The following is a 72,089-nucleotide window of genomic DNA, read 5'->3' as shown; positions in this document are numbered from 1 at the left end:
GCCCCCCAGTTCAGAATATGGCACTGGAAAAGATCATAAGGAAAGCATTCAACAAGGTGCTCATCATGACTCTTTTTTGTTTTGGGTTGGTTTTTTTTTGTTTCCTTTGCATGAGTTTGGAACAGGATAGATGTGTGATAGTAATGGTCTAAGTTGATGTGTTTTCCTGGATGTGAAGGGTTCATTGCTATGCTTCAAAATCACGAGCTCTGCCCATTTTATTCCCAAAAAGAAGCTGCTGTAGAATATACATAAAAGGTGATTTTTTTTGTTTTCTTTGTCATGTAATAAAAAATGTATTTTTTTCCATGAAACACAAGGTCCAGAGACTGAAGTATTTAACATTGATGCCTGACTATTTTCTTGTGGTATGGCAGACAACATTTATTTTAAGCTTTTATGAATGATTTATTATGAATCATCTACACACTGGAACAACTATCTGAGTCCAAACAGGCAATGACCATTTCAATAGACTATATTCATAAGACACCTTGAAGCTGGAGGAGACAGCTCTTAACTTATGCAATAGCTTGAAAGCTGCCACCAGATGAAAGATTCAACTACAAAAGAGGTTGTACATCCCTAGAAAGGGTCGATTCTTTTGATGTGGTTTAGAGGCCCACAGGAAGGAAAGGTTTCAAGATTCAGATCATCTTCTGTAACTGCAGTATGAGGGCAGAGGGCTGCAGAACTGCCAGCAGTTTCTAAGAGCCTTGTGGATAGACTTAGGAAGAAAAAGAGAGATCTAACAGATTGAATTCTGTGAGAAGTTATGCATGGTCCTGTTTTAGTCACCTTTCCTATGTCTGGTTTGCATATCTGTTAGTAAACAGGTATTCAGTCTGGCTTGAGTTAACGTGAATTTCAAGGTAACTGGCTAAGAAAGGAACTCAGCCTTGCTGCTGCTGTGGGCCTTATATTTGCCTCCAGGGACTACCAGTACTTTGCTGAGCTGTGCTGACTGCTCTGGGAACTGCTCTTGCAGGTGTACAGGTGGAGAGATTATTTTCCAGTGGTCAGTGTTGACAAAGCTGCCAAGTATCGTGGCTGCTGGAAGCTTAGGAGGAAGCCTTACCATGACAATCAAGAGGGCAATTATGAAATCTTTGGAATTAGTTTAATTAAAATATGTAAAGGTCTGGTAAAAAGTGCAGATGTTGAAGTTTATATACTTAAAAACAAATAAACAAACAAGACCCTGACTGTCTTCCTGAAATAGTGGTTTAAGCTAAAGTAAGCTCATGCCAAATTGAGATTAAAGGCCAAGTAGTAGTTGTGATCATGTTTGGATCTATGCTGTAGAATTTCAAGATGTACAACTGAGTTTTTTTACTTTGACTTTTAGACTATTATTTAAAGATGCTTCTGGTACCCTGGGATGTTTTGCAGCTGTGATTTGATGCTAGTTCCTTGGCATACATCCACCCCTTTGAAAACAGTTAAAAGACAGCAGAAATGGTTGGGATAGTCCTAAAACCATATTGTGCTGATAAAACACCCATAAAGATACGTGAAATTTTACCTTGGAAAGCAGAAAATTCAAGTAGAAGCGAATCAGCCTTAGTTGGATTGTAGGCTGCTGTTACCATTTCCAGTGTGTGGAGCCAGGAGATTTCAGGATGCTAGGTTGAAAGTGGTTCATTAGCTGTGAGACCCAAATTTTATAAGTGGAAAATGGGACTAATATTAGATCTGGCAGCTGAACTAAATCATTTAGGTTCTAGGTTATCAGCTCCAGTGCTTTTATTAAGATTGATAGCATAGGAACACTACACAACTCTGTTTGGCAGAGACTGGAAAAAGCCTAAAATCATTAGGCTTGCCATAAATAACAGAATAGAACTGTCTGTGGTCAATTGTTTATATAGACAACTTAAATAGCTCTTCGAATCCAGCACTGAGACTGCCGGAGTGATGATTGGGTTCATTAGCAGCACAGGATCTTTTAGTCCTACAGCAGGAGCTTGGATGTGAGTAACAGTGAACACAAACCAATCTCTTCTCCTGGGTCAGAGCACACTGGATGATGATTTTTCAGTTCTTTTTAAAAAGCAAAGAAGTGGGCTCATGGAGGCTGCTGCTTCTTACGATGCAGGAGGCAGTTCTGCTTCCCGCTCCTCGCAGCAGCGAGACGGTGTGACCCAGACCTCGGGGAGGGAGCAGATTGTGTTCCCCACCTCTGCTCTGGGGACTTATGCAGCAGTGCTGTTGTCCTGGAGATGGAGCTTCCAGTGGACCTTGAAGGTCTGTCAGCTTGGGAAGGATCCTGTTTAGCTACATTAACACAGACATTTTTCAGCAGCTGTAATGAAACTAAGGTGATACCAACCTGCAATGGATGCAGTTATTGTAGCTCGATAGCTTAGATTACAAAAGTCCATTCTGGTTGCTATAAGTCAAGGTCTGGTTTTGGTTGGTTTTTTTTTTTCCCCTCTCTGTTATGTGGAGGGAAAGAAAAGAGGAGGTGGAGGGGAAAAAAATGTTTAAAAGCTGGCAGAACATTTCAGTTGGATGTTTTTCAACTAAAACTTCTTTTTCATTCAAGGTGAGAAGGTTTGTTGTAGGTAGAGAGAAGGATTAGAAAAATTTTGTTTTAATTAGAATGGATTCCCATCCCCCAATATTTTCCAATTTAGACCTTTATCTAGCAAAACTTCTGTATAAAATGATATGGGGCCTGACTACTGTCTCAATTTATTCTAACTTATACTAGCAAACTTGATAGATGTGACCAGATTCATGTGTTTATTGAGTCGAACTTGACTGTAAATTCCGAGTGGCTAAAGAATAAAACCATCTGACACAGCAAACATCAGACATCTGGTACATTGTTAAAGCTACAAAATTGTTTCTATGAATCCAGCTTAGTAATGAATATAGTTTAATGAGCCATAGAATACTGCATTGTATAATATTAAAATGCATCTGTTTACATTTTATTTTACTATGTTACATAATAATATTTCAATTTGCCCTGTTGAAGTACATAACTATTTGCAGGTTTTCATGAAAGTAAATAAATAGTTTCAGAAGAAAGAAAAAGAAATTCCTTACAATAGTAAAACCCATATGTAGTGTAAACAATGGAAAAATTGACCTCAGCCAGAATTCTTCCTTGACTTCTACTAAGACATTAACCAGGAATTTTTCTAGTGTGTGAAATATAACAATACGAGTCCAAGGCATGAGTTGTTCTAAGCCTTCTGTGTTATGTGGGAAAAGTGATTTTAAACATGCAGTGTGGAAATCACTGCAGCCTTTTTGTTTTTAATGGTTGAATCTTACCACACAGTATTTCACTGATGTATTACTATTGCATAGCTTATTCATATGGAAGGAAGAAAATGCTAAATGTTTTAAAATCTGCTAAAAATTCACGAGTCCCTCATCAATGTAACTACTGAGAAGCATGTGATGAAAAAGTCTAGAAATATTCACTAAGTAGATGGTGTAAATTTACTACTCTGATACAAGTATTTTATTGTATGTGTTGATAAGACCATCATCAGAGCTCTAAGTTTTGATGTCTCAGTTTGGTCTAGCTGAATAGCAAAAAACAACCAAATGAAAAACCTGTCAAAAGCAGGGTAACTTGTTACGTGCTTGTATATGGAAATGTCCTTTCACTGTTATATTTGACACATAGTTATGTCCCCAAATAATGCCTAGAAGATAGCACTAGTAAATCTCATAACTGGCAATCGCAGTCAAATGTACAAACATTATTCAACCGAATTTCATTTTAACTTTGTTTTGGTACCTTGAATTATTTCAAGTTTCTACTGTGTGATCAGCATATAGTAGAGATGCATTTTTCAAGAGTACTATGACTCTACTGATCCCAAGATACTATATAAATAATCTCTGAGACAGCTTTTATTATGATTTCAATTTCTTATTTCAATTTTAGAAAGAGATTTTCTGCTTCTGTTGTCACATGTCCCTGTGGAATACTCTTGCCTCTAGAAAATATTTTCAGTTAGAATTTACTGTTTACTGACTGAAATTTTTTACATATAAAATCTATAATCTGATTGTGTTATTTTTCACGAGAACATAAAATCTTTATAGTCTTAGATCAAAGCACAATGTGGTACCAAGTGTGTATCTAGGGGAAGGCACAGGAACAGAACACATCTATAGTAATACTTTACTGTAATACTCATTCAGTAAACAATTTATTGCTGAGAGATTTCCTGAGCCAAAGGTTACCTCTAGTTTTTTTTACTCACAGAAGTGTCAATCTCCTCTGTTACCATCTCTACTTTCTTCAGTTTATTCTAAAACTTTACCTTCCAGGCATACAATGATGCTTCCAGCCCAGCTCTCTGGTCTGTAATTCAGGCACCACATAACATTTTCTCTTTGAAACACCCTTGACTTATTTCTTTTAAGTGAATTTGCATAACTGCTTTTCTTAATCAAAGTTTGGAAATTCTACTTTACTGCACTTTCAATTCAATATTTACAAGCACGATTTGTGATCCTGAAATTAATAGTCTCATCTAAACCATTTTGTCTTTTTACTGCCTTGGTGTTCAATTACATTGTGATCTGATCCATTTGCTCTGGAAGTGCCAGCTGCTGGGGAACTCTGATGCTTCTGGGATTCCCTGCTGTGTGACAGTGAGGCCTTATTCCTATCACTCGCTGTTGAAGCATCTGGGGTGTTAAGCAGTAAGTACAGCATCCAATTCTTCCCATCCTTTGCTGTAAAACAAACAGAGAATACTCCCCCTGGAATGGTTCCTTTGCTTTCTACCAAACCGAAGCAACACTGAGAACACACTCCGTGGAATTTGCAAATAGAGTCAGTAAACATAAAATATTAACATAAGCAAGAGTGTACCCCAGGCACAAATAGTCATTATATCCCTGTTGGTTTTTAAGGCGATGGTGTCAACTTCACAGTGCAGCTTTCTGTGTTTTCATAGAGCTGCCATAAAGGGAAACCATCCAAATATGGCCATTTTTAATGGTGAGACACACAAAGTATATTAGAGTGCTTTAAGAAGGATTACTCCCTGTGCACATTGATAACTCTGCTCTGGGAATTCCATTGCATGAAATTATTGCATAAATTATCTGAACTCTTGAGTTTCTTTTAAGAGAAGCAGTGGTAAGGAGTGACTTACATGGGTATATGTTTGTATTTATATGTATATATGTATTTATGTATATACTTTTAATTCTGAGTCATATGGTTGTAGAGGATTCAGTTCTTTAGTGTAATCAGAAGTACATGAGGTTGCCCAAAATTAGAAAAGTAATTTATCTTATCCTGTAATCACTGTAGTATTTGTAATCAAATTTTTGCTTGTAATTCTTTGATACTCAGCCTACATAGTCTAATTTATAACTTTAATCTATTTTTGGTGCAGTAGTACAATTTCATCTTTGAATGTTGACTTCAGGCAATGCATATTTTTATCAGCTTCCCATACCTCTTTCTTCCCAACTGTGTGTGTCAGAGGTCAGAATCTTGACAGTACACCACAAAACTGTGAAATCTCCGTTAGCTCCTGATCATATTATTGTGTTCAATATGGGCTCATTGTTTCTGAAGCTGTTTGGTTCCTCCATGTGAGCTACAACTGTTTGGATCTGCTTGGTTGTTTAAGGACTGGGAGTACCTGTATTGCACAGAGCCCTGCGATGCAGAATTTTCAAACCTCACCTGTGCTCTGATTGCTCCTTTGAAAGCGGAACAAAGTTTGAGGACTTAGTTTCTTCTCTCCTGTCCCTCAATGCCTGCATTATTTTGGTATGAACCTTGGGCCAGGTGATATTCAGTCAAGCACTAACGATGCTGGGGTTTTAGGAATCGTCTGCATGCCAACTTCCAGGCATAACTAACTTCCATGCCAAAAGACTGCAAATATGGCAGGAAGGAGATAAAGTTAAGTTGCTCTTTACCTCAATAAGTACTGACTAGAGAAAGAACAAAACTCTTTTAATTTATATCAGTAGTAAAGAAGTCACCAATGTGTGACTGGGACTTGTAGAAAATAGTCAAAAAAATCCTACTAGTTGCTACCCCAGGCTAGTTGTATGAGAAAAGACATAAAAACTTCAATAACAGGGTTATGGAAGGTAGAGCTGCATTAGGTAACTTTTAAAAGGTTTTAAAGTTTTATTGCATATGAATTTTTCCCCCTTTTTTTTCTTCTGCAAAATGTATACCACAAGAATCATAGTCCTGCAGGAAGCTGTTTTGCAGGCAACAGGATATGAAAAATAGGACCAATAAAATTCAAAACTCTGTAGTAAAAAATAAACTTCTGAAAAATCATTTTTCTATGAAATATGTAGTGTGTGTAGAAATCTTGGTGCCATGGTTATATAAATGGTATACAGGCACTTATTAATAATGATGTCATTCTAACCCATACCTATAAGAACTATATATTGTGTCACACTATTATGTATTTTTTACATGTTCTGTGCCCATATATATTTTTATTATTAGTTCTGATCAGGTAAATGTTATATGTACCTCTATTTCCCAGCATACAGCAAAACCTCTGCTTCTCTTGACATGTGTTTTTGTCACCTTGCTCATAGGCATTTCTTACAAGCCACCCCTTTGACCAGGTTAAATGTATGAAAATGAGGCAAAGACTTTGGCTTTCAAGTCTAAAAATGGGACTGGAAGATGATGGCCTTGGTGAATTGATAGGTATGCTCTTTCCTGTAGCCTAGTTCTTCTCTGAAATGCTATTGCATTTCAAGGGATTATTTTGGGGGGCTTGAATTTGTTCATTTATTGGGAAATTTTGTGCTTTAAAGAGTAATGAAGAAAAGCAAAGTTTGGTCAGGATATTAGTAAAGCGTCAAGTACATTATATACCGAAAATACAAACAAAATAATTTCTGCAGTTGACTAGCTGAGAGCAGTCTTTTAAATGATAGTATATCTTTAGGGAAACAGGAATTTACACTGGCTTTCTCACATGTGCCATGTGCCTTGAAAGGATCTAAACTTTAGAGCAGAAATATTCCCTGTTGAACTCAGTAGATCATGTTGGGAATCACAGACAGTGAAAGAATAAAGAGATGTCAGGAGAGATGGAAGACAAAAGAAAAACAAGACCAGTTTCAGTTCTTTTTTGGTTTAGAATCTAGAATTTGAACTAACTCCATTTACTAACTCTTCTCCCAAAGGACTTCTTTCTGTAAAAAATTCAGAACTGACTGTTCAGAACAGTCTGAGAGTATTTCTGTAGTATTACTCTATTGTATTAGAGGAAAGGTAGGATGTTATTTTCTTGTTTTTTACTATCCCTCTACAATATTGTGTGTCATGTTCTCTGCTGGGAATCCTCCCCAGTGCACATAGAATCACACCAGAGGAAAAACTACTCGAAAACTGTGTGCATTTACCACTTCCTTCACAATGTGATTATGTCACATGAAGGGAAAAAACAAGTGTGTTGATGCAGTTCTGACTTGTTTGATGGCATATATTTGGGAATTACTGCAGTAGGAATAATTTCATACTGCCTCATGTCTTAAGCCCCTTTGTTTGTTGGTTTTGTTTTTGTATTTTTTTTTCCCAACTTGCCTGCTGACAAAAGTGAGCAAAGAAGTAGAAGCACTGAAAATGGTCATTGACCAATGATACAGCGAGAGAAAGGAGAGGGAGTAATTGCACATATAATTTCCAAATGCTTAGGAGATCCCAGAAAAGTCAATGGTAACTGGTTTCCAATGGATAAAAAGTCAGAGGAAAATGTGGCACATTGCCCTTCAGAAAGTGTGTGAGGGAAGAATAATACAACCTCATCCACTTTATAACAAACCACAAATCCAAGCCATATGAGGTTGCCCATCCTTGCTTGGTATTCACCTTTTGGTAGTTCAGGAACAGTTTTCATTGCATTACTCACAATGCCAGTGCAGAGAAAGCATATCCCTGTTTGAAATGGGCTGTGGAAATCAAGCCTGCCATGCTATTTCAGAACCGTCATGGCACTTATTAGAATATAAACCTGAGAACGTGCACAGTATCAATTTCTGATTCACATTAAAGCCACTGGGCTAATTAGAGCAATGAATATGCAAATGTAATTAGAGGGGACATGTATGCAAATCATTTAAAATTAATCTTGATAAATATTTCACTAATTTCATAACAAAGATGACATTTGATCAGGAAGCAAAGAGCTTAGAGCTGCTTTCAGTTGAAATGACACAAGCATTCAAAAAGGAATGTTTTGGGTGTCTATAAGTTTTACTCTCAAGAAAAAGCGGATGAGTGCCAAGTTTAGGCCTTCTTTTAAAATAGGACCGATTAGAAATTAGTTTTAAATGTGCACAGTTTGACACTGGTTTTGAAGACTTACACTGCTACCCAGTTGCCAGGAGTTTTAAAAGACAGACTGTGTGCAGGCTCTGCATGACCGGATGGTGAGCAGAGAGCTGTGTGATACAACAATAGTAAAATCAACAGGAGTCTAATTATGACAACCTGAAGCTGTTTATAATTATAATGCTTAATTAGGTGAGACACAAACAAGGAGAGAGTTCATTTGGTCAACATTCTCAACAGTAATGTGTTCTGATGGGAAATAAAATCTCTATATCGACCAAGAAATCAAAACAATGTTTTAGAGTGTTCATAGCCTTTGACAAAATTAAACTTTGTAACTGTGACATTTTATGAAATGTTTAGACAAAACTTTACCATTTTTTAAAATTAAAATCTACCTGTAAAAAGCAACCCTTCTTGACAATAATCAGATGTGCTGTTTCCCAAGCCACACTTTTTCTGTTTGAAAACTGAAATACGTTGCTATGGCAAAACTGTCTGGTTGTCTACTTAGTTGTGTATAGCACCTTGTAATTGTAACCTCTTGGTTAAACCAGGTGTTTCACAGCGCTGCAGTCTTTCCCAGGGGTTGAAGCAGGGAGTTGCAATGCAAGTATCCCAGCCAAAATCATGCAGGGATGTGCTGGGCAGGTCTTACTGCAGGGGTACCCACAGAGCTGGGAGCTCTGCACAGAGTTGTGTCATTGCTTTCATAGAATCATAAAATCACAGAATCAGCTGGGTTGGAAGGCACCTCTGAGATCATCAAGTCCAACCCTTGGTCCACTACTGCCGTGGTTACTAGACCATGGCACTAAGTGCCACATCCAGTCTCACCTTGAAAACCTCCAGGGATGGAGAATCCACCACTTCCCTGGGCAGCCCATTCCAATGGCTGATTACCCTCTCTGTAAGGAATTTCTTCCTAATATCTAACCTAAACCTCCCCTGGCACAGCTTAAGAACATACCCTCTTGTCTTGCTGATAGTTGCCTGGGAGAAGTGACCAACCTCCACCTGGCTACAACCTCCTTTCGGGTAGTTGTAGAGAGTGATGAGGTCTCCCCTGAGCCAGTGGAACAGCAGAGAACTCGGGGACGAGAAGCCACAAGATGACAACACCTGTCCCCAAAGCCATGGCTTTGTTCTCTAGACTTTTGTTTGCTGAGCTGTTGTTTGTAACTTCCTTACCATAGAAAGGTATGTTCCAGATCTATGTGATGCCCTCATGGCACCTCATCCCCCACAGCAGTAAATGTGTACGAGAATAGAAAAAGAAAGGGCTTTAGTAATATTTTTCCCAGAAAACATCTCCAGCCTCCAGAATTTTTTTCTCAGAAGGACATTTTGAGCCAGTTGTGTCTTATGTTTAATTCCTCATGAGGTATTTTTCCATCTTTTGCTTCCTTTTCTCCCAACTGCATGCTTTGTCCTGTCCCAGTGGCACTCTCACAACATGATTCTCTGTTTTTGTAGTGGAAGGAACTCTTTTACCTTGAGATGGTTTCACTGTAGTGCAGTTTTGATAGGAGATTTTCACACAGTCCTAACAAAAGATCAGACTCCCAAATGTTATGTCTGATGAGCTCTGTACACTTTATGTGTGCTGCATATTGGGTACACATTTCTGGTGACGAAAATCAAGAGTTTAAATGAGACATTAATGTGTATGTTTTGGGCACAGAGGATGATAAGACTTTTCTGCTGCAGGATGGCAGTTGATAGTATTTTTGTTCCGGTGTTTTTGTTCTGGTGGTTTTTTGGGGGGGGGTTGTTTGCTTGTTTGTTTGTTTTATATGGGACATCACTTAATAGTTACAGAGAGACAAAGGTGAAACTTTTTGGCTGAAACGTTTTTGCCAGAAATGTGGTGTGACTTACATAATTTTTCTGCAAACTTTTGCTAATTTGTTTTATTTAAGAAAGAGGAATGTGTGAAAATTCCCCCAAAACTTCTAAAGACACTTGTCATTTAAAAGTATCTGAGTTTATGAAAGAAATGCCAATGCACTCAAAATCAAGGAAATATTTTGCTGCAGCTGACAGTTTTTCAGGTGTAGAGGGAAAAAACAAAACCAGTTTCATTGTTTTTGTGCTGTAATGGTCACTGCTCGCTGATATCAGTTCTGAAAGCACAGCAGTGGATGGCATGTAAAGTAGAAATGGTGAAAGCAAAATAATACTGGGAAAATGTGGTATTTTTTCATTCTGGGATTCAGTCTTTGGCAGTCAGAACGAAGTAACAAAATATTTTACTAAACTAAAAATTAATTTGATCATTTATCTGAAGTCTTAAGGAATAGTTCATTGTTGTTTGTAGTTGTGCAGCCATTGCAACTGTAGAGTAAGTCAATAAAAATGACTTACAGTGCTGAGTATTAATTTTTGACTAACAAGTTGTAATGCTCGGTTCTGTGCTTCAGGGATTGTTTCTTCTTTAATGCAATTAGCATTTTTATGCTGAAGAAGGCATGTTCTTATTCAAGCCATAAATTATTAAGCAACTCTACATAAAAAATTTGAAGTACGCATGTATGCATTTCTGTATGTTGCTTCAGGCAATTAATTTTTAATTTAACAATGTCGTATATTGGCAGTAACTTTTAGCACAGTAAGGTTGTTTTATCCATTTTAGTGTCATTTAATGCATCAAGCGCAGGCTACATACACAAGCAAGTGTTTTTCGAGCCAGGGTGTTGAATTGAGTTATTTTATATTTCTGTACACTTTCCAGAAAATAAGCATTAAATGGAGTGATAAACCTGACTCAGAATAAATCACCTTAAAACGAGGAAGAAGAATGTATTGAAAGATTATTTAATAGAGTTCCTGAGCATCAGTCTTGGAACCAATATTGTTTAATGTTTTCAGTAATGGCTTTGGCACAAAAAGTGTAGTATTCTGTCGAAATTTACTAAAGATTCAAAGTTAGGTGGCACCATCAACAGAGAAGAGAAATTGAATTGCTGGGCAAAAAGTGCAGAATGGCATTGAAGGCGGAATTTCATTCATTTATTTATTTAAGACACCTCTCCTGCTCCCTGAACAAAGATTAAATTCCATAGTACAAAGCATAAAGTAATACACTTGGGGAACAAACCAAAAATATTCCACATTATCCTAACTGCCCAACCCTTTGAGGGAGTAAATAGGTAAAACTATAAATTGATCCAGGTGTGCCCTGGTGAGGCTGCATCTGGAGTGCTGTGTCCACTTCTGGGCTCCTCAGTGTGAGAGAGTTGTGGAGCTCCTGGAGCAGGTCCAGTGGAGGACAACAAAGATGATTAAGGGACTGGAGCATCTCTCTTATGAGGAGAGGCTGAGGGAGCTGGGCCTGTTGAGCCTTGAGAAGAGATGATTGAGAGGGGACCTCATCAATGTCTATGGGTATCTGAAGGGAGGTGTCAGGAGGATGGAGCCAGGCTCTGCTCTGTGGTGCCAAGCAACAGGACAAGAGGAAATGGGAAGAAACTGAAGCACAGGAAATTTCACCTAAACATGAAGAAGAATTTCTCTGCAGGTGACCGAGCACTGGAACAGGTTGCCCAGAGAGTTCCTGGTGTCTCCCTCGCTGGAGATATTTCAAAAACCATCTGGACACAATCCTGTGCCCTGTGCTGTAGGATGGCCCTGCTTGGGCAGGGAGGTTGGACCAGATGACCCTCTGTGGTCCTTTCCAACCTGACCCATTCTCTGACTGGGTATGACTGTGAGTTGCCAATGTGGTGCAACTGTGGGGAAGAAGGGAAGTTCAGTGGCAGATTGCATCATTTGAGATCCTTCCAGTAGAACTACCAGAATGTTACATCCCCATGCAAACCCCTGTTACTTTATGTGGAATTGCATACACTCTACTCCATAGGGAGTTATATATTCCTGTGCAAGAAGCAGGAGAGGTGAGAACTGAATTTGATGCTGACTTAGGACATTTTCTATCATAGCATTTGCTTTTTATTTATTTTTTTTTTTATATTAAATGTCATGTTAGATGCTAGTGGAGCACTAAAGTAAATCCCTAGAATTCCTACTTAGATGTGACAAGTAGAAATGCCCTGATGTTGGAGCACTGACGTTGGGATAAATAGCTTTTGATGTTTTCTGTGATTATTTTTCTTTCTGAAAAGTCACTTAGCATTTCATGATTTCAGAATACATAAATTGAAGTATAAAATTGTAAATCATGCCACTTCTGAAAATTTTTTGCTTAAAAACAATTAGTCTATTCTTTGCCTAGTGGTTGATAAATGTACTTTATTCCTTTGTCTTTGACAATGATATCTTATTAGTATTAGTTTTAATATTTTAAATAATTTTAATTATGTTTATTTATATAATATTATACAATAGCTTTCCTTTTATTTAAAAGAGGACTAAAAGAACTCATTGAAAATGCAAAAACATATCTTAAAAATTTGATTATCTCAGAAAAGAATAAAGATATTAATTGTAAATATTAACAGTTTTCAAAATTTATTATTTTCAGATAAATAATGTATTTATCTGATGTAGAAAACTGGAGTATTAAACAGTGGAATTGTCACAAGAGAGGATTTATGGACATTAACATCTGCAGTGTTATTTGAGTGCTATGGAAATACACTGCAGACTGCAAATAGAAGCAATTGCACATTAATGGGAGAGATCCAGATGGAGTCTGTTTATTAAAATATACCATGGTTTTGGTTTGTGTAAAGTTAAATGCTGAAAAGTCCCTATGCATTATAATTTCCATATCAGTGAAAGTGGCTGCAGCCCATGCTGACCTTCTTCACGGTTCCTCACACCCCGTCATAGACAGTTTTCTGGAATGATTGAACTTTTGTGGCTTGCCAGTCATGAAACTTAAGGGTTGGTGAACATGGTGCATGACCAGAGGAAGGGCAATGACAAGGGGAAAGATTAAAGTCTTCCACAGACTTGACACATGTCCAAGCATATTCTACTTCAAAAAAGGAAGAGGAGACTTCCTATGGCTTAGGATCTATGCCACGAGTAAGCCCCTCTCACATCACTTGGGGCAGAAGCTGCACTGTCAAAGCATTTACTGGGCTTCTTTCTTCTTCAGTGCTACAATATTTTTCTTACTGTTACAGGATGAAATAGAGGGTTCATTTGGGGGCTATTTTCTGCTTTTTTTATTCATGGGTAGACAGGTGACTTAGACTTATAAGTAGCAAATTGTAACATATAGCCTTATCATCATTTTATTTCAAGCTGTTGACCTATCTGATAAATATTTACGTGTTTATAAATGCACTGCTTTAATAGATTGGATTTTTCAAAGATTTTTACTCTTGAAGACCCTTGGGCATGTGTTTCTACTTTTGGATTTTCAGCTTGATAAAATGAAAATGTTTTAGTTTAAACCATACTATTTTGTAAATAAACAAGATGTGATCAGTTGCTGAGTTAGTCATGTTATGTTCTCCTCAGACTTGCTGGAGATCTAGTCTATAAACTCAGTGAAAACTAGGATTTAATTAGCATTACCCTCAAGGAGACGTTTCCATGTGCTCAGCTACATAATGTTCTAAAAATGCCTGCTTTTCTTTATCAACTGCAAAAAAAGCTAGGCACATCCATATTTGTTGAGTGAACTAATTAAATAATTTTTCTTAGTTCACCACTGAAGGAATAAAGTCCCTGGGAATGGTTTAAGATATCTTGCCTTGTACTTATAGCTTTCATAACAAAAACTTCTGTTGGTGGGAATGGAATCAGGAATTCACTCCATATGTGTTTGTATTATTTTTAGTATTTTGTTAGAGGGACTCTGGGTAAGCCATTATGCAATAAATGCTAAATGTTCATCATGGTCAGGCCAGGTTGGACTGGGCTTTAAGCAACTTGGTCCAGTGGGAGTGTCCCTGCCCCTGGCAGAGGGCTTGGAACAAGTGATCTTTAATCATTTTATGATTCTATGGTCTATGAGAGATTTCTTAATGAGATGGTAAGGAATAAATACTGCTAATCCAAGAAATGTTACTTTAGTACTCATAGTACAGGAAAAACTATAGAAGCTATTTTTTTGCTCAGCTACCTCAGTTGGCCTAAGAGTCTCCTTTGCTTGAAGACCTTGGCCTCCTGTATACCAGTGCCTTGGGTATCATCTATTACCAGTCTTGTGATCTATGGGTTCAGGAAAGCTTGTCTGAAGTACAAAAACATAAACTGCTTTTAAACTTTTGTTATGATAAAGTTCTTGTTCTATGAAATATTTACAATCTTTTAAATTATTCTTCCTGAGTTATTACATTCTTGACGACCTTGTATAATGTTCAGTACTCAGTAAAATGTGCTATTTTTCTATGGCTCATAAATTTTTAATGATTTGTAGAAAACTGGAAGCGCTGTTTGTAGTTTGAAGTCTTTTTCTTCAATACACTTGGCTTTTAGTCTAGAGATAAACACAACACCAAAACAGATATCATTTATTTTATTAGTATTTTTCAGTATTTCAATTGTGTCCAGTATTGTCAACCAGAAGAATCCAATAGTAAGAATACTGTTTTAACTCTAGACTTGGTCCCCCAATAACAAGTAAAAAAAAAAAGTTAGTATTATCAGTAGGACATCAGAGAGAACTGAATTTTTCTGCTACCTCAGGGATATGCAGCAAATCAGCTCAATTCTTAGTGCACTGTGTGCTTGGTTGAGATCATTCTGTAGTGAAAGCTTTTTTTCCAACATCTGTAAGGATTCTTCCTGCCAACCAGGATCTTTACAACTCTAAACACCAATTCTTTAGCAGCAATCTGAAAATACACTTGAAGCATATGGATGTTGATGGATGAGAGTCTGGGCCATCTGGTCATCATATGTCTACTTTGCATGCTTGGATTGGTTTGTCAAGGGTCTCAGAACTGTTTCTGAAGGATTATTAAACAAGACAAAACCTGAAGGTTGCTGCAAAGCAGTGAAAGGACTTGGGCCTCCTTTGGCATGTCTGTCTCTAGTCTTACACTGCAATGAAAAATGAACATGCTTGCCAAATGTGTAACAGTTTCCTGCTCCAAGAGTTCAGAACAAGTCCTTATGGTTTTTTGGCTCTGGCGTTCCTCAAACCTGACTAACCTGCAGGACCCACCTGCAAGTGTGTGTCGCAGGTGGTGTGTAGTTGTGCTTGTGCAGCTGTGTCCCTGCTGTGTCCCTTGTCCCCCAGACATGGGGACAAAGGTACAGCTCAGGATGTGAATGGGGCAGTCAGGGAGCAGGGCCTGCAGCCTCTCCTCCGCCTCTACCTCTGAGCTGTGTGCCCTGTGCATTTGCTACACTCAGACGTCTATAAAACCTGCATGAAGTTCTTGCCTGCTCTGTGAACCCAGTGATAATTTCATTTCTGTGGTGGTGGTATTCCATTTACTGCAGCTTTTTCACAGTTTAAGTTTTTAAAATGGGAAGAAAAAAATACCCTGTTGTCTGCCTCAAGTAGGGAAAATCCTGTCTATTGGCACTTAACATGAGATTTAAAATAGCTGACTTATTTTTAACTGTGATGAGGGGAAGTTTAAGCCTACAGTTTTCTTTCTGCCATTTCATTTGTTTTTCCTTGTATGGAAGGGAGGAATAGATACTGTACAATAGATCTCTTCCAGAAAAAGATGTTTTTCTTCTTATGCTTTACCAAAAGTTTTAGTCCTATAATGAACTGCACAGTATTGTAGATCATTGAATTCTTTGTGGGGAATGCTGTCTTAACAGGAGACATGTACCTGTCAAGATCCATGTAATCATCCACATTTTCTGGTATTCATTAAACTGGAAAGTTGATCAACAAGCATGAAATTACTTGGAATATTAATGAGAACAGTAGAAATACACTGCATTAACATGGAAAGGTTTTAAATATTTTCCAGGCAAAGCTGCATGACCAGTATACTGACAGTGATGTATAATTAATCAGGAAATAACTTTATCTACCCATACTGATATGTATCACTAATATAATTGTTCTTTTTTTTTTTTTAACTGACTAACAGGAAATATGGTGCTGAAAAAATTGTCTAAATTATCATTGAATACTAATATTGAGAATTTTATATAACCTCTGTGTGTGTGCCTTTTTCTTGTATGAGTGGTTCCCTTTTTTTACCAAGAACATGTTCTACTGCATTTTGTCTTAAAAAAACCCCAACCAAACAAAATTAAACTCATAGGGGTTTTGTTTGGTATAATTCTGCAGATATATGTTTCTTCATGCTTCTGAACAACATACACATTGTGAAGGAAAACCTCTGAGTGTAGCTGCAGGATGAATTCCATTTCCTCTCAAGATGATTTTGATCACTCATGTATAGTTCTGAAAGCAAAGTTCCTGTACCTGAAGGAATCAGGGGAATTTTAAGGCCCTTCTATCTCTGACACACTTTTGAGAACCAAGTTGATGCGCTGGTGGCAAGTTCCAGTCCTGGCATGGATACTGTGTCTGTGGGGTTGTGCTTCATCCTCTCCTCACCTTATAGTCACATGAAGATATCACGATGGTCAAAGCACTCTTGATGTCCATAGCAGTAAAGGCAAGAGGTCTGTTTGCTGGAGATGTTTTGAGGCTCAAATCCAGGCTGGTATGCCATCATCGAATAGGGCACATTCCATGCAATAATGGAGACATCAAGTACCAACCCCCAAAGTTTACTCAGTGATGGGCACTTGGAAACGAGCAGATTTTGTGGAGGGTGATGACTTCTGAGATTCTTACTATTTGTTTTGTCTGCTGAGCCAAAGGTTTTTGCCTCCTCCTGTATATCACTTTGCTAAGTTTTCAGAGGTGTATGTCAGGATAAGTTCTCTGCAATGGACATTGTTGTGTGAGGTCTCGCATGACTTGCAACATTCCAGAGATTCAGAGCTGCTTGTTTTGTTATAGTTTATAGTTGCATCTATCTTTGATAAAACCTGTCCTTGCTTTCTAACCAAGTGGTTGGGTTCTGATCAAATACTGCACCAGACACAAAGTCAGCAGATTTCTACTCCCCATTTTCTCCTTGAACTTAACTTTAGCTATAAAATAAGGTGCAAAAGCCATGCTGTTGTGTCCTGCTTCGGTGGGGCTGGAACCACCTTTGTGGCTTTTAGTTGCTGCCTGTTGAGTGTTTGTGTTTGTGTGTGCTGCCTGCACTGGGGAAGGTGCTGCTGTGAGGGACATGAGGGGGTGGTGCTGCTGGATGTTGATGTGACTCAGTGTCTACTGCCACCAACCTGGCACCTCCAATGCAGCTGCTGCCAGATACTCACCAAAAAAGTATTCTTTGCTGTTCTTTTCAGGTTTCCCCTCGGAGTTTGTCTCACTTTCTGTAGAAAAAAGTATTCATTCTGCTGAGACCAATACAAGCATTACTGATATTTGTGCCTGAAATGATGAGATTATCAGAGGCAAAGCCATCACATGCTGATTATATGTAACCAAAACCTAAAAGAAAACAACCAGCTTGCATTTCTGAAGTGAGAACATTCTTTCCCTACAAGAGTAATTATACTCATGTGAAATAGACTTCTTAATTTTTTAAATGCTTTCTCATTCCAGATTAGTTCTTTTTAATACTAGTTTTTTTTCTCTGAAATCTAAGATAACTCCGCTTATTTAGATGAAGAATGATGTTCTCTAATGTCAGAACCAATATAAAATTGGGTTCTGGGTTCACACAAATATTTATCTTTTGCTCTTTTAGCTGAATATAATTATTTCATATATGTATTTGAAAATTAATAGACATTGTTCTATGCACATTTGTTGATTTGAAAAACAGAGACTAGAGAACCTTTTAAGCTGAATTATTTTAATATCAAAGTGATCCGAAGGAACAAGGGATGATGAACATTCATTTAAGAATGCTAGGTTGGTGTATTTTAATTTTTTATACATTCCTCATTATTCTAGTGCCTTCTCAACAGAAAGTTGGTCCCTGATGGTGTTCCCTACGAAAAAAGTACAGGATTTTTGTTCCTTTCTAGTTTTTATCAAATCACGTTGCCCACAGAGTGGTGGAGGAGAAGCCAATGGCTGTTTTCTTGACTTGTATGGAAAGGATGTGAGTTCTCTTGTGAGTCTCGGGAAAGGTTCACTGACACTAAGTAGAATCACTTCAGAAGTGTTGAGGGTTTTTTTGAATTACAAAAATTCAAGTTGTATTTCATTATTTAATTTCGTATTGTATGCCTTTTACTTTTTACCAAGAGGAATATGGCATATTGCACTGGAATTAATACTTGATTTTACATTATGTTTCTATTACCAGCATAAATAGTACTGTTTTTGATTATCAACTACTCAAGTTCTAGTTGAATCACATTTATACACAGTTGTGTACAATTAGAAGCTGCTAATTTTGTGCTGCTGTTGGTGTTACAACAAAATGCTGCATTTTGTGGGGAAATGATTTTTTGCAGAAAATTCAATTGAACGTTGGGTTTGAGAACATGCTTCTAATTCCCGAAAATACTTATTTAACAGTATTCTGAATTTCACTTTTCCTGTCTTTTAAAATCTCATTGATTCAAAATTAATAATGTAGAACTACTACTTTGTCAGGTTACTGCAGTTTAGCATGGTAATGATGGGATTCTTCTTTTAATTATTTTAGTTCTTCAAGTTAGTAGAAACAAATACAAGATAAGATCTTTTTGGTTATGTTAAACTAATGCTTCAGAGTACCCAGCTGTCACAGTTTAATGTAGTTAACAACTAGTATACAAAACCTAATTTGTAATCTGAACAAAGGATAAGGAAAGATTTCTGATGTGCAGTAATGTTGGAGTTGTAATAGCCTTTGCTGTGATTGCATCCAGTCCTTTGAAATGTCTTAGCAAACTGTGAAGATGTTTTAAATCATGTTGGAAGTAAGCAGAACAGTTTGTTAGGTGTGAAGTCCTAGTTATATTCTTAAAGTTCAGTTCTGCAAGCATTTCTTCTCTTCAGTCTTGCTAAGGACCATACCTGTTAATACATGACTAAAGCAAAGAGAGGTGCAATTGCAATAATATCAAATAATTGTAATAATAACAAACTATTTTCTTCCCTCTTTCATTCCACCAAATAACGTGTATTTTTTGTAATGAAATACTGCCCCCAACATCAAACACTTTGAGGAAAGCAAATTATAGTTGTGCTTCGTATAAAGTATTATCCCCATTCTCTATGTTGCGACTTAAATTACTAAGACTTGAAAGGTTTATAGTTAGAGCATTTCTGCAAACATAGGCAACATAATGTTTGCTTGTGTATTTAAGTGCTTTTCAATGGGATATGTAAGCATGAGTGAAAAGAGATGATAATAGCAAAAACCTATAGGCTGAGATACTGCTTTCTAGACTCTTTCAGGTTTACACTGAATATAGATTTAATTTTTTTCCTGCATAATTTCAGTTTATAACTAAGATTCATCAACTGGAGTTAAACATGGTGCTGATTGCTAAAGTGTTTTAGCCCCCAAGCATATTGTCAGTATTAACCCTGCAGCTTTAATAACTTAAGATAGTCCTACTTGTAAGTCTGCTTTCTCTTGTGATGTTGTACTGCCCCAGGCTAACAGTTGTGCTGAGCTAACGTGTGGATCAGAAATCCTCTTCACTGAGCCCAGAGAGGGAACATGAACGTTTTCCATGAAGAGATTTAATTTGCCCATCTATATCCCCTGAAAATTCACAGTAGCTTATATTTCCTTCCTTTGAGGAAGAAAATCCCCATTTGCCCAGGCAGAAAAACCAGTTCTCTCCTTCCTTGCTGGTGTGATCATTTCTCAAGGCTGTGGCTCCTCTTTTGTCCTGGGCTGTATTAACCATGACAAGCAACCTCCTGACCTTTCCTGATGTCCTTACGGGTTGGCCAGCAGCCTCCTCCCCTGCTCTGCTACTTTTGCACTCTTCTATATACCCAAAAAAGAAATTCATGAAAGGATGCTTCTAGAAGCAGTAGAAAAGCAACTACTTTATGAAGAGAACCTGTTGGATTTTGTAATAGTTTTTTCACTTGTGGCAGTATGCTTTAATTTTGGCAGGACTGGGCTATTTATGACTAGTGGTTCTGGCTAAAAATGGTTTAAGTTCAAGGCTACTGGATAGCTTTGATTCAATGGATTTTCCAAGTTCTACTGTAATATGAAACTTCTCCTCATGTACCATGAGATGTAATGCCAGAATCTCATGATACTGGAGTGAAAAAACTACTAGTTTCCTTAGGAAAGTTAGAAGGATCCTAGGAACTCTAAGGGTTGTATAGAGACATGAAAGACATGAATATTTTATTTCCTCTTCTTCTCTTGTACCTTTCTGTGTGCTAATTAAAAGTTTGTGGCAACTGGGAGTTGCCGGAGTAATTGTTAAGCAGAAATCATTTGAAACTTGTTTGTGCTTAAGTTCTGTTCTTATGTTGTATATAGTTTCTTGTTTACAGTTATCAGCCCCACAAAGTATTACATGAAAAAAAAAGGAGGAACTAACTCTAAATGGCAAAAAAGAGCCATTTCAGTTCCATTAGTGACACTAGATCAGGCACACTACGCTGCCTGTGATTACCCTTTAAAATATAAATGTCTTAAAACCAAGAATATAAAGAGATACTAAACCACATCCATAACCAGAAAATGAGGACTGAATGTGGTATTCTTTCAAGTACTTTAAGTGCTTTAAAAAAAGAAAATAATCAAAATTATGGAGTAAATAGATATATTGTAATTGCACGGCCACCTCCCCCACTGGCAAAATCATCCCTACTTTAAGTGTAAGGTCACAGAAATTGCTTAAAATTTATGTGAGAAGAAAAGCAAAGGCCGTAGAATATGTGCTTTGCTCTTTTGTTTTATTATGTAATTGTATATTGAAAGGAAAAAATTATCTTTCCTGTGATACTGGGACTCATCTGTCTTATAGCACAGTAGTTATGACATATTGTTAATTTACTGTAATAAAGTCTTTTCAGAAAAAAAGGCTTCATATGCTTGTAAATCAATAGATTGTTTGGAATGATACTATTATTAAGAAGTAGAAAATAAGTTAATTCACGTTACAGAATCTTTTATCTCTATATGAATGATAAGGACACTATTTTTTCCAAGGCCTATGTTCTATATAGCAATAAGAAACTAAATACATATATAAAACTTTTTAAAAATTTTTTTTGGTTTTTAGTTTGACAGATGTAAGATTTCTAGTAGCAAATCATTTGAGTAGCAACAGTTCTGTTAATTTTTTGTTGAGAGAAGCATAAAATATGTTCATAGAGCTGTATATAAGGAATCATAATTGTTTATATAAATTAATATGTTATATTATTTTTCCATTGGGTCATAAAAGTACTGGTTTGAGTATTGGAATTTAATCTTAAAATGAGTTTGAAAATTTTCCCATTTGCCTATACAATAGCATAAGTTTTATCCATGGAATGATTCTTAGTGCTTGTTCATAATCACGTTGCTTGATTTGCTTCTCATATTTGAAAGGCCTTATAATTTGAAAAGTGTTCACATCCACCGGTTTGGTCAACTACACTTAGAGATAGGAAACTTAAAAATCGTTGTTGAGACAACAATATTTCTCCCAAACTTGCCTAATCCATCATTTGAGGAAGATTCACACAGATATCCAGCTTCATAAGCCAGAACATTTTCAGTGTCCCAACTAACACATGCAATGGATTTGATGAGGGCTTTACTTTTTTTCTTTTACTCCTTTTTCTCTTATACAGTTCTGAGTAAGTTTTGTAAGGTTTTGAGTGATAGGGAAAAGGAAGAGCGAAGTAAAGAAAAGTGAGAGAGAAGAGGAGGGGAGAGAGGGAGAGGGAGAAGCTACAGCATAGATATTGCCTGGCTTCTAGGTTGTAGATTATCAGCTGCTTGGTGACAGAAAAAGCATTGTCCCTGAGTGTCTGGGCCATCAAAAGCAATCCACGAAGAACAAAAGTGGGTGGTAGTATGTGATTCAATGTCCAAGTATCTTTGGAATCCCTGATGTGTCCTGAAACCTCAATTTGATTTGTTGTTGCTCGTTTTTGCTCGTCAGGTTTATGAACTAAGAGCCAGGAAACCAATCCATATGTCAGTTGTTCAGTGAAGTGTCATACTGTAAACATGCTCTTATCTCTGCAGAGACCTAATAATATTACAAGGATGATTGATGCCTCTGGCATACAGATAGAGAAATTAGCGATGGTAAGAGTTGTTTTTACAGACTTCTTCTGTTAGAAGGGATTTTGTTTGGTTGTGGGATTTCTTGTTCTAAATGGGAACAGATCTTGGGAAATTAAAAAGATTAGTGAAGTTCCTCAAGAGGGAGAAGCACGTTTGCATAGCAAGTACTTTAATCATTAAAGTGACCCCCTTCCATTGTAAGAGACTGAAGTTCAGGTCCCTTTTGACATAACTTAGATCTGGGATGCTCATTTGGGCCTTGTTCTACCTTTTGTAACTTCTGTCATTTTCCACACGTTGTTCCACCTGGGAGCTTCTGAGGTTGAAGGAAATCTTCAAAAGTTTTCACAAAAAATAACTCTTGTTTTTTGCTCTGCTTAATATTAAAGACTGTTTGGATTGGCTGATGTGCATGTAAGATTCACGTATGTGCTGAAACACATTTCCTCTGTAAACAAGCTCCTGTTGAGGAACAATACCAAAAAATGGATTTTCTCTCTTGTAGCTAATCTTCTCTGCAAGGTTCAATCTGAGATATTTGATTTCTGGTGGACGTGATGTAATTAATTTTCATGTATTTTTGTATTGCTTTTTGTTCCAATCTTAACAACACATCTTATATGACATAACATAGTAAAAGCCTTGTAGAACAATATTGGTATAGAGAACATAATTTTTAATAAATTTAGAAATGCATTTAATAAAATGTATTCAGAAAATAATCTCAACTATTGCTAAATCTAGTAGAAAAACCATGATCTGTATCAGTTTGCCTCCCTATTATGAAAGTATAAATAAACATATTTTAACCACACCACTGTTAAAGTAATACACTGAAAAAATTATTTATAAATATATTCACTCAAAAGTTAATAGAAAATTATTAAATTTTCAAAGCAGACTTTTCATCAACAAGCAGGAATTACTTTTCTAGATATAATCATCTAGATTATTATGGATTCCAACTTTAAATATGGTTTCCATTATGTGAAAAATTTACTTTGCAAGCTTTAAGAAAGGGAAAGTGTTTACCTGATGAGTGGCTTTGGAACTACAGTTCCTTACTCAGGTGTGTGCTGAGCCCATAACAAGATTTCCAAACTCAGTAAGGAGGTGAAGTCCTTTTATTGGCCATTTGGGTCCTTATAGAATGGTGAGTTAATGTGTCTAAATGATTTTCTAAGATTATTCTAGGATTGGATATATTATGTACTGTTACATCTTTTGGAGAAATTGAAATTTGATTATCTAAACTTCACAAGGCTTTGGAGGTTTGTGGTGTGTTTTTCTGTGGATTTTGTTGTTGTTATTTATTTTATTTTTCTTCTCATTTGTTCATGTAGGTTTAGTCATGACATTATGAAAACCTTATGAGGCAGGGATTGGATGAATAGTAGTACACTCCCTTGGGTCTCTGTTGATCAGTGGTAACACAGCAGTGCAAATAAAAGGCAGGCTTCCTACAAACAAGATAAGTAAAAAAAAATGGAGTCTATTGTGGTTGGATTAATTATATGTCGTGGATTCGAAGTGATGGAGTTTACACAGCTGTGTAAGAAGATAGATGTTAGGCTGGAATTATAATGGAATGATTAAAAAAATTTGACAGCTACTATCATTTTGATAGGGCAGCGTGTCCATGCTTGTAATCATTTGGTCTGCAAAAAAAATGTCTAAGTTTTGGGTTAATAGATCTCGGTTTCTATTATGGTTTGTGTTGTGCTTATAGTTCTCCTTTTCAGGGCTGCAGCAGTTCCCATACTGTGATTTTATTGTTTGTGTTGGAAGGTGCATGCAGACCCTGATAGTCCCTTCACGGGGGCAGGTTGCAAATCAGGATCCAAAGGAGGACTGGTGCTCCTGTCCTGGCTTTAATTTCAAATATAGTTAGATTTGAGTTAGACTATTGACTTTAGAGAGGACCTGGCCAAGCATATGTCTATCTTCATGGGGAGATGGGGATGAACCAAAACCAAAATGAATCCATGAAATACATGTGTGCATGTGTGCGTGGAACCTGTTCAGTTGTTACTATGTGCCTCATCTCAGAGATTCAAAAGAGTCTTATTAATATTTTTCTGCTACTTGTGTCAGTGTATGTGTGAATTAGACCATATTTGTACCTCGTTTGAGTAGCACAGCAGGAGCCAGCCAGGCTGGTACCTACTGCTGCTTTATTGCTGGTACTTGGGGAAGAGAGGAAGAGGATGATGGCCCGACCCAGGCCATCACCTCCTATACATCTTCTGAGGCCTCAAAACTCAATGTAAGAAATCTTTATTTGCCTCCTTGAATTCAAGGCAATGTTGACTATAGACTTCCTTCATTTTTGTGAGATTTCCAGAGCAGGGTTCCTTTTGCTACCTGTCTGGTTGTACCACATCAAATCAGACACTGAACCTGAGAAATGTTTTTTGAGACCTGCAGACTTAAGGTTATTTTCTACTTCCTTACCCTGTTTATTTCAAACAAGTATACACCAACTGATAGGTTAGCAAGAATAGGCCTAAAACTGCATTTTTGTTTTGAAGTTGCTGAATATTACCCAACTTAAACTTCTATAAGTATGCATTCAATCACTCGCATTTTTATTTCTGTTTCATGTACCATAACTCTGTTTATTGTGCTGCCTAGTACAATTTGCTGCTTCTCATAGAACAAGTTATCATTAAAAAGTGCATTGAGCATCCCATAAACTGAGTTTTGGTTAAGACATATTTTTCTTTTAATTTTCAACTGTGTTTTGGACAGGAGTTTATGAATAAAATAGTAAATGATGTGAACATGGATGACTTTGCCAGATCAATTTCCTGTTGTCATAATAAGTTACAGGATTATTTGAAAAATACTTGAATGCATTGAAGGCAAACAGATGAACACATACTAAAACTGAATGAAACATTTATGTTATTAGAATTAAAAGGAGATAATCTTCCTTGGAAAAAAAAAATCATTGATACTCATGAAAGTTATCTACATATATTAGGAGCTGCTCTGTTAGCTGATGTCATCTTTCATTTCAGAGTCTATGAATGACAGTGTGAAAAATGCTGTATGTATAGACTGGAACTTGATCTATATTGAAGCAAACTCTCTAGTTAAACTACCACATTAATTATTCTGCTAATATTCCACACGCAGTTCCACTGAAGTGCCTTAAAATCTGCAGATTTACTGAGGCACAGCAGAGCATAAATTTAATCTTGATCAATTTTTTTAAAAAAATAAGCTCTTTCCAGATCCATAGAGTCTGCATGAGCTTTATTAATCCTAAACCAACTGTGAATAAGAGTAAATTATTTTGTTTCGTTGGTTTTTGGTTTTCTGATTGTTAAGTTTATTGTTAAATTTACTTTCAGAGAAATGCAGTGTGTACAGGTCACCATGTTGGGTTCATGCAATGGTTCCCAGACTTGCAGTTTCTAACTATTTTGTAGGATAAAGTTCAAGAATATTAGCATGGGGAAAGGGAGTGAAAGGCTCCTGTGTCAACACATGCAGCTTCCAGATGGGAGACAGACCTGCACCTCCTGGGATGCTGAGGTGGGAACCTGCCCATTGTCTGAGACTCTCTAAAATCTTGTTACTGAAGAGCAGCTCCAACCAGAGGGACTGGTCCTGCAGCTCTTATTCTGCCACTGAACACACACTGCTTCCAGAGTTTATAGCAAAGTCAGAAACACAGAGTAGATCTTGGTAAGATCAAGGTCTCCTTTGCTATAGGAAGGTGGAATTGATTTACCTGCTTCCCATTCGACATCCTTTTGGTAACCATTCTTGAAATGCTGGCAGACTGGGTTTGGCAGTGCTTTTGAGACATGCAGCATTCTCAATAAGATAATACAAAATTATTTGCTCTTGCAAAATATAGTTTCCCCTGTGTGTTTTTCCCAAAATGAAACATAGAACCTACCTGTAAGCTGGTGCCTAAGTGAAGGTTATAGTCACTTTAGAGAAATGATAGGGTGCTAATATCTTACAGATTTAATAATCATAAAAAAACAGTGTTGTTTTGCAATGGAAGAAGATAGATACAGAACTGTTACTGAAATAATTCCTTCAGGCAGTAAAAAAATATTTTGGTTGAACCATAATCATTCTTGTCAATCACTACTTGAAAGAAAGATGAGCATAGACACCTGATATCTACTTTCACATCTGGCTCTCTGTGGAAATAATTCACTAATTAATATAAACTCAGCTATTTGCAGTTAGGATGCTTCTTCCTTTTCAAATCAGTGAAGTTACATTTATATTGTAAATGTGAATGAGGTGATAAGATCCAACTTTCTTTTCTTTACTGTTTTTTTTTTTTCTTTGATTTACACCAACTCCTCTGAGATTGAGACCAGTAGACTTAATTTACTCAGGCACTGAGTAACAGCCCAAACTTGTTCTCCTTCAGTGGGATTTGGAATCACCAATGTATGAATCTTGAATTGGTGTCTAGGAGCCTGGGTGTGATGACTATCACAGCTTTCTGAGTAGGAAGAATTTATATCCAGCCTAGCTTCTGTATTGAATGTGTTTTCATCTGTGCATCTCTGCAGCACCACATCACATTTCTGTCACCAACGGTTTCCCCCCAGTTTTATGGATGACTGTGATTGGGCTCACAACATATGGAAAAATGCAGACCATTGTGAGTAAAGGTTCAGAACATATGTATAGGTAAAGTGGAGCTTTTTTAACCAGGAGTCAGTGCTCTTCCTGGAATTAAAAAGGTAATGTTCAAAGAGGTTTAGCTGTGCCAACTTCAGATGCTCTCTGATACGAATTAAATCAATAAAGTGGTTATTAAATCACTTTAATAAAGAGGATAAGTCTGATTAAAGCTTCAGTCACTTTGGGTCACACCAGAACAGATTGTACTCAGTTTCCGATAAATAAAAACTGGATCTAAAATTTTTAGCATAGACTGGGGCTTTGGAGAAAAAGCTCTAGCTATGGATAAATAAATAAGAGAAATTTTGTATGGCTATTCTGGAGTAAAATTCTGAGTGCAACTAAAAGAGTATTAAATTCAAAGGCACATCTTTTTTTTTTAAGTTTTCAGGAGAAATGTTTTGGAAAAAAGGAAGGGAGAAAACACCCTCCTGAGAGAAGTCCTGAATTAGAAGCAAAAACAGGCACACACAACAAACTGAAGATGGAAGCCAGGTTAATGCACACTACACAATTATATTGACTAAATTCTTGCAACAAATTACCCTGGGTTTTACAATTCTCCTGGGATCTAACCTACAGATAATGCAGCTGTTGGCAATAGATAACATTGGAAGGTTAGTAGCAATTTAAACATGCAGATATTAAGCAAATAAAACAATACCACTGTTTTACCTGTTTTTATTTTACAACTGATTAATTATTTTACAGCTTTATTTAGTTTTAAGGTTCAGTGTGCAACGGAATTTAAAGAGGAAAAATATTGAGCACTCTCTCAAGGAAAACCTGTAAGTTTTGGGCCAAGTGACAACTAGGGTTTTTTGTCTCATGTTAAGTCTGGGAATTAGCAGGGATTTACAAAGATGCAAAGGCTGGAAGTTTGATCACTAGGGAAATATTTAATCGACATTTGTATTATTATATTTCAACTAAATCAAAGCTACTATTTCGGGCTGTCTGCAAACTTGGAATGATGTTGATGCATTTTGTTGCATTTTTTTCCCTTTGGTAACATATTTTTAGCAATTAATAAGCTTTTGAAATCTCATTTCTCTCAACCCTAAATACTGTGGCAGAAATTGTACTGCTTCAGTGAGCATGAATATAGTCATTTGGGGAAAGCAGGCTTAGAGCTTGTGTTTCCTAAGTGACAAGTGGAATGAGTTTTCAAAACAAAACTTTGCAAGTTTCCAACAGTTTCCGTGTTTCTTCATGTGTAATTTTCCTGTTCCGCCGAACAGCCTGACTGTCTTTTCTGAAGCTCTTGCCTTGGAAGAACCTAGAGCAATATGAATGCTAAAAGTGGCCAAATGCTTTTTCAAACTCACAATAATTCTGACAGCAATAGTGATAGCCTCTGTTTTGACAGCTGAGAAATGAACCCAAATAAGGAGAGATCTTTGAGATGCACTCTGCCTGACAGTGACTGAGCTGACTTGGGTTAGTGGGTTGTAGTTGGTGTGGAATGATATGCTCTAGTTCACATATGAGCTTGGCAGGTTGTAAATGTATATATATGTGTGTGTGTGTGTGTGTGTCTGTGGTGTGTTTGAAAGTTGATAGCTATTAAAAAATCTTTGGATTCTCTGTGAACACAGAAATACAGAGAGTTTTAAAGGTAATTTTCTTTATACAGTGTATGCTGGGCCCGTGTGAAGAGGGATGACTGAGCCCTGTGGTAGTGCATGGATTGTGCAGTATCAAGCACTTGATGCAGAGGCTGGATCCCAGTCTTAAGTTTCATCCCAGTTTCAGTTTGTTTTCTCTAATATGTTCAGACTGCAAAGAAAGTAAGTTCTTGCCAGAGCTCCAGCTGAGAAAAACGCTTGCAGTGAGCCACCATCTCTTTCTTCTACTCTGAGGTTTTTGGAACCATAGTTTTTGTGAGCTTCAAACTGTGTTCTCTAAAAGCACATAAATTTCAGCTGAAGTTTTTCAGCAGACTTCCTAAATCTCCTCTTTGCCTTCAAAGCCCCGTTTATCCTCTGGTGCTCTCTGACTACAGTTCTGTGGCTGGGTGGGCTGCAACTTCTGAGCTTTCAAATAGCACTGGGTAACTATCTGGAGACATTGCTTGATATAGTCTACAAACCTCCTAAAACATCTTGTAGGGAGGTGGAACCAGGAGGTGGACCAATATTTCAGGGAGGCCATCTGGGATATGGAGGCAGCCCACAATAGCAAATCTTGTACATATTGATTCCAAGTAAAAAGACTGAAATACAAACAGCCCAACTCCCTGTGCAGCCAGGCAAACTAATGCAAAAGGTTATGAGCTCAACTCAGAGCACTGGATAACTCAGGGCTATGAATTTTAGTTCTTAATGAGTTGATAATAAAACCCTTAAACTTCTGTAGATTTTTCTTAGGTTTAATTTTTGTCATATTTATATAACTTGGATCAGTATAGCCTCCCTATTTCAGAAAGTGGGTAAAGGTTTCCAATGTCCAACATGTCATAATCTCAAACATCAGATCTAATTTTCTATCTGCCTCAGTTCCATACTAGTTACATTGTCATGATGCCTGTGGATCTCATTATAAATACACACATGTAGCAAAGTATCTGATCTCCTGACTGATTTTAACTATTGACTTCACGTTTGACTAACTTGTTCCATTTGAGCAAGGTGGGGTTTGTCCTGCGTGTGTAGGAAATGAACAGTGGACACTCCTCTGTGGCCTTTCACTCTCATTGTCTGTGTGCAAAATTGCAATGTCTGAAATTAAACTGACCTCCATCATCAGTGGTGCTGCAGCTTTATGATGCAGAAAGAAATTAAAGCGATTGAACACAAAAAAAAATGGCAGGTGAAAGGAAATATTTTTAGTGAATGTGGCCTGTTTAGATATGCCACACACTGTGTTTTCAGAGTATTTCTGTGTACTCCATGGCTATTAAATGAAACAAAGAAAACAAACAAAACAAAATAAAACAAAGGTAAAACTGCGCTATTGGTAGTATAATAAAGGAGTGAATAATCACTGACTTGATATGTGAGTTTTGCAGTTGGAGGATGGACGTTTGTGTATGACCTGACTCAGTTTGTGAGAGCTGCTGTTGGAACAGGAGATGCACAGAAAGCCAGGACATGGACTGAAACAGGGGTGTATCAGGCAGGGAGTCTGGGGAGCAGAGGAGGCCCTGTGTTCTCCTGGAGGTTTGTGCTGATACCTTTGTGTATAAAGGAGAGCTTTAGGTTGGACACAGTGCTGTACTCAGCTGCTGAGGAATTGTCTTTGCTGTTAGGAATCAGCAACATCCATAATATCTTTCATGTAGTGAAGAAACCAAGTAGACCATATTCTAGCACGATTTGAAGTTTCTTCAGTACAGTGTATTCTCAGCTCTGAGAGAAACTCATTTTTATTCATGGGTTACTGGATCATGAAGCAAGAAGTATTTTTTTTGTGTGTTTTATTTAGTAGAGTTATTTTTTTGTCCTTGGAGTCATTTCTAAGAATATTGTCATGGAATGTGAGACGTGAAACACACTATGTTAAAAATAATTGTGACTGCTTGAAGAACTTAAATTATTATAAACAGCTGGCAGGCAAAATTTAATTTGGGGCATAAATGTATATAATTAAAATACAGTACTAGTGGGAATTGACCTCTTCATATATTATTACTTGTGTTGAGTTTAGTAAATTAGCAGGTAAAAATGTACTGCTACCCCTTTCCCTGTGAAATGAAAATCTGACCTACTTTTTTATTAAAAAAAAATAAATCATTATTTCCTAAAAAATCTAGGTTATGAAAGTAAATGAAAAATAGCTTGGATTCAAGGAAGATTTAAGATTTAGTAATTTCTTCTAAATACTGAAATCTATATTAGTACTTGCAAAGGAAAGGAACTACCCATTTGAACAGAAATGCCTTTTGCCTATGTTTAAAATGAGAAAATATTAGAATGTGATGTACAGAAAAAAGGTTTTAAGAAAAAAGGTGATAAATTCCTTTTTAATCAATTGTCAAACAAAGAAAAAAATGTGCATTATTCACTCAGCAGTTTAAATACATTTTGAATAGATAAAATAAGCATTGCAATAGCAAAAAACTTGCAGCAATATTTCTGGCAAAAGTGATGGGATCTGTATGTGATGCTGCATTCAAAATGTAAGGGGCACAGTTTAGTTGCAGGGGAAAAAGCAAGTTCATTATGAAGGGCCATCTTGTCACAGATTACATTAATTAGCTCTGACATAGTTTTCAGAAGAGCAGTAAGAGTAGCTCACAAAATCAGAGCATACAGTGGACTTAATTATTTCCCTTCTGTTTTTTGGTGTTGTCAGCTCCTCAGATTTGAGCAGCCCCTGGCCTGTGCCGTGTCCTGTGCCCTCCTTCCAGCCCCAGCTGCCTTTCCCTTGGCCTCCCCAGACCCTTGTACCCGACAATTGCCTCTGGGTGTCAGGGTCTTCCAACACAGAGATTGAAAGGAAATAATCTCATTGATTATCTTAATGCCTGATCCATGTGAGGGGTGCAGGAGGTGCTTTTTAAGGGTAGGGGACATGTCTTAGAGTAGGACAAGGCAGCCACAACCTCTGCCTACAGCAGTGGGCACTCTCAACTCTTCAGGGTAGGGTGAGGACATCTGGAACATATGTTGGGTCAGTGTGGCCCACACTGCTCCTGTGCTTCTCCAGGGGAACTGGTGTGTAAAATAGCTCTTGGTTGAACAAGCTACTAATATGTGTAGTAGTAAATTCTAATTTATATGTTAAAGTGCAAATTTCTTGCCCTTCCACTGCAACACCTTTCTGTGCAATAATGAACATTACAATAGGCCTTGATATTCCTACATCCACTGACTATGCAACTCCAAAATTGTATCACTGTCAGGGCAACAGAGAAGTTGAGTGTAAGAAGCATTGATGTACGTACTGTCTTCTGATCCCTGGAATGACTGCTGTGATGCTGAGAATCCTCTGCCACATGGCTAACTCCAAGACATTATTTTTTATAATTAAATTTTTATTTTTTATTGTTTATTGTACACAATTTGGCCTTTTCCCCTCTCAGATCTATCTCCAAATTCTCATAATTTCTCTTTCAGGAAATACTCTTTCTGTTCTTCACTTCCTTCTGCACTGGCAGAAGCATTGTAGATTTAGTCCCAACATCATCTTCTCTTAATGTGCTACATTTCTGAATATTAGTTTTTTAGAAGGAGTGCAAGCTATAGGTCCTATCCTATCCAAAATATACTTAATGTTTTGTTAGTTAAATTGAATTTTATAAAAATAATTACAAAACTATATTTTGAATAGCCACTAACAACAGAATATATTTGCACAAAATCTTCAGTTTTTCAAAATCAAGTCCCTTTTATGTGTTTCTTCTTTTATGCTTTCAGGAGTTATTTCTAGTTGACAACAGTGGAGTGGGATTCTGAGTATATGAATGCTGTTCCAAACACTGCCACTGGCAAATAAGTTACCTTGGATAAACCATTTTAGGCATTAGGTAAATGCAAAGCTTTTCAGCAGCATCAAGAAAAACTTGAAGAGCTTTTAAAAGTCTCAGCTGAGACTAAATAACACTGGAAAAACCAAGTGTAAAAATAAAGCAGCAAATGTAAAGCAAGATGACAGCTGGGTGGTTTTTTAATATTTTATTTTATGAAAGCAACAGGGCTTTATTTCTTTTTGATAAAGTACTTCAATAAGTTATTAGGGGAAGGAGAATTTCATAATTGCTTTACATTATTTCTGTTTTCTAAAAAACAAAAAGACTCACGATGGCATCTGAGGGAAGGACGGATAGGTCATGAAATAAATCATCCAGACTTTGGAGATTTCCATTTTCCCTCTAAACATCTCACATATCTTTGGAGAGATGTGCTCTGCCTCAGTCTTTGGGAAGTTAATGCAACCAAATGTTCATATCTGGCAGGGAAAAGGTGAGTCTGAACTGTCTCGTTTATAACCAGCCTCATGAAGATGATGAATCTTTGCATCTTAAGCTTCATTTGTCTCTGTCCCACTTGCAAATTCTGATCATGAGGTTGTTCCAGCCTGAACAGGAGTTTATGGGAGTTGGTAACAATAAAGTATGTTAATATTTGAAAAGTGGGAATTACAAAGTATTTTAGATTTTTTTCTATATATAGTCAAGTTGTCATACACTGATAAGTCCACTGAAGAGTGTTTGCTTTTACTGCTGTTTTATTATAAGAAACCAGTGGTTTCTTATAATTGCTTAAATCTCCCTCAGAACTGTAGATATGTAGAAGCCTGGCTGCAAACAGGTATGGTTCAGTAAGAACTGACCTGGTAGTTTCCTTGCTATATGGAGTTCTTTTATGTTGTCATCCTGAGGAACGTCTTCCTTGCTGTATATATATCTTCCTTGCCATGTAACAAGAGCAGATGATTAGTAGTTAATAATTAAATCTCAGATATATACCCTGGTGAATTACATTTAAATCTGTTCATTTTCATTGGAATTTTGTAGTAATTTGGTACATCCCAATGATCTGGACTAAAATTTTTTTTTCTAAAATTGCTTCTCTAAATTTTACTAGCTATTATACTAGCTAAAGAAAAGAAAGCTATTAAAAAAGATGTTTGATTCATACCTATATGTTTATTATGAAAGAAATACTTGTCCACAGAATAACAATTACAAAGTTATCTAGATGATGTTTTTAAAAAAGATATTCTTACAGTAAAAAGAAATACTTGCATTTGTCTAACGGTATTTAAAATTAACCAATACATTAGAGACTGTTAAGATAGGTAGCTGCAATTTAATGTCAAACTTTTGACTGGAGTATTTAAATTTAAATGTAATCCATGAAGCAATAAATACATCACTAATTAGCATTAATGTAACATGATTACAAAATAAACATTTGATTAGTACATTTAAATTTCACTGTAATAAACTGCTGAACTAATTAGTAAATAAAGTTCTGTTAATGCCAACCTTTAGATGAGGCATTTATGTGTTGCACATAGGGAAGGTGTTTATAGTTAAAGCACAAACAAACTTCTATCCTTACCAGTAGATATGGAGGCTGAATAGCTTAGTAAACAAACAAAACCTTTGCAAATCACTTTCCAGCCCTCACTTGCATTTTCTTTTGATGCAAGTTTAGTAACAGCTTGAGAAGACACACTGCTTTGTAAGTGTTGCAGGCGGACACTGAAACCGAGAGCAGCAGTGACTCCCCAGATCCCTGCCTGTCACCTGAGATCAGATGTAAACACAAAATCCCTGTCTGATTAATTAGCTGATCATGTGAGTCTGCTCTTCACTGTGGTTTGGGGGAAACCTTTTGCTGTGATAAAAAGAAAAGTAATAGCTTGATACCCACATTATTGTCAGTGATGGTGATTCTTCCTGTTGACTGATAAATTTTTGAGAGGCTTCCCAACATGAAGTCTGGAAGAGCAACAGTGAGCTGCTGCTTTAGACAAATGATGTTGAAACTTGGACTTGGAGTATCAAATGGCACTGGTTATTCTTGGAAAGCCAAGGTAGATGTTGTGCTAATTTTAAGTTTTGCCTAGTTTTCTTGTAGCAAATTACCTTCATTATTTATTTTCCATTTCAGATACAACCTTTTGTTGTTAGAGTTGCAATTTCATATGGAGGCTGTCTGAGGTCACACAGCAGGACAGTCCCAGCTCTGTAAGGAATGTTCAAATATTGATTATCCAATGGCAGGAAAATGATAAATTTGTGCCAGAGAAAGAGTACTACTTCAAACATTTAAAAATACTTTCTCAGGGTGCTGAGTAAAAAAATAGAGACAGTGTTAATGAACCCAGTTTCTTCCCCTTAATACACAAGTCACCAAAGGAAACATATAAAATGTGTATAAGAGACATTTCATTTTTTGTCCCAAACCCAGTTTTTGTCCAAAACTCAGGCTTTAGGTCACAGATTCATAGAATGTTAGTTTTCTTTGTCTTTGGAAGTCCTCAGGACAATACAGAGACATTTTCTTTGAAGAACCTGAACTAATCTTGCCTTGCAATTGCTGCTATTGCAGATAGGAGTAGTTGCTCTAAAAAACAATCATAATTATACTTCTGTACAGAGCACAGTATTACCTAAGCTTTTGAACCCCCTTTCTTCTAAAGCACAAGCTCTACAGAGAGACACACCAGGACTGAGCAGACAAAACCATGTTGCACTTCTTCAGCCCTACACTGACTGTCTGCTCAAAACATTTTGGGAACAGCTCATATATCTTTCAAAACATAAAAAGCTTTCTTGGAAAGCTCTCCTCCTCATCATAAAGCTTTCTTTATTTCTTTTGGCATAAAAGGCATTCAGAAACTGTAAAAGAAGTCTTTGCTGTAGTCATTATTTTCTCACTAGCTCCTAGCACAGAACACATTTCAATTCCTCGTTACAAGGCAAACTTGTTTGAGCCTTTTATTTTTGAAGTAAGATTTTAATCAGTTAACTATAGCAGCTAATTTAATAGGAGAGAGCAATTCTTCCAAACAGTTTATCTGGGTTCCCAGTGTCATTTGCAGTATAAAGTGTAGCTATAAATAAATTAAAGCTCTCTTCAATGGAAAGTCAGGCCCAAGGGACATCATCTTTGTTGCTATGAAGTGTGATCCATTCTATAGTGACTTAAAAGCTGTAGCAGGGAATATATAATTAGCTGATATCAAGGATAGTTACAGCAGGATTGTTTTTCAGTCTAGGAACTTCTGGGATAGCTGCACTTATTTACATTGCACAAGAGTATAACTTGTGGATGTAGGGTTTTACATGTTAGTTTTAATAGGCTTTGTAATAACTGCAAAGATTCCCACAAGTTTGAAAATGAAGGCTCTCATTTGAAGAAAAACAGTGATTTGAGCGATGGATAGTAATTTTCATTTTTTCAGGGTTGACAGTACTTCAAATGTACATTAAGTGGAGCTTACAGCCTGGGCCTAATGCAATCCACAGTTTGTTTGCTCCTGAACAGGAGCTTCATTCCCTCAGCAAAATACTCTTCTGTAGGTACATTTTTCCCACTTGTACTTCAGACCAATGCTAAGCATCCTATGAGTGAATCCCACTGTGAAAGACTGATTTGGTCACCTTTTCTGCAGTCATAGAGGGGTTTAGTGTTACGATAATAACAGAAGCCAATCATGTGTGGACTAATAGCAAGAAAAAAAATGATGATTTCATAGCTCTTAAAGAAAACAAAAAACTATTTGATCTTCCAGTGAAGACACAAATTTTAATTTGCATTTTTCATTGCATGGCAATGTTAATAAGTTTTATTATTTTTAAGGAAAATGTTTTTCATACAAAACTGTATTCTCATTCCCTTTGGTAAGGTTTGCAGTGGCTGAAAATACTGGTCTATTGAGAGGAACCATTCAACTGAATTTTCATTTTAAAATATGAAAGTTCTGGCAAAAATCTATTAAAGTACAGTGCAAGGAAAGCAGGATAGGAAGAAAATAATGCAGATTCATTTCCTATAGTAAAGTTGGCTGTTTTATATTCACAGTTGGGGATTTCTCATTCCAATATACCAAAAAGTGCTTGTTACTTAATATATTCAGTACTGAGGTGTCTTTTCTTTGGGCACACTTACAACATATGTTTTAAAAACAATTTTATAAGTTCAGGAAAATGTATTTGGATATTACATTAAAAACAAACAAACAAAAAAACCCAAAAACCAAACAAACCAAAACAAATCATCCCCTTGCTTAATTTTAAGGCTACATTTTATAGAAGGGATCCTCTAGGTTTTGAGGATTCGGCACCATGTAGTATTAAAAAATAAAATAACAGACCCTAACAGACCCTGCAACTAATACAGTAAGCCTATCTTAGAAATCAATGGTAGCAGTTTCTTAATAACTTTATATTTTTGTTTTTAAAGTAGAAACAAAGAAAAGTTGTTGATGATTTAAGCATGGAGAATAATGTAAAATGTTGTAGCTCACCACAAGGGTCTGTGTGCTGTCAATGAAATTAAGCAAAGCTATTAAATCACATGGATACATTAGGGAATATCTATACATTATTTTACAAGGAAGGAATTTTCATTGGTGTTACAGTATCAGTGTTTTTTGAGTTGACCTTGCTTAAAATATATTGGTAAATTTATGTGTGAAAATATAGGTGCAAATAAAGGAAACTTTGCATGCAAAACCATCTTATGTAAACAGAAGCTAGAAGAGAAATAATGACCAAGAGTCTTACTTTTTAAAATATGTAATACTGGAAGTTTAGCATGTTCAAGCATCACTGTGACTTTAAAATGCTATTAGTAAATGGCAGCTTTTAAGATAATTTGAAATGGTTACTTGCTTGATTCCTTTATTGACCAGAAGGTAACTGCCTCACTGAATTGAATGAAAAAAGAACCTGATTTCAGCCAGGCCAGGTTTCTTCCTTTTATACTTATATTGTGTAACTGCTAGACTCTCTTGACCCAGTACAACCTTTGCAAGTAGAAATCCTACAGATTTAAAACTCGAGCAGTGATAATGGATATGTCTCTTGTGAGAAAAAAATACATTGCATGACTGATGTTCAAGGGTGCATACTTGGATCTCATCCTAGAAGCTATCACTTTTATATTTATCTAGTTTATCTACTGCTAATCTAACCATGTCAGCTAATTTTGCAGGTATTTAATTTATATATACCTTATATCCATACTGTATTAGCACAGAGGTTGTTCATTAACATTTCCTGCTTGATGCAGGCAGTCAAGACCACTTGAGCAGGTTCCTACAAGGAACTTGTATTTTGATACACTGCAATAATTAATTCTCATACTAACTCCTGGGTTGATGTCTTGGGTTGCTTTTCCTTTATCAGCTTTTGAACACACTTGCTTAAAGGTCAAGTCCAGCAAACGTGACAAATTATGTTAAAGACAAACATGGACAGTCAATTGGGCCCTTTGTGAGGGAGAATTTCTTTGCTTTATGTATCTGCTGTGCTTCTTGGCGAAAATAATCTTGATTCTGCATGCTGGAAGATGATTCTTTCTGTTCTTACTGGTGTTTTTATGTTCTTCTGAACACTGTCTCTGGCTAAAGAAACAAGAATCAATGGATAAATTTAGAGAAAGTATTTCCATTATCTGTAGTTTGGTCATTGAAGCTTATTTTCTGATTTTCTGAGCATTTACAAAATTAATGTCTCTCTTCAACATGAAATATTGAAATCTTGTAATAGTACTTCAGACATCAAGATCCTTCAGACATCAGATCCTACTTAGAGATCATTTTGTTCAGTTATACTCAAGACACAGCTGAGTATTTGACTAAAAATCTCCAGTTATTACATTTTGAGTAAAATTATAACCTTATCCAAATCTGGAAAATCAATAGGGCTAGATGAAATATTTTTTTCTTTGTCCCTTCTTTAGCATTATAGAAGGAAGTAAGCAGTGGTTTTTTGTGGCTTTTTTTTTTGTTTGTTTGTTTTGTTTTGTTTTGTTTTAAAAAAAAAGGAGGTGTGGATGACGGTGGTGCAAAACACCTATGAAGAACCCCATCTAAGTCCCTCTTGTGACATTTCTCTGAGCTGTTCTTCATTCTGCTGTGGGAAGTAGGTATCTGTGTCATATGCACATTTTCTATTAACTAATTACATTTAAATTTAAAAGCTAGTACTGCTTATATACTGGTATGATGAAATAAAGTGCACTTAGATGGAAACTTTAATGTCATTTTTTTCTGGAATACAGTGGTGAAAAAGCAGTACATAACCAGAGGTGCTTCACATAACTTGCTGATAGAAAGTGGAATAGAGTTCAAAAAATGAAATAGAATAAAAGAAACCAGATGGAATTTTTAAAGCTGCTTTTAAAATGTTCTCACAGATCATGAAAAGCCCAGCAGTAGATTTGGTCAGTCATGAGTTAACTGGCAGTAATCAAAGAGCAGGTCGTGAAGGCAGAACAGAGTAACACTTCAATAAATGCTAAACTTGCTATTGAGTGTCTGTATCATATTGCCAGAGATGAGATAATGATCCAGAATGTGGTATTTTCAGTTAAAGAAACCAAAGTGCTTTATAAACTTGAGTGAATTGACTATCAATGCCATTGTGGAGAGAAGAGACACTGCCTCATTTCACTGTAAAAGTTGAACTGTGACTGTTCCTGCCCTTACACAGGGGATGTAAGTGGCCTTTGGGATGTAAGTGAAGTAAGAGATGGCCAAAGTTATGAGTTGCACTTCCTGAGTAATCCACAATAGTGTATTGACTTGGAGCTACTTCCTCTTCTAGCTTTTTTCGAGACACTGCAAAATAATTAATTTTTTTGGACATGCTTCATGTTCTGGAAAAAAAACCCACCCAAACACACAACATCAGAGTCTTCTTTTGTCTGTTCTCTTCATAAACTGTTCCCTAACTCATAATTCTTTTTTTAACTCGATTTACACAGTCTTCCCATGTGTGCCTATTCCTCAGCTGCCCAGCCAGCTTTTCAGGTGGTTGTCATGGAGTGGCTGCAGTGCCAGGTGTGATGTTCATGCTGTAGTTCTGTTCACACATTTTTGCTTTCTGCAGTTTACACTGCCAAATTCTTCTTCTCCGGCAGCAATTAACCTCAGATTTGTGGTGTATTGGTAGTAAGTCCATCAGCTTGTTGGTATAAATTAATTACCAATGCAGAGATTTCTTTCAAGGTTAGCTCCTCAAGTGGGCATTCAGGCCCTGTCTCACTAGGACTTTTTTCTCTATACACCTTTGGGACATGCTGAAATTCAAAAGCCCATTGTTTCTCAACTTGCTGTCCTGAAGCACTTTGACACAAAGAGCCAGTCACCATTTATGATTTGCTTGTGCTTTTATTGTGAATCTTTCCTCCTCCATCCTCCCTCTTGTTCTCTGACCTTTAGTAAACCTTGAGACTCCAAACAGAATGTGGAAGAAAGTCCCTCTTAGGGTCAAGCACTGAGGTGCTGTAGAAGGAAATAGTAGCTGCTGGGCATGAGGAGTTCATGTGAACAGGGTACAGGGAATGTGCAAGAAAGAGGAGGATTAATTCTATCACTGCAGCATTTCTGCATATAACTGTGGATGGGCAATTTCTAGAATGTGTATAGCTGGAGAAAGAAACTGTGCCAAGACTACGACTCATTTGTATGGTTTCATAAATCAAATCAAGAGATGCCTGAGATGAGGCCACCAGTTCTCACTGCTTTTAGCTACACACCTTCCTTTGTGTTGAACCTTTTATAAATAGTCCCTCCACCAATATATTGAATTCTTAACATCAAGTAATCATTTCCCTAGTAGCCACAAGGGAAAGATATGTCCAGGCTAGAAATGGTGTCCTAGTAGCAGACTAGATGTTGATGTATTTATTTTTATTGGTTTTTTTTTTCACTTCCACAGTTTCATAGATGGCATCCAAAGGCTGCATGCAATGCATTGACATACCTGCAGCTCAAATGAAAACAACCTCAGCAGCTGATTTCTTTAACATTCAGTAAACCCCAACCAACTAGATGTTTAGAATCTGAGGGGTTATTTGGGTGCTAATTTAGAAGCCTCCCAGATGACAACATTTGCATGTATTAGCACAGGTAAAGTAATTGTTGCCTTTAGTTTTTCCAGTAGTTAAGGAAAAAAAGCCCCAAACAAATACAAACCAATGAGAAAGTTTAAAGTTATTTATGACAGAACAGCACAAGTAAAACTTGAGTAGTCTTCATCATTTACTGTCTGAGCTAAAGTTGCATATATTTTATGCTTTTATTACTAAATGGAACATAACACTTGATCTCTAAGAGGAGTTTTGTTAACTAAAGCAATAAGGTGATTAGTTGTTATTTTTGTATCTTGATCCACGTTTTAATTTTTCCCCACAAAGTTTTCTGAACCCTCTGTTAGTGCTATTTACACCTTGTAATTTATATCTTTCTATTGAGGTAAGTAATTTATAAGTGTAGGCTTCCAGTATTTGGTGATACTCAGATTTATGTATCACTTGAGTGGAGTATTGATTCTTCTATCTCTTTATTTTTATAGTGTAGCTGTTTAGGACATAAAAATGGGTGCAATACAATTTTCTGTAATTAAATGCAGACTAAATAGGATTTCTTAGTGGGAAACTGTTCTTGGATTTTAAAGAACAAGTTAATAGAAACACATCTTTTGCATATTGATTTGCCAGCAAATTGAGTTAAGATAGATAAAAATCCAAATCATTATTATTTTCCACAGTATGCTCATATATAAATTCATACTGATGCTTTTGAATTTTTATATAATAATTTAAAATATATGCAAGTTTGTTAGAGTCAAATAAGTTTTGATAATTTTGAAGATTTATATTGGAGATTTATATTTATATTCTAGTATTCTCAAAAATAGTGTCTTTTAGGTTGGTTAATTTTTCTCAAAAAATGAAAATATATCTATATTTTTAAGCTAGGACTTCTGCTACCTTTATGAAGAATATTAGTTGAGGAGAAAATAAGGCTAATTTTTGCATAATTAAAAATAAAAAGAAATCCAATAATGAGTAAAGTTAAGTAAGGAAAAAGTCATGTTGTTTTTTCTTTGCAAACAAAGTGGAAAGCAGGGCTGTGCCTGCACATTTATCAAATCATTCATCTAAGTCTGGCACTTGCTGTAGAGCTGACACCTGCAGCACTGGGAAAGTAAGCAGTGAATGGGCTTATTTGATATGAATTCAGAAAAATGTTGTATGATAGCACAATATATCAGACAAAATAGATAGGAATGAAGGCAAAGGATGGGCCTTTTGAAAATACCTTTGAATAAGCCAATCATATCTTCAAAGATGTTTCAAGCCCAACCCCTTCCTATTTTTTCCAGGAATCATGCATTTCTTTTTATTGTATGTCATTTTGTTAATTATTTTTTAGTCTACCTGCCATGTGTTGATTTAACTTATGTGGAAAGCTAGTGGCTTGTAATGACAGTAAGTTTTTAAGTCAAACTCTTCAATCCTATCTCTTCAAGAGATGCCATTTCATTGAGAGGGTTGTCCATCTAGGTGACCGTAGTGGGCTCAGAGGAGGTTCCTCTCAAATGAAGGTCATTGCCAAGAACAAACTACACTTAGTAAGGGCCAAAGCTGTGATTCAAATGCTTTTTCACTCTTTTTTTTGCTTTGTGTTTAAAATAATAAAACAAGCTCTCTCTGATCTGGCTGGGGATCTTGGCTTGTTATTCTGTATCAGTTTTTTCATATGGAATAACTTTTCATGCTGGTTCTGCACAGGGACAGAGAATGAAATATTCAACAGAGCTCTACAGTTCAGTGGAAAGGAGAATGTTCCCTTAGAAACAGAATTAGAGAAAGAAATCACAACCACGAGTACTGAGAAACCTGAGTGTTCATGGAAATTCTACATATTAAGGAAAATTAGTCTTTAGCAACACAATATACCCACTGGGTTAAGGGGATAAGTAATATAAAATAAAGGAAACATCAGTAGAACTGTTATTAAAGTAATGGAGCTAAATTGAGCAGGATCCTGGAGAATGCATCTCCCTACCTTGTTATGTTCTGTGTTGGGATGTTCAGCATCTTGCGTGGCTCCTGACTGGGCAGGGAAAACGGGAGCCTGACATTCCTGCTGGTTTTGGCCCTCATTTACAGAAAGGAATAAAAATCATTGCTCTCAAGTCACCTGTCAGCCATCCCTGACAGGTCTGTTTTCCTCCCCTTTTAGTTCTTCGTGTCACCAGCCAGTTCATCTCTGCACCCTGTCAGACAGGAGCACCGAAGTTGGACTGTCAGCCAGGCCCCTTTCTTGCATTTAATCTTTTCCCTGATCATATCACCAGAGGACAGCACGTTGTCATCATGCTCCACAGAAATGTGCCAAACACCAAAAAAGAGACTGTGTTCAAATCTGCCTGAAACAATAGCCAGTGAGCTCAAAAATACACTGGAGAGGTGTCATCCTTCAGGAAAGAGTTTTGAATCGTCGACAGCTGCATTTCAGTGTCCTGGCTTATGCATATGTAAAGAAAGGGCCAGATTCATACAGACTGACTGTGACCCTGTGTTCCCTGCTGCCCAAAACTAGTTATAGAACAGGTGAGGTGACAGTTGTACTGTGTGTTAAATGCACAATTAATACTGTAAGTTAATGCTTAAGGTAGATGATGCTATTCCTGCTCACGGGTCACGAGGAAAGGCCAAAATACTTTTGTACATCTTTAAAGAATGTCTCCAAACTTTTGAACTTAAAAAATGGGAAGATACTTTGCGTGCAGACAAAGCAATTACCAACAGTTTGTAAGAACAATCATGAGACTAGTGACTGTCTGCCTTTTGTAAAGATCACACTACCGTGTACAAATCCAGATGAGTTCAGCAGGAGCATGTAAAAACAAACCTCAAGGATGGGGCGAGAGGCTTCCAGTACTTGCATATATGTACATGAGTGCTCGAAAAGAAGTGGTTTGGGCTCCATTTCTGTGATGTGTGTGACACAGGAGTGCATGCACAGGGGGATTGCAGGCTTTCTGCTTGTGCAGTGATTTTGAGTCCGAGATTGGTTCTCTGGAGGATCCTCTCCAGTGTCCTTTGCTTCAGCTGCATGAGCTGTATTAACACTGACTCTACTCAGTGCTCCTCAGCTGTCCTCCAAGAACACACTGAGAAGGTTTGCTGAAAGGAAAAATCCATAGTGTAGTCAAAGAAAGATATGAAAGAAAGAACGTGTCATATCAAAGATGAAATCAGTACTGCTTATGACCAATCCATTTTTACTTGAGCTTTTATTAGGTTTTGTTTAAATCATTTTTTATTGATTTATAAATTATTATCACTAGCCTCTATATAACTGACCAGCTTTATAAAGTTTTAATGTTTAAGGTGGCTTATGTACGATCAAAGTTTGGAGCAGTATGAGAAATCTCAGGGTATATGTAATCCTTTGTTTTATTTTCCCTAGTATTACAATTTAATTCTTCTGGATGCCTCTGTCACTCTTCACAATACTTTCAAGTACATCTTGACCCACTATGTTTTTATGACATACAAGAAAGCGAACAGAATTTTAATAACTAAGAAAGAAGGCCCTTAACAGTATATTATTAAGGTAGTACTTTAGTTGTGATGGCCTTGATTTTGAAAGCGAGATACTTAAGGATGTAGCTTTCTGTTCTGTTAAGTGATTCCTTTTTTTTTTTCATAACAATGCCTTAATTTGGAATTCTTTTCGAAGGCTCACTCTTTTCGAAGGCTCACTCTTACTGTGCATTATTCTTGCTCTACCTAAACAGCCTTACCTTGAGACAGTTATTGGCAGCAGTACAAATTATCTGGCTCCTGTAATGATGCATTAGAAGAAGAGTATGAGAAACCAGTGCAAATTAGCAATAAAAAACCACTGAAGATATAGATCACTGGCAACAATTTAGGAATAATATCTCTACCTGAAGCAAATTCTGGTGATTCACTGGTAATTTACTAGAAGCCTTTTAACTTGGTTCTTATTCGTAAAGTTAATAGTAGGTTATTTTGCATTGTGATTGAAAGACCTGAAATCTTAGTTATTATTTAAGACTATTGATTTCTCCAGGTGGAAATTTAGCCATATATTAAAGTTCTTGTCATAAATGATAAAGGCAATAATAAGAATATTGTTTTCACATATTTTAAACTGTTGCTCCGGTGGAGGCACTACCTTTGCTTGGGCATGAAGTTCACCTGCTGGTTGGCGCATAAAGTAAATTCTCAGTTTAGGCAGCTGCTTCTATGACAAAGGTAAGAGCCAGCAAGTTTTGCAGCAAAGATTAAGGGATCCTGTTGTGATTCAAAGGGCTTGTGGGATTTCTGCAGTCAGGGCTAACAAAGGAAGCAGTTGCCTACAATGGCTGTTTGGGGCATAGACGTGAACTCTGGTCTGGGGATTCTGTGCTGCTGTTGACGAGGTCCTGGAGGGTAAGAGAAGGTTTTCTCTGTACAGCCACTGACTCTCTTGCCCTTTGCTGGCCACCACAGAACCCAAAACTATAGAGCTTCGTGGCTAATTATCCCAGGATGGGGTTGTATCCTTCGTTCCTATAACTGGGCTGGAGCAATGCAGTCCCAGCCCCAGGATTTAGCCTGTACTGATCAAGGGTCTCGAGCTCACTCTGTGCTGCTCGTGCACTGTATCTTTGTGGAGGATACGGAGGGGTGCTTGACGCTGGGAGAGCTGGCAGTCTGAGGCTTTTCCCCAGCTCTGATGGGCACAATGCAATTTAAAATTAAAATACTATATTGCACATGAGGGGCACACATGTCCTTTTGGATCTTCCCACAGCTCTGCAAGCTTTATCAGAAGGAACATGGGATATAGATTTTAACATAAATATTTTACAACAAGTCAAACAAATATAACAGGCGGGGATAATTTTTACATAAATGTATGTTAAATCTGTAGTATTAGTCTAATGAGATTGTGTTGAATGCAATGTAGCAGGGATATCTCTTTCATTTTAGAAAGGAATTTTCTGAATTTGTACTGATTTTCTTTTTTTCCCTTACTTCCACAAAGACATGTCCTGTGTGTGGCTTCTGATGCTTTATTGCCATGTTGGTGTTTGAAGGTGGAAACATGCCTAGGCGAGATACCACTATGAGGGTGGCCAGGAGAGGTTGCACAGGAGAGGTTGCAGAGGGCAGAGGCTTTTTAAGCAAAAGCAGAGGGTCACTGGATCATGCCAGAGAAACTCTATCACTTACTGTGTCCTGAGTTAACTTCTTTCCAAAGGCTACAGAAACAAAATAATATAAACTGTTGGAGGAAAAATGCAGAGTTCAGTTTTCGGAGGTCAACTCTACTATGCTGGCTTTGTTTAATTCTACCCATTACTCACGGCATAAAAGCAGTCATGGTTGACTGCAGTGTATTAGCATAATAAAGTTTATTTGTGGTACAAAAAAGGCTCATAACACTTAACATTTAAAAAATATGTCTCCATTACATTTGTCCTTTTCATTTGATTTGTATTTTCTAGAGTTGTAGGCATGCACTTCCCTTTAGAGGTCACTGAATAGCCTGTGTGTGTTTTTCTTAAATGGCATTAGAGGCACACTGGGAATTTAGTCAACTTCCTACTGAAATTCACTCTGAATTCTTTTTCCACAGGAAGTCATCAAGCTCAGTTCTGTGTGTGCAGTGTAGTTGACCTAGAAATACCTTACTGAACTGAAACATTCGTGTCATGGAAAAGAAACCTTTTCATAATGAGGCATTTTTGATGAAATAGTATTTCAGGTTCCATTCCTAGTTATACACTGCTGTACACTCAGGATAATATTCAGCAGAATTTTACCTTCTCTTACCCAATGATAACTGATGGCGGAATTCCTCGTGCTGGCCTCCAGTCAAGTTGATGGAAAGATGCCAACTGCTATGAGTTACACTCGTATATCTTTACTCTTGATTTCCTTATTTTGGTTCTTGCTGGTAGAGGATTTACAGAGGTATTTGTTAATACTTTGGAGGAAATCCTGGCTACAGTGAGGCCAAAGCTTTACTCCTAAATGCAAGATGACATACAAGGAGAATGTTTGCTTGCCTTTATTTTAATTTTTTTGGCTTTAATAACTGTGTTTTTTATACTGCTTTAGTCTCAGTCCATCCCTGCCAACATTATGGATGTGAAAAGTCTATGCAGCAGAACAGATCAGTATTCAGACTTTATCTAAATTAAGATCAGAAAAATATTTTTCAGTGTTAATAGATCCTGAGAAACCATCATATTTGCTTTGAGAAATAAAGTGCTATGTAAGTGCTAAAGCAGAATATGTATATTGCTATTAGTATTAGGAATGTCAAATTGAATCAGTGTCTTGAAGGATGCTGCATACACTCTTGAGACTTCAGTTCAACCTGTGATCTGTATGGCACAGGTTTGTGACAGATGTTTTGTTGAATGAGGAAAAACATGACTGGTGGGTTATTTGATTTTGATTGATACAAATCTTTTAGAAAATAATCACGTGTCTTAAGTCTGCTTAAATGAGTATCTATTCTCTTTATCATGGAAAATATAATTAGGAAACTCATTTCATATGCAGCTAAAAATGTAGTAATTTTTCCATCACTGATTTTCAGATTGATAAAAAGGTTATGTGGGTTTATTTTTCATGCTTCCATCTTATGTGTGGCATTTTTTATAGGCAAATTTCTTGTCATAATTTGATTTCAAATATGGGTTTTGTGCAGTCTATTATTTGAAAACTTCTAGGAATATTTAAACTCACTATTTTGTTTTGCTGTCTTCTTAAATAGGAAACTTAGTCAATGTGTAGTTTAAATGTGCAGATTTTGGAGGCAGTGCTGTTTAGTGTCTGTGGTTTCTTTTAAGCAAAATGTTCCTTTTCCAGATGATGTTTCTAAAACACGTAGTGAAAGTGCCATTTTTCCCCTAGATATTCAAGTTTTAGGAAAGTTTACCAAACCTAGGAAAAAGCTAAAATCTCTGAAATCAATTCATAATAAGTTACCTTTTTTTTGTTGTAATGTTTTTCCCAGTGAAAGTGGCTTCTTAAGTGTTACAGATGGTATCAGAAAAAAAAATATTATAAGGATCCGGTTTGAGACTCAGGAGACTTGGATTTTCATTCTCTTCATCATGTGTTTGCCATAGGCAAGTTATTTTGCCTCCAGTTGTGTCACCTGAGACCTCTGGGTCTGCCTGTGATACAGATAACACAGTAATAACTTCTGTATTGATTTAATAGCAGTAATGAAATCAGGCTGATGCATCAGCTCCCACATCCATTGTGCACATTACTGGTCCTGCGATGATGTTATGTTTGCATGTCTGACCTTGACTGCTAATGTAAATTAAAAGCACTATACTTCTCAGTAGAAGATCCATCCCTTCTTACACTTCTTAGTTTGATGGGGTTTTTTTTTGGGTTGTTGTGGGTGGTTTTGCACTTGAATTTTTGTAGCAGACCATAGGCTCCCAGAGTTGCTGCTGGCCCCATTCCAGCAACCTGAAAACTTTAATCACACCTTTGGAGGGTCTGTGCTCCTAAACAGATGATTTCAGCAGATGTCAGAGAAATAAATCTTCCTGAAATGAAAACACATTATTCATTTTGTGTTTCCTCAAGTGGACTTGTTTGTGAAAGGTAATGCAAAGGAGTTGGAACTGGAGACTGAAATTCTTTGTATTTTAGACCAGGGGAAACATGTAGCAGCTGTTCAGACTGTGAGGTGAGTTCTCCTCCAATGCAGCCCCTCACAGGGCAGGGATGGGTATGCAGCTACTCCTCCTACATGAACCTTGGCCTCTGCTTAGCAAGGACACAAATTAGTGCCAAGAGAGCTGGAACTTTCATAACAGGCATTGTAACGGGACTGATATAAAGCCTGAACAGCCCATGGCAACAACTTCTATTTTTTACCTTCTGACTTAAATTCAGACTGGCATCTGGTGTGAGGGTCTGTGCTGCAGTCAAACACCAGATGCTGTTGAGTGTTGCTTATATGTTACCCTGGTCACATGTGTGTAGCTGGGTGAAAAGATGTGCAGATAAAATGTTGCTGTGTAATCTCTTGCCTGTCTATTAATTTCAGTGGGGCAGGCTCAGATAGCCCTTCTACTTTCTGTGTTATCTGGGTTAAAATAAAACCTTCCCTTTTCTCTGTGGCTCTGTTGATAAGCCTGCTCACTGCATTTATTGTGAATAGTCCTTATTTTCATCATTAAAAGATTAGCAAAATCTCATCAAGAATTTTTAGACATTTTTACAAACTTTGTCTCAAAAATAGGAGTTTTTGAGTCAGTATTGGTCCCTGAAGGAGAATGAGTTAAAAACACTGCATTTTGATTTTTATAATGCTCAGGGATTTCTAATCCTTTTCATCTTGGCCCCTGTCTTTCACCTTTGATCTGCACCCTCTGGTGGAGGAAGCACCTACTGAAACTCACCTAACTTCCCTTCTTGCTAGAAGAGCCCTAACATTTCACTGAAGATCAGTGTAGCTTTTTGGATAGCGGTATCTGCTCACTGTAGATCCAGTTTTCTCAGAAAATGAGAGTCAGGAGTGTCAAAGGGAAGCAGTCCTCCCTTAATGGGAAAGTATTGGGTCTCCCAGCAAAAATACAAGTCTCTGATTCTGTAATGACTTATGCATGTGATTAAATTTAGGCATATGAAATGTCCTGCTGTACTCTCTTAAGAGTAACCCTTTGCATAATTAAAACTTAGAACAACATCATTATTTTTCCTTGGAGAGGACGATTTAAAAGTTGTGTCATTGTGATTAAAATTACTAATTTTGCCTTGCAAGTGCAACTGGTGACCAAGATGAAAAAAGGCGGTTAGAAGATTATTATTGTTCTCATTTTTCACATTAAAGGTTTCCAGGCTCTTAGAATGTAGCCACACAAAATTAGTATTCACATAACTGCAGGGTGGAAATGAGCAGCAGAGGATCAAGTGGCCGGGAGAGAGAGAGAAGAACTTGATGGTGTTTCCAACATTGATCCAGTAAGTTTCACTTCCATCTTCTGGAGCAGGTTCTTGGGTTTCCCGGCCATGTTCCTTACTACTTTTGCCACCAATAACCTCTTTCTATTGGTTGCACTAAAAGTCAAGCAGCTGCTTTTGTGGCTGAGCATCAGTCAAGAAATCAGATGTGGTATATGTAAGGTCAAGAACTAGAGGCTCCTTTTAAGAACAAAAAACTAAACTGATTATTGTTTATGAAAACCAAACTCAGCAGATAGGTTAACATTAGTAGTGATGTGAGGTGTGATCAGGTTATGGTGCTCTCTCCAGCAGAATAGTGACATTTTCATTTTGCCCCTTCAAAATATTGCTATGAATGTAGCTGCTGAGTTACATCTCCATGTTTATAATTTGCTGTCTTTTGTTTTACTACAATGGACACATTTTAAACGGTCAGGTAGCTTATTAGAGTAGCTTTTGTTCCGGTATTGATGAGGATTCATCAATTTTAAGAGAATCCTCAAAGGTAGTGTTCCTTTTCACAAGATTTGAGGGATGTTTCTTTTCCAGTGGCTAATTTTCAGTGCCTGCCTCCCAATTTGCACAAATAATTGACAACTCGTTAACAACTCGATAGGAGCTCTGAAAACCAACTGAGAAAAACAACTTGAGTTCAACAAGGGGAATAAAGTATCTTCTTCTCAATTGTGCTGATAGTCTCCAACCATATTTAAAATAAGGTTGGAAAACAACCTAAGTATAGATCATACAGGAAGAAAAGATTATGCTTGCATAGACAGCTCCTGCAAGCTTTCACCAGGCTGAGTGGGGCAGCTCATTTGAAGTGTGTGGGTGCTTGGAGATCGATGGATGTCTGTGCTGGGAGAGGTTCTGTGGTCCTTCTGTGCTGACACTGCTAAGGCTTTAAACATTTGCTATGCCTTTTCTTAGATTTTACACCAAATTTTGCCAATCTATTAACACTATTGGTTTTATCTGCATATTTGAGCTGCAGGACAATTTTTCATTTTCTTTTTTGTTCTTTAATTAAGCGCTGGGCTTGGGGAAGTCTTCTTGTAAGTATGGAAAAGTAGTGTCCCATTATGATGGCAAAACCAGTATCAACAGATCCTGTGACCAGTTCTGCTCCCAAGTCCACTGGCTTTTCTTCTTAAATAAAAGTTCTTCTGTGTAAGAAAATAATTCTATCCTTAATTTCTCTGGAAAATGACCCAAATCTGCATCCCAAACTCTGCAATGTCTGACCCTGCACCAGCACACACTGCAGCTTGGTACTCAGGACAAACAGTGGTGTTCTGCCAGCAATAACTAATAGCAGTCTTGCATGAGGAGAAAGGGAATTGCATCCGGCTTTTGCCTTAGTCTTTCTATCTTGTATGTGCAGTTCTGTTTGGTGATGTTACGTCCATATTGGAGACTTGACTGGTCACTAGAAGAATGAGAAACCATTTTGTCCAGAAAGAAAAGGAACTGGAGTAGCTTTCTGAAAACCAATTATGATCTGAAGAACCAAATTGATATCTCACATCTGGCCTCATGCCAACATTCCCCCAATTGTTTGTCTGAGATGAGGAATAGAGGGATAACATTCAAGAACAGAATGCTTTTTGGTGTGGAGAAGAACCTAATTACTGATAGTTCTGAGGAGCTGCAACTCCAGTTGCAGTGTTATTTCAGGAGTACAACACGCCTACAAAATTCTAGGTCTGGGACATTTAGTTCAGATCACCAGAGTATACTGATGAGGCAAATACATGAACAGAGAATTGGAATTGGGGAAAGGAAAAGTACTGGTTTTTTTTCTTTTTTTTTTCTTAAAGTGTTCTATCAGTTAAATACTGTTCTTGAAATAATTTATTTCCTTGGGAATCAAATTAAGATTGTAGCAGCATGTGGTTTTAGCCATGGTAAATGGGTAAAACTGTATTTAATGATTTTATCAATATTTTATGACCTTGTTCTTTTAAGTGTAATTGGTGATCCACCAGGCACTAAGTAAAGCCATTCCCATAAGTAAATATTTTGATAAATTCAAAAGACTATGCAGAATAAAAAATACTACTTGGAAATATAGCTATTGACAGCATCTCTCTTCTTGGAGTATTCATATTGCTTGCTTTTATGTGATATTTGTAGTAATAAAAAAAATTTGGAAGAAATTGAAGTAAGCAGGAAAAGGCTACTTCACATGTAGAAGTGTTTTTTTGAGAGGAAGGCAAAGGCAAAAAAAAAAAAAAAACAACTTGGTTTAGAGTATAGCAATGTGATTTAGGAAGTAATTAAAACACTGTAATGCTACTGCAGAAATATAACATAAATTGGGTAGTGTTCCCAGTATAAATATTTCTCTGTTGCAACTGGTAGTTGAACATACAACATTTAGTCTTCAAATTATGCATGTACATACATCCTCTGAAATTATCAACCTTGTTTATGTACCAACCACTGTCCATGTACACAATGTATACCATTGTTTATGTATGTGAGATGACAGACATACCTAGGTTTGTATACACAGTGTTGAAGGCTGGCATAAGATGTGTCCAGCTGACTGACAGCTGTTTGGATCCAAACCACACCAAGAGTCAAATGTGTGTCACACTGAGCTCAGAAAAGAGGGTAACTGCTGTCCACTTCTTTCCCAGCAGCAGAGATGCACTCTCAAGGCCAGGATTTCAGACAGACATTGTGGTGGCGACTTCCAGTGTTGCCTCTCTCTATTTTGATGAGTGGGTAAACAGAGAATTTGATGCTGCCAAAGCTGTCAGTAAAATAGTTTTGAATTTCTCATTTGCAGTTATTTTCTAAGTAACAATCAAACAGATTTCCACACAGATCTATTTTTTACAGTCTGGGCCTGCTTGGTTACTTTTACTTTGTATTCTGTGCTCTTGTCTCTACTGTTCACTGGGCAAGTAGCAGCTTCTTTCTTATTTTTGATTTTCAGTCTTGCATTATTCACAAACTTCTGTTTTGAATCCCAAAAGACAGAAAAACTTCATCATGCATTCAAATCCACACATATAATATAGGAACATCCACTGGTGATGAGCGTCATTGGCAGCTTTCACAAGCTAACATTAATTATGCACATAACGAAAAAGCACCATGACTGGGAATCATCATTTGTAATAAAAACACTGACTTCTAGTCATGGATCATTTTATCGCTCCTTGGGGCTATAAATCACTCATGTCACTAAGATATATGCTTTTCCTCTTTTTACTTTATTCTTTGTAGAAAACTGCTGCTGGTGTGGTGAGGGGGAGAAGAGGAAAGTGTCTCGCTTTGTCTTTTTGAATAAATGTCTTGGTCATCTACAGTGAGACGCCAGGGCAGATTATGTGGCTGTGGGCGAGCACAGAGGAGCAAATGCTGAGTCTGAGTGCGAGGAACAAGGCAAAGTCAAGGGTAGATTCTGTGCAGTTGCTATGCTCTACCATCCCATAGTAATCTTCACTTGCGGGAGATTTATCTTCAGCGTTTAAGGCTCTGTCGTATTCCTTCCTTTCTCCTCTTAGGAATGCAGGACAGAAAAAGGTGTAGAATGTTTTCCAAAGCAAGGGGAATTTCCGAAAGGTGGCCAGGTACAGGATTAATCACCTGGTGACTGAGTCAGCAAAACCCTTTCCCTTGGTTCTTGTGATCATGAGCTTTGTAATGTGCTTTATTTCATAAGGCGACCTCATTTAATTAAACACGTGTGCAGTGAGACAACAGTGTTCAGAGGGAGAATCAGAAATTCTGAATTCCCTCCAGAACATCAGTCAGGTTCTTTATATTTCTTATCTAATATTTGTTTCCTTACTTTCCTATGAATTTTTAGATTGGGCATATGGACAAGTTGTTAAAGTGTTTCTCAGCTTGTCAGGAAAGGGGAATACTAAGAATCCTGTTTATTTTTTATTCACGAAGCCTTTGGGAAAATGTTTCAGAAATGCTGTTGCATGCAAATTAAAACCAAAAGCAATACTAGGACCATTGATGTGCAAAATGCTGTAGATGCTGTTCAGAAACACTGCACAGACGTTAATTAAGAGTACAAAATAAGTAAATTAAAATTGTTTGACAGATGAAGAAATGTGACGTAGAACTCCAGGTGATGTGTCTAGGATTCTGCCTGGTCAGAACTGTGCTGCCTGAATCTCCTTTTATTTTTATTGGCTGAGTCAAAACATTTCATTTCAATGAAAAATATATTTATTTCAATTTCCTTGAAAGATAGACCTTGGACAAAAAGATAATTCCCTTTAAGATGCCACCTTATTTCAGGTTTTCTTTTTTTCTACCTCTCACTGATGGCAAGGTCATTTCTTGTGTTTGCCATCTCTTGTAGTCTGCTTGGCATTTGGATCAGCCAACGCTTTGGAATTGCAGATGTACATGAACAGAGGAAGCCGGGTAAAGAGAGTGTGTCAAGATTACGTCTCCTGCTTGAAAGCTGTTGTCAATATTAAAGTGCATTTGAGAGCAGTGAGATTTCCTGTGGAAGCAATTGCTATTTTATAAAGAATTTCTGAAATACTGAAGAAATGTCAACTTTTCTTGCAAGATATTTTTAAAATAACTTTCTCAATTCCTCTTGAGTTGCTACAACAAAATGGCAAGGTATATAGATTCAGTCTGGGCGTGGCAGATGACAGTGAACCCATATACATAGATTTACCAGGTTTTATGTGGAAACAATGTGACCACAATTTTGTGGTGCTGCACTTCTAATGCAAAGATTTCAGGATTATATATAGAATTCTTATACTCTGTTCAAAAAGTTAGTCATTTGAGAATTGCTGATCAGATTCTTTAAATAGCTTCTTGTTAATGTAGGAACAGTTTACAATTTTTTTTAGGCTCCTTGTTTTCCTTTTGTACTTCCCTTTTCTCAGTGCTTGGTGCTTGTTTAGGGTATATCACTGTGGGAAAAAAGAAGTTTCTGGTGAAACATGGAGTTTCTAAAACAACCATTTTGCTGCCAATGGCAAACACAGATTTTAGTCATGAGCATGAAAAGGTAGAGTAAAAGTTTTAAAAGTTTATTTTCCAAGAATCAGAGGTAACTTCCTCTTTTATGGCTGGAAGTTTCCATTTACCATCTGAAACTTTTTCCTAAAACAGTTTTACAAGATCTCCAAGTCTTCTTATGCAATATGTGTTGATATGATGTATGGTTAGAGAAGCTGTCTATTTTAACTTGGCATTCCCTAAGTGTGAAGACACCAGATCAGGTCCACAGTTTTGTTTTAGCTCCCAGAAAGATTAACACACTTATATTAATATGACTATGCCTTGCATTACAGCACTTTTCAAGCTGTGAACACACGTTAATTGATTTTGACTGAAGCAATTGAAAAAGTGGTGCAATGAACAGTTCATTCCACAAATATATTTCCTATTACAAGCAGAGCTGAGGGTTTATGAGAACATTGCCTGTTTAAACATCAGGCCTTTGAAACAAATTGAATCAGTTTTAATTATAAAAAAAAATGAAATGTAAAAACTTTCAGAGTTTATAAGCCTTAGGGTGGCTTAATTAAAACTGAAGAGAAATTAAAATTATCAGAATTTAGAGCAACAGGAAAAGAAATGATAGGTAGGAAATTTCAGGCTATAATAAGAAAAGAGATAGCTTTAAGTCACTTGGTAATTAGAGAGTAAAACTTGTCACATATGCTGGCTCAATTTATTAACTGACCCAAATCTCTCTAAAACATCTAGACCTTAACCTAAAATACCACATTTATGTATAGATAGTTCTACAGTAAAGTAACTTTATGTCAGTTAGTTATCATGTTAATAAAAATAAACTACTGATAATTTATCATAAACTCTCATCACTGTAGTCCTTAAAATTGAACTACTTTCAGATTACAATTGAATCCGTAATTTAAACTCAAACTGTGTTCAGTATCACTGCTGCAAATGTGGTTTGTATCAGTCTGTAATGTTTCTGGCAACATGTGAGACCCTCTTCTGAAGGAGTTGTTTTTCATTGCAGTCCATTTGCTCTGGAAGATCAGTTTCATCAGCACTGAGAATCAAAGACTTTTTATTGATATTGGATGTTGTGAGAATAGTCACTTCCTGTGCTGGATGCCTCATGTTATCATGCAAAGCTTAATGCATCTTCTTAAACCAGGAGTCCACAGTGCTTTTTGTTTACTGGGTTTGCAAACATCTGTGTAAAGACTATTGTGTAGCACAGTGGCAGGTGTCGGGAGTGATGTGGTGAAAAAAGGGACCAAATGCTCTGGAGGGGACAGATGCTTTTGCTGATGAAGTTCTTTGAGGAAATAACTGATCTCTTTAGCTGCTGAGGCATCTGCCTTCCTGGAGTCCATGGCGTGTCGTGGGTTGCATGTACATTTGTCTGGTCTCAGATGTCAGAGTTTAAACTGCCAACAAATATTCTTTTATCTACCACAAGGTCCATCCTAAACTTCTTCAGTATCCACCTAGACTTGAAAATTATGATCCATTCTTTTGTCATGTCTTTTACACTGTTCTTAGTTATTTATTATGCTAATGTTTAGGGGCTAGAGAAGACTTTGTTTTAGTTACTAAGTTTCATTAGCATCAGATAGGAAGAAAAGAAACTTTGTTTTCAAGATTTCATCTTGATTTTTATGATTAGAAAACAAATTCAGTATAGCTATGTGTACTTAATGAAAAGCCAAACAGTAGCAAATCCAGGCACATCATACCATGGCATCAAACTTATATTCAAAGTTCATAATCTCAAGGCTTGGAAAAACATGGTGTCAGCTGACAGACTGCAGTTCACTGTTGGATCTGTTTGTTTGAGTTAACGCTGTAGTCATAAGTCATTTCTGTAATAAAGCCACGGCCAATAGATAATAATTCTGTCTTCTGCAGCTGACAGTTCAGTGTAAAATAGCAGCTTAATATTGCATGAAGAATTTTTCTAATGTATTGTTTAGCAATCAGAACTTAGGGTAGATGGAAACACATTTCTCTTTTTATTTAACTCTCTACCCCTCTGAAGGAATGGTCAATTGATTTCTGACATTTCAGAGTAGGAAAGACTTATCTAACATGTCTATATAATGTGATGTAATTACTTTTCCTACTTATTTTTACAAAATAAAAGGAGCAGTGTAGAGAGAGCCATTGCTGAAAACTCCACAGGAGATTGCTCTGTCTTTTCAAACTACTCTGTGTTAATTAGATATGATAAAAGATGGTGTGTTGCATATCTTTATCCTAATTTTACAATTATGTTGCATGACAGATGAATGAACACTGCTGCCTCTGATTTTACACTAAAACATGAGAAGTATTCAACCTGAAGAAGTAATTCAGGGATAAAGTTGTCGTAGAAAGAAATATGAGATTTTTTTCCTATGTTGCAGTTGTATTTTCTGGGATTTTCTCTTGTGACAATATTGCAGAGATGTCCCGCAAAATTTCTCGGTGTGGTGTTTGTGGTATGTGATACCACATGGTTTTAGAGTCAGGGAAACCTAGATGGGGAAGATGGGCAAGAAACTGCAAGTGAGCCTGGTCATTGGTAAAAGGATGGCGAACAGCTCTGTGCCACACACACCACCCTGGCATGGTACCTGTACATGGGGCTAAAGCCTCTAAAGCTTCCTGAAAAAGAATTTCATTTATTCACAGTAAAAAAAGATGGCAATAGTATTTTTACCTACTCTCAGTAATAGCTCCTCTCTAAGCTGAGGGAAAAAGGCAGTTCAGATGCCATTACCATTTTGTTGAGCCTTCATTAAGGGTGCAGTTCATGATCTGGGTTTTCTTGCCTGTCATATGTATTCCCTGGGAACCCACTGGTTCTTAATTACCCCAAGGTATTTCAGGCCTATCTTCTTTAGACAAGTGCACAGCTGTGTATTTTCTGGGGGATTACCATTTGAGTCCTAGTCTGAGCATTATTTAGATTATAAAGTATAAATTTAGAGGTGTCAGGCTCATGTATTTTTCATAAGGGATGTGCAGTGGTTAGGAGGTAACAGGAGTTTCAGAGGAATTAATCTGCTGCACAATAGTAGGGCTGATTGTGTGAATCATCCCTGTACATTCAGTTCAGATTCAGGCACATTATAGTACCCTGCTTACTGCTTTAAAAGCTCAGTATTCACACTTCATATACGAAATATTCATATATTGTGAGGACCTTCTGAAAAAAAAGAAAAAGAATTTAAAATACAAATGTGTTTGTGTGAACAAACTTGCTGTCTGTATCTGGGTTAGCAAATATTTCAGTTCTGACCTCAGCAATTCTAAAAGACCTCACAGCTCACATGATGTGCTTTCTGTTGTTATTGCTAAAAAGCAGTTCAATCAAAATACACGTGGCCAAAACTAAAAAGAACATTTGTCCTGTTGATTAATTTACATAAAGATATAATCAACGTGTTCAGCAAAATGCTTGAAATGGAGCCTCTCTGTTGTCTTTGGGAAACCTGGCTGTTCTGTTCTGGATACATTAAAATTTTTAATTTTAGAAGAAAAAATAATATTGCAGAAGTTTGGTAAAATTACTGATTTTTTCCCCTTTATAACAAAATCTTTTTCCTTTCAAAAAAGAAATTGTATTTTAAAAGAAAAGTCTCTGAATACTGTTATTTTCAGAGATGTGAAGTGAGCACTAAATTTATGTTTAACTAAAAAAGAACGTGAATTCTTTATTAAAGCTAACAAAGAATGCTAATACAGTGGCAGGAAGAAACACGCTAAAAACATATTTGTTAATGCCAAGAGAGAAGATACTCTTTCCTTAGTTAATCAGACCACATAGTTTTAACTTGCCCCAATATTTATTAGTACCATACTCTCACATTGTCCTGTCACACTGGTAGCAGCATGGCCAAGTCCTATAGATGAGTGATATATCCCATCTAACAGGCAAGGAAAGACCTTTAATGGCAGTCCACCATCACAGCCCAGGGACTTTCAGCTGTGCCAGCACTGGGAGCTTGATGGGGACCAGTGCTTGAGCATTGTGGGAGAGAGGTGATCCCTGTTTGGATGGTGATGTGGAGGACTTGGAGGAGGAGTGGGTGGTCCTGGCCAATGGCACTGACCTGGTCATGTTGCCAGCCTCTGGTGCAGCACTACACTGGGCAGCTCTGCATGGCAGTGATGTACCAGGGGTGCATCTCTAGACAAGAGAGACCTGTTTTTTTGTCTCTTTCTGATTGAGAAAATGCTCAGGTTTTGTTGCCTCAGATGTACCCTTGCATGTCCAGTGGTGCTTTGGTGACCAAACTCACTGAGATCCCCTGCTAGCTGGGTAGATAACAATAGAAGTATTGTTTAAATAGTTCATTTCTTATCTTGCTAAATTTGTCAAATTTTTATCTCTGCCTCTTTGGTCTTTATCTCATCCTCTGTATGAATGGGATAAAATGGTCTGATAGTCTGATAAGTCCTCAAATCAACTTTTCATTTGGTAGTAGAAAAAATGTCTCAAAAGGTTCCTGTTTCTCTTACAGATAAAAATTTGTGTTTTGCATGAGCCTTTGAATGTTCCAGGTTACTTAATCATGCGAATGCAAGACTCAGCTGCTGAGCTTTTGTTCTCTGCTCATAGCTGGTGCCTTGCTTATTTAATTGCTGTGAACATCTTCAGTTTGATGACAAGATATGTAATGAGGCACCCGGCTATCTGTGCATCTGTGTACACAGAAGCCTCAAGAAGGGAGCAGACAACACTACATCTTAATAGAAGATTTATAATTAGCCTAGTCGTGTACGTGTCTGTGGATAGCTTCAGGTTTTTTTAGTACCATATAAATTCTCCTTTTCATCTAAATTAAAAATACATTTCTATCTTACACAGGATATGTTAAATACTAGTGCATTGTGTAAACTGAGGTGTATGAAAATGTCATGGTAACAAATGCCAATTTTTATTTCACAAAATTTCTACTGTCACACTTTCTTGAATGTAGGGCACCTCTTCCTTGTATCTCTCAAAAATGCAGTCTTCACACATCTTAAGGTTAGTATTTTCCATAAGCTTCATTACTGCTTTGGTGGGGGTTTTTTTAGGGTTTTTTTTTTGCCCAAAGTGGCCAAATATAGCAAAATGTCCAGTGAAATAATATCAACACACATTTTATAAAATATTATTTGTAAAAATATTTAAAATTTTGTAAAAATAGTTTTAAAGATACTTTGTGTAAAAGAGTCTAGGTATTTCCATCTCTGAATTCTTCTAACTCTAGAATGGCAGATGGAAAGAGAAACATGTAGCGAGAAGATCTTAATTTCTTTAGGCTTGACAAGTCATGTCAGAGACATATCATATGTAGTCTTAAGCTAAAAATTTTAATTTATTTAATGGGAATTAAGTGCCAATCTAGCTTGGAGAGTACTAGCTTTAATATCTTTGTTGGCTGTTATTTTGTAAAATGATGACAAGGAATACCTTTCCTTCCTCTCTTCCTCCTCAGTTTATAAATTCCTGATGAAGGCTGTTACTAAACACTAAGGCAGAAATGGACTGAACATCATTACAGTGTTCTGTGGACTGCCAAATTGCAAATAATAGTAATGATTTTACCTTGATAAAGATTTTTATTTGGGGGGTGATGGTTCTGCTTAGTACCATTTTCATTTTCTTCAAAAATGAAAATAAGCAGACTTCATTTAGTCTATGGCCAAAAAGAAATTAAATAGTTGTTAGACACTCTTTTCCTTTTTCCACTTATTGCAGGTTTAAAAATTCTCTTTCTTAAAGCCAATTTCAAAATATTCCTCACTTTTATTGCTATGTCTTTTTTGCCACCTAGAGTCTGTCAGTTTTATGTTCCAGAAATAATTTATTTCTTTTATCTTTTCATTTTTAGTGTTGTGTCCTTGTGAAGAATTAAAATATATTGCATAATTAAGAGCTGTATGCAATAAGAAGTAGAATTGACTAGCTAACAACAAAACTGTGTTTCTTTTGGGTTGGGTTACTGCAGCTGCTGTAATTGTTAAAGGCAAAATTATAAAAAGAGGCAAGAAAAGAGAACACCATAATCACTCTTATAGCTACCAGAATAATAAGAGTGTTTAATTGCCTTGGTTGGCTGTATCACTAATGAGTACAGTTTCATTAGAAGTTCTGTGGGTTGTTTAATTATAACTGGAAACTTGCATTTCCCTTTTTTTCTGAAAGACTGCATTTCCTTGGTGCACCTCCCTGGTGAAAACCATATGGCAGACCCAACACTGCTTTATTTGGAAAACCTCAGGAGGTCAGAGCTCAAATGCCACTTTTGCTACTCTGATCTGGTTAATGTTTCACACTGACTATGGCAAAACAAACTCTCTACCCATTTTGATAAGCAGGACATTGCTCATCAATGCACATCTTATTGCACACTTTTGCAGTAAGAGTTCTTGATTTGAAAACCATTTTAGATTAAGGGAGGATTTAGTGTCTACCATAAAAATTGGGTGGTTTTTTCTTTTTTTTTTTCTTTTTCTTCTTGTTTTGTACTTATCCTCTGCAAAATGTAAGAATTCAGCAGGTCTGCATGCATAAAATAATTCTTGGCTTTTGTCTTCCAACTCTTTTTGGATGAATTAAAAAACAGATTTAGAAAAGATATAGCTTATCAAACGGTACAGATGTATAGCCCCAAAATAAAACAGAAAATAAAAGTGTATACATTAGAAAGGAGATCCTAGAACACAGGGAGTACGAAAGCAGAATCATTCAATCATTCTGAAACCAGTTTATCGTTAGACAGAGCTAAGGAGGCTAATTAAAACATGAATCCTTTTTGATCCTCTCTTGAAATATTGATTTCCTCTTCTCACTCTCCCAAGTAAATTCTTTTTTTTTTCCTTTCCTGTGACTAAGTGGACTTATGATATGGACGGGGGACTTTATTCAAATTATGGTTTAGCAACAAAATGTCTGACATAACTGCATTTTCCACAAAAACAGTAATATGAGTAAGATTTCAACAAAAGACATTTTAAGCAAATACAGTTTGTCCTACCATTATTCCTACTGCTCCCCCATCATCAGCAAGTATCTAAATCTGCTTTGAGTAGCAGCTTCCAAAGCTGAGAAACTTTGGGAGAATATGATATTTGGCATTACTGGGAATCTTAGAGTGAGAATCAGAGAATCTTAAGAGAACTTAAAAACTCTCTGTGTGCATCTGGTGTATGCAGTGGTCTGATGCTGTCACAACCTTCACCCCATGCTAGCAAAGCCTGCAAACTGTTTGTTGAAAGACTGAAGACCATGAGGTCCTGTGGGATTAGAGGAAGGATGGTCTTCCGTGAGCAGCAATTGTCCTTGTGTCCAGCTACCTCCTTGGGGATGTCAAAGCCTTGTTTATAGGACTTTTCTATGTTGCTGTTGACCGAAACCCTTGGGGGAACCAGCAAGGTAAGCTTGTAAGCTTTTGAGAAGGTTGTACTTGGACTAGAGGGGCTGGTTAACAGCAGATCCAGGTTGGTGATGAGTGAGATTGCAGATGAGCAAGAAGGCTAAGCCATGGGTTTACCATGAGTCTGGCATTTGTGAAATATATCTATTACCATTAAAAACTCAATTTTTCCCATGGTCCACAGCCTGCTCCTCCTTGTGCAGCACAGGGTGCAAGGCAGGTCATGGGTGCTGGCGATGGCCACATCCATTTGGCTGTGCTTCCCTCTGCCTTGCAATACAGATGTCTTTGATTCCTTTACATTTTACTCAGCAACCAGCTGTAACCCCCGAGGGCTGCTTCACTCATTTCTGTGTTAAGATCCAGATTCGTAAGCCTTTAAAGTTGATAGATCATTTTCTTTTATGTTATGTTAAAATAGCTGTAAGGAACACCCAGCAATATAATTTATTGAAAAGACAATTAACTATGAGGTTAGTGACAGTGTACATCTCAGCTGTGATTCAACCTGGGAAAATAATTAGTACTATTAGAAATACACAGGGTCTTTTTTTTCTTTCACACAAAAGAATTAAATACATAACTTTTGTTGCAGTCTTGTGGGTTCATAGTTTTCCTTTAATCTTTACTGCGAAGGTTAAGATTTTGCCATTTTGAAGTTTTCTGTATGAATTTCCTACTCACAAACTCTACAGCACTACCAATGCTGTCCTCCTTTCTGTGCAACAGCAGTACTTCAGATAGATTCTGGAAGGCTTTTTGTATTTCCTCTTGTATTATAAACAACAAAACAGAAGGGATAACCAGGTGTTAACCGTGGTTTTACAGTTATTCCAACATTCTCCTAACATCACACTCCTCAGGTCAGCTGTTCCCAAACCAGGAAAAATACGTGCTGCTTCAGTGGTTGAGGCATCATGGGCAAAGAGTGTTAGTGAAATTAGTGCTCATAGCAGTTTTTTCTGTGATCCCAAGACACAATTGTAGCTATAACTGAAGATGTTCTTTGTAACCATTTCTGTTGTTGCTACTGGTCACTTACACCCTTTCTTTGAAATTAAAGCTGCACATTTAGGATCTAAGAGTATTTTGGTCAATTTGTCTTTGTTTAGTAAGAGGTTTAAATTATACTTGTGAAACAATATGAGTGTCCAATTTGTGATATGAGTATGGTTTGAGTACTTTTCTGGTGGCAGAAGACATGTAGAAGCAAAGACAGCTGGCGTTCAGTAATAATTTCTATGGCATATGAAGATCATACTCATATTAAAAAGTGGAGGAAGTTAATTTTCCAAGCAAGAATGCATTTATGTATGTAAGACTTCTATATGATGAATGTTTTAAATTCATCAAAGCATGAATTTTTGTTCAAGGAATGTAGCATTTTCACTGTGTTTGAGTGTATCTTTGAGTTGTTTTGACATTAATAGTGACATGTTTAACAGATAAGAGGTGCATCATTTGTGACAGTTTCATTGCAGCTGAACTTTTGAAGAATTCATTTCTCCTTCCTTACACATGTTCAACATCCCAAGCCATATGGTCTGTGTTCCTCAAGGTGTTTTGCATTAGATCAGCCAACTAAGTGCATCAAAACATTGGTTATCTCAGGATTGACAGGCTAGAGACTGAAGTACAGGACTAATTTTTTTTCTCCTAAGAAGTCTGCCTCCTGATTACATCATGCAATAGAGCCCCCAGCTCATGTGGTAGACAAGTAATACACTAATATTCCAGTAGTAATTTACTGCAGTGCAAACTATCTCCCTATTAACTGTGAAATATTTAGTTCCTGTTACCTACTGTAGATGCAGGATGATAATCTCTGTGTCTTTGGGTTGATAGTAAACTTTAAGAACATGGAGATGTTTTTTTGTTGTTGTTGCTGACATTGAGGGGAGTTGCAGCGTCCAAAAGTGAATTTGCATTTTCTTATACCTCTGAGGCTTTTATTTCAGTGCAGAGAGGGCCAACATGTACTTTTTACTATGTGAGCCACTTTCAGTATAAAAATTCAAAAGTAAGGAAGGTATCACCTCTGTATTTAGATATTTGAGATTTTGGTTTTAAAAAGACTGATAATTCTGCTCTTAAACATATTCTGTTTGAAGTTTTACCTTTCCTGCTCATACAGACATGCTATTACTTAACTTTATGTTCTTGTTGATTAAAATGATGGAATGTTATCTATGAGTTCTGTACTTTCAGCCTGAAAAATGTACAAATTTGCAATAACCAACATGAGCCTTAGGGCATAGGCTTTTTGTTCCAGAATTGTCCATTTCCCTGCCTTTCCTTTTTGTGTGTCTGTGACATTTTCATCACTAACATTTCACCTTGTGAGGCTCTGACTGCAGTTCACAGAAATACCACAAGTCTGTGACAAAATTTGGACATTCTTTGTGGCTGCCTCTGAGTACAATTTCTAACACATGCTCCAAGACCAAATGGTTGGATTACTTAATCTTGTATATCACATATTCCTTGCTCCTTTACCAAATATTCTGATATTTTAAAACCAGTCAAATGGTTAAGAATGGCTTCACTTTCCTTTTCCATTCACGAGGGCAGAAGCACTCTGACAAATTCTTGGTACAAGGACCGTAATCTCATTACCCGAGAGTCAACCTTTATGTACTCTTTCAGTCTTTCATTACAGGTAAGATGAACTTTCAAAAACAACCAAGTTTCCCCTGCATGGCCAGGTACTGTGAACCTTCTCTGTCTTTGTATGACCAGTCTTTGTATTTGGAGGTACAACTGGTTTGGCCTTCTTCAGCCTGGGCATCCCCTGTGTACTCTCCCTGTTGTGCTGGAGCCCACCTCTCTCTGGGAGCAGGGTTTTCTCTCTCTCTGCACACACAGGGGACAAGAGACAGCCCCCCAGCATGGCTGGTATTCAAACAAGCAACTTTGTTAACTCTGAAGTTTCTCACATTTACTGTTGCCTTGACATCTTTTGACGACCCCCTGCAGCAGAGGAAAGGAGGTTGACTAACGTGTTGTAGGACTACCAGGAAGTTTACATAAAACCTCCCAAATTTCTACATTAAACACAGGAAGGCAGTCATTATCTCTTGTTGTTGTTCGTATTTCTTCTGTTTTGCATCCACTGGGTACAATCCCAATAAAATGATTGTTGAATACGTCCTTCCCAAAGCCTTCCCTCACCTTATTTGGCCACAACCAAAGTTCTGAGAATAATGCCATCATTAGGAATACCCCATCTTGAAATGGTGATGGTACAGACACCAGAAATCTTTGTGTGAACCAAAGCTTCCAGAAGTCTCTTTTAGAAGTTCTTACTTGTACTGTTTGAAAGGACTATATTATTGCATTTTCAATCATACGATTTCTTAAAATATCTCCTTTATTATCTTGATATACTTACTAAGATGCTTTAAGCAAGCTCCTGGAAGGTGTGTTCAATTAACCATCAGGAATGTATTTTAATAAGGAAGCCTGTTCTTTCTGGAGTGAGTAGTGCGTGCGTAGGGTGGAAGTGACTCCTCCTTATTATTCAAATGTATTCATCATCTCCCCTCTCCCCCCCCAGACACACATCACACACAGGCTGTTCATTTTAAGTGCTGCATACAATACCTGTCATGCTCGCTTACTTAACCTCAAGACAGAAAGAACGACAAAAACTGTGCTGTTGAGTAAGAATAATCTCAGTTGCATGATTTCCTCTCTAATGTCTATTTTATGGCAGTGTGAAGAATTGGGTTTGGTGTTTTTTTTTTTTTTACATTTTACTGTTAGTCCAGAAGATTCCCAGCCTGTTATCAAACAATGATATTATGTAGCTATTATGTTATAAAGCTTAGTCTGACTTGATTGACAGTTTTACAACCATAGCAGGGAGTGATAAGATATATTCTTTGTGGGGAATAAGATGTTTATTTTTTCTAAAAAAAAAAAATCTTGTGTTAAAGATTTCTATAAAACTTTAGGTATGGTGTTGTTGCTGGTGTTTTTTGTGGGTTTTTTTTCTGTAGGAAATCTCTATCACAACAGCAGTGACACAGTTCACACATTCTGGAACATGCTGTCCTTGATAGCAGTGATTATACCTGAACTGTGGGATGGGTGGGTCTGCCCTTCAGTACTGTAATCCATTTGTTCAGATGGAAACCCTACTGGAATTCTGGGATGCTGCCCAACCTGAGTTTTCTCTCCGAGGAGACCTTAGTATGGTGTCAGTGCCTGCTCTCATGAGGGAGAAAGAGAGGGCAAAACCAAATCTTGTGCTGGAAACCTTTCATTATTATGGAAAGAATTTGGCCCAAGCTGTTCCAGAGTCTGATAAAATAGCTATAACCATGCAGATTCAAACATGAACTTGAGTTTATGATTTTGATCTCTTTGCAGGATCAGAATCAAGGTGAGATAGCCCTTTTAGACTGCTGGCAGTGGAAAGGAAAGATGCAGATTTCAGGGAAAGATAGCCAAAGGGAAGACTACCCAAGGATCATGCTGCCTATGTGCTTGCATAGGAACCTGGGAGAAAACAGTGAGTCTGCTTCTCTGACAGCCATAGAAGACAATACCCTCAGGTGGTATAAACTGATTTTCCATCAAAAAAGGTTCTGAGAATGAGTCAAGAACTGCTTGACAGGAGGATTACTTTTTTAAAGGCCATTCTGTGCAGAAGCAGATGGCTCGTTCCACTCTTAAAGTTTGCCTCACGCAAGTGAGAGGGTCTAAATATGTCCTAAACTGCTGCTACTATTAAGCTTTACAGATAATCCTTCCCACCTCTTGCAGACACTTCTGTCAAAGTTAGGTTAACATCTTTCCTTCAGTGTAGGTGAGGGCACTCCTGAATTGCACTGAGAAGCAGAGCATTTTACATAACACACAGAACTCGGCAATTCTGTGTTTGTTTTCCTATCAAAGTGACTCTGCATGACAATGTGTGAAGTACGTACAGATGGCAAGAACAGTTATGTTATCAAGTTTGTTTCCTCTGCCGATGCTTACAAAAAATAGTTCTAGATCCCCACCTAAAAGTATAAATAAATGATGAAACAAAATAACTTTTCCTTTCACCATGAGTATAGACACTTCAAAGTTTTTTCCCAGAGTAGTTATTATACATGATTAAAGGGGACAAAAAAATCTTCTGAAGATCAGTCTATTTCTCAGTCATATACCTTTCAAATTGAGTCATCTATTTAGCCCCTAATTTTTTTTTTAAATACTCATTAGATATCCGATTACATTTGTTGTTAGAAAGTTATTCCCATAGCCTGTAATCCAATGGAGATACAAAAAATAAGATGATTAATGAAGGCAAGCTTCATTTCGCTGCACATCTGGGTCTAACCAGGGGTCCTGAGGACATTTGGCCTTGCCAGAACCAGTTAGGAAACCCTGATTTTTTTTTTCAGTTTTCCAGGAAATGTTTTGGGTTTGCACAGCTGAGAATGTTTAGTGTGTATTGAAAGAAACTGAAAAGTCAAGATGCAAGAATCTTTCCAAATTAGTTGAAAACCCTAACCCTTTGCCATCAAAAGCAAGAGGTTAGACTATGATTTGAGTTTTGTTTCTAATGAAAACTTTGTGTGTTTTTATACCTCTTGAAATAGATACCTCAAGTAAAGAAATTTTATGATTTTTAGGATTTTAGGATTTAAGTGCGACCATATTGGAGAGATTTCACAAAAAGAAAACAGATATGAGTCTTGAAGAGGGTCAAAACTATGAAACATTTTTATTACAGAAAGAAAAAGAGCAGAGAAAATGAAAATAAGGGTGAATACAGCAACTATGGATTCTTTCTTAATACTTTTCCTTCTTGAAAAGAGAATACTATTTCCTGGGTTTTTTAACATTTGAGGAGTCAGCAGTACTGTTGCTTAAATTTTATTCTGGTGGAATGGCTTTTTGTTAGTATTTTCCCATTCACAGTGTCACAGCTGGAAAATAATCTGTGCAAAAATGAAGATACAGAATAAGAAAACACCTACAAGAAAACAACAAAACCCTCACATTTTTGTAGTGTTGCAATAAATAATGCATAAAATAAATTCTAAATTCCTTTATCTGTAGCACTCACTGCTTTTACCTTCTTCAACTTACAAGATATTCATTTTTCTTTATATTCAAGATGATACTCATCAGTTCTTTTTTTGGAGCAATGAAACATTTCTTTTAAATTCTTTGTATACAGACAAGCACTGAAAAATAATAATCGCTAATTTTTCTTTCTTGTGAGGTATTGAACAGGAGAGATGAAAATTTTCAGTTTATGTGGGGAGATTCAACTGGGATTCAGTAAACACCTGCAGTATTTTCCAAGTAATTCATAAAACAAAAGTGTTTCCTTTACTTAAAACATGAGGAAAGTGAAATCTCTTTATCTGATATAGATACATAAAAATATGAGTGAACTAGAAATTGTTTCTTAAGAAGTAATATTGATATAATTTTAAAGTAATTCAGTTAATCTAGCAGATTCCATTGAGTTGCTCACTGACACATTGCTGGCACCACTTCAGCACATTTTATTTTTGACATTTGTATGTCTTTGACCTTTTGTGCCAGTTTAAATGCTTGAGATATGATCCTTCCAGTCAGCTGATGCAATAAAAAGTAAAGATGTAGGATGTCATCACCTTGTCAAGCCGTGAAGCCATTCTAAGAGGTCAGTCATTCACTTCTGGCTTCTGCTGGAAAATTCTCTCATGAGACATTGGTTGTCAGTGGAGGGATCAGGGGGTGTCTGAGGTGTTGGGGGGATGTGTGTGACACGTGTGAACTGCTGCTCCAGCAGCAAATGAAGAATATTGATAGCTTTGTGCACTAGGGAAACTTTCTCATAGAATTTCTTTAGCAAATTTTATACCAGATTTCATGATTGATTTCCACTTTAATCCCTGAGTGGGCTGTGTAGTGGGGCACTCTGCCCTGCTGGCCACTGCAGTCTGTCTGCAGAGAACCCTATAGTGAACCTTCTGGCTGTTAGCTGGTCCTTTAGACCAATTTTAGGAGCATTCTGTATGATATAACATGTGCTGTTGAAATGTGGATTCTGACATCCCTTAGCCCTCAGAGTAATACTAAATATCTTTCTTTTCTTCCAGAACTTTTAACTACTGTAAAATTTAAATTTTGATTTTGCACTTGTTCTGGTACTTATACATGTCTGAAAGATATTTAAGTAGTGTAAATCAAGAGAATCTCATTGGAGAAAATCTGTGTCTGAAATATTAATTCTACAAGTCGAAAACTGGAAGAGAGAGAATCCAAGATGACTGGTACAAAGCAGAGCTTTCCTTTTCTCGTGTACAAGGTACATTTCAGAAGAAGGAGTTCCAATATTAGTTAAACCCACCAGTGGCAATAATTTGAAAAGCTGCTCATAGTAATGCATTTCTTGGCAGTTACACATCATACCCCATACATCAGTAAGGTTGCCTTAGTTCAGTCTCCTAGAGGGAGAAAAAAAATCACTGATCAAACAGACACCAGGGACTATAAATAGGGAATATCAGTGTTCAGTCTTTAATATGAATTATATAAAGATTTTTAAGTTTGAGGCAAAGTGAAATTGTGAGACTGCCTTCAGGGGCTGTGTCTTCATTTATAAGGAGTAGCTCACGGGAAAGAGCTACTAAATGTGGTCGAACAAGGGCCGTTTTCCCAGAATGTACAAATATGCTCACAAACCTGGTATCACTCCACTGCAGTAGTGACCACTGTGTATTTTCCATCATTTTTCATGAAAGGGTAAGCTGACCCCTTCCTCTTAAGGATTAAGTACCACCTTTGATCTGATGAGTAACCGTGCACTGTGTAACACTTGAGTGTATTTTTGCAATTGCCTTGAATTTGACTGATTTGTTTTTGTCCAGTGAGAATTAGAAGAATGACTTTTGAGAGAGCAGAGCTAAATCACCACTGGATACTTTTGATATTTCCAATTTATATTCTTACATTTTATATCTAAAGATAGAATACAAACCATGAGTGTATGTAGCATGCATGTACTGGAGTTGATTTGCAAGGTTTAGTATCTTTGCAAAGAGCTACAAGCAGTGAATATAGGATTTGTAATTCAGTATGCCTAACTTCTACCACAGGAAAAAAAAAACACCAAAAAGCATTTTCTGTGTGCTAATAGCATAAATTGACTTTAGCTGAATCAGTGCAGCAAATGCTGAATTGTTTATGAAGTGAAACTCTAAGATTTGCCCCACTGCAGGCTACTTTTCTGCCTATGTGAAAACATAAATGACTTTTTATAGAGTCCATGAAAATACTGCTACCAGTTCTGCCTTGAGAAGTTTGTTTTTCCAATATCATTTGATATGTTCTACTCTCTTTTTCTCCTATCATAAGGAAAGATGATATTTTGTCATTTGTAGCTATTAAAATTGTTCTTAGCCCTAATTACACCAGCTTTAAGCTGTTTTAATACTGATAATACTAGAGACCTCCAAGGTTCCTTCCAGCCTCTGTAAATCTATGATTTCTAAGCCCTACCTGTATAAAAACCCCGTATACAAGTTTACTCATTTAACTGAAATTGTCCTAAGTGTGTGGGGAAAAACAAAAGTTAAAAAACTTTTAATGTACACTTGATTTAGTGTGAGTTTTGACAAATCAAGCTGAGAATGTTTTTCTAGGTTCTTCACTTGCTTGTTTGGGTAGACTCCAATGTTTCATAAAAAAAAGCCACACTGTAATGGGATTTTTTGTTCCACCATTTTCTGTAAGTGATGCTAAAGGATACAGAATTGCAGATACGTTTGCCGGTTACTCCTGTGCTTTTCCACTGTGATACATTGGTGTTTAGACTTTCAATATAAACTAGTATTCAAGCATTATTTTTGCTTAGCTTTAGTAAAGAGGAAGATAAGTAATTGCAGCAGAGTAGTTTTGACAAATAGAGTTTAAAAGGCAGTTAAATAAGCAACAAATTATTAAATTTGCTATGTGAGCTGTTTGTGGAGGAAAATATAAATTCATCCAAAGTTAAATTAAAAAATTCTACTCTGATGCAAAAGACTTACTTCTTGCTCAAATTAGAAAATTAATCTTAATGAAGAGTCAAAAATTCCAAAGAATCCACAGATGTAAATAGGTACAATAAGTTAATATAAAGAAGAAATGGTTGAAGAACTGCTTGTTATACAAATTTGTGGTAATGTGCATGAAATCAATGTTATATGCACTGTAACACGATTCTCCCCTAATAAGATAAGCAGCCTCCTAAAATAATCTTGTACAGTCAGTTGGTCAAAGTGCTTGTATTTTCTTTAGAATAAACCAAATAAACAGTTTGGTATATGCTTGGAAATGGAACAGCTAAAAATAATTGGAAGAACTCCATACCTGTGGGTATATTCTCCCTAAAGGAGTTCTTATTTAAATTACTTTCTGTTTCATATTTCCTTCTTCAGTAGGAGAATACTCTAAAATGTGCCTTGTCTCTCTGGACCATTCTGCTGTAATTCACCATATCACTGCTCATTTTCCTGGGCAGAGGCAGGTTTGGCACATTTGTTTGGGGGCACAGGCAGTGCAGCCACAGCAGGCTGGGGGCTGGCTGGGTACCAGCTCCTCAGCAGCCTTGGCTGGGGCTGCCCCAGGAGGGAGCAAGGGGGCAATTTTGGCCTGGCCTTGGGATGACTGGTGGAGGGAATCACTAGCTATGTTAAAACCTGTGATACTGAATAAAATTTTCCTGTTTAAGACAGAAAGCTGGAACTTCCGTGTCAGTGTATGAGGAGAGGGCTCCAAGTGTCCAGGGCATGGGTGTTTTTTTGTTTATTTGTTTGTTTGGTTTTGTTTTGTTTTGGGGTTTGTGTTTGTTTGTTTGTTTTTTTCCTGTGCAATTCTACCTGTGCAGGTTGATAAATAGATGGAAATAAAAAATTTTGAAGTGCGTTAGTCATCTTAGGACTTGGAAACAACTACACTTAAGAAAGGGAAGGAGGAGGCCCAGGATATTTGCTAGAAAAGTTACCTTTCTAAGGTAACTTTTTAGTGTATTTTAGTTCCTATTGTTTCTTTGTTGCTTCAAAATGTCTTGGCATTATGAGTTGAGAATTGCACTGTACTTTAATCCCTTCCTTGCTTCATTTTTATCTTAAAAAAAATCTCTTATCTTTTTTTTTTAATAGAGTAATCTGTGAGTTGCTCCTGAGCCAGGCAGGTGAACTAGTCAAGTGGTGAAGAT

This window comes from Manacus vitellinus, unplaced genomic scaffold, assembly GCF_001715985.3.
Source record: "Manacus vitellinus isolate BGI_N305 unplaced genomic scaffold, ASM171598v3 scaffold_29_pilon, whole genome shotgun sequence".
Classification (NCBI taxonomy): Eukaryota; Metazoa; Chordata; class Aves; order Passeriformes; family Pipridae; genus Manacus; species Manacus vitellinus.
This window is presented reverse-complemented; position numbering follows the sequence as displayed.